This window comes from Solanum lycopersicum, chromosome 3 (genome assembly GCF_036512215.1).
Source record: "Solanum lycopersicum chromosome 3, SLM_r2.1".
In the NCBI taxonomy this organism is placed as follows: Eukaryota; Viridiplantae; Streptophyta; class Magnoliopsida; order Solanales; family Solanaceae; genus Solanum; species Solanum lycopersicum.
The window spans coordinates 46,737,537-46,809,625 of record NC_090802.1 but is presented as its reverse complement, the minus strand read 5'-3'; the positions used below and the strand labels follow the sequence as shown (position 1 = coordinate 46,809,625).

Below are 72,089 nucleotides of genomic sequence, written 5' to 3'. Positions count from 1 at the left end.
ACTTTTGAAAATGTTGAAACTTATTTTTAAAATAAGCAGTTATGCGTTTGAATAAAAGTGTTGAAGTTAAAAAAAAATGTTGATGTGTTTGACAAATAAGTGCTGATAAACAGCTTTTTTAATCAAAATGTTTGAAATACCCTTAAAAGTTGTTAACATGATAAAAGTTGAATAATTTAATAATAATAATATATAATATATAATATATAATAATAATATATATGAATAATAAAGAATAATAAAATAAGTAATAACATTTAATATATAATAATAATAATAATAAAGAATAATAAACAAATAGCAATAATAATAAAAAAATAATAAAATATAAATAACAATAATATATAATAATAATAAAGAATAATAAAATGAATAACAATAATAATAATAAAATAATAAAATATTAATAATATATAATAATAATAATAATAAAGAATAAGAAATAAATAATAATAATAATAATAATAATAAAATATTAATAATAATATATAATAATAATAATAATAGTTTATAATAATAATAATTATATATAAAAAATAATAGTAATAAGATAACAATATGAAAATAATTATAATAATAATAATAATAAATAATAAAATAAATAATAATAATATATAAAATAATAATAATAATAATAATAATAAATATAATAATAATATATAATAATAATAAGTAATAATTATAATAATAGTAAAATAATATGAAAATAATAATAATAATAATAATAATAAAGAATAATAAAACAAATAATAATAACAATAAAATATTAATAATACTAATAATAACTATAATATATAATAATAATATCAATAAAAATAATAATATATAATAAAAATAATAATAATAAAAAGTAATAAAATAAATAATAATGAAATAATAAAATATTAATATACTAATAATTATAATATTAATAATAAAAGAAAAATAAATGAAATAAGGCAAAAAGGTAAAAATTTGATCAACTTAAAAGAGCTTATAAGCTAAAAGAGCATCAATCCAGGCTTGTTCCATTCAATCCAATCTATTCAATCCAAGAAATGTTAGCACTAGTCACTTTAGAAATAGCATTGTACACCTTTGCAACACCTGACATCAACGCTATCAATTTCACTAACACTTGCTTCTCCAACAGCTATAGATAAAGCATTCCCCATGTAATTCTCTGTTACTTTTTTTTATTGTAATTGCATATCTTTGTTCTTCCATCCACTAACCATCCCATCTTACACATCTTGTGTCCTTTATCAATTGCCTTGACCATAATCTTCCAGATATAAGCTGAAAATGCCTCGATTTTAGTCCTTTTCGTACCATCAATCGATACAATTTTCTGCAGCAATACTCGATGCATCAATGTAGTATAGGCGCTTTACCGGAGTTCTCGGGGTTGATATGTTGTGTATATCATGAAGGGAGCATGAAATGAACGATTCGTCAAAGGAAGGGCTGTAAATAGGCAAATTTCGTGCGCGGAGAAGATATCGCCTATGATCTGGTGAGAAAGAAAGGGATTTTCTTCTTGCTATCTGGGACCACACGAGTAGAAACTTACTGAAGGAACTAGCATCACCTAAAGCATAATCAAATGTGAACATTGTAAACATGCCTATGCATTTGTAATTTGTGAGTTGGACTTGTACTGGGAAATCCTGATTAGTCAGAACTAATTTTCCCTCCAAACACTTGTTGAGATTATACAAATCAAGTTATTTTAGAAAATTACTCACTTGTGGTTCCAAAAACAGAGCACCAGTATTATCACATACAATTTCAGGCTCATGTGTCTCTGTATTTGAAATAATTCAACCAGCAAACGGGTAAAAATGTGAGAGGCAATTAGACAGGGATTTTCTTAACTCATCAGCAATGGAAGCTGATGAACTGTTATGTTTTGCTTTTTCATAGATGTAAAAGTAAGTCAGTGGAAATCGTCCAGAGAGGAGGTCAAGGTTCGAAAGGGTGAGCACGTAGGGTTCTGGAATCGTAACGGTAGCTTTTACTACAGATTTTCTAATGAAACTTAAGTTCAGGGGTAATATGACCTTAGTATAGTATAAGTGTGTCTCTGAGATTTCGCATAAGTTGAGGGGGTACTAGTGCATTATCCCTTAAAAATGCATCTCCCCATGTGCTTGGTGTGGGCATGAAAAATTGGATTGATAGACAAATAGTTTGCACCAAGATTGTAACACCACAACATAGGAGATGTGTGAAGCGGGATGTTGACCTCTAAGCGAAAGGATTGCAAGTAGGTGAGCTCGACAGCTGCATTTACAAGAATTTTATATTAAGATTCGTTTGACGAGCGAGCAACAGTCTGTTTCTTCTTAGATGACCAAGAGATCAATGCAAGTCCAAGAAAATATTGTGTAACCATTCATGGAATCTTTTTCATCCAAAGAGCATGCCCAATACGAATTAGTGAAAGCTTGTACCACTAAGCTGGATGAACGAGGAATGACAAATCAATGATACATATACGTTTTAGAGCAACCTATTGATTTTGACTTGGTGAGTTCATAAATTGACGAACCTTTTTAACAAAAAATGCAAGATCTGACCGAGTTAAGGTGACATATTTCAAAGCTTCTACAATAGTTCGATACAAAGTTGTGTCATCAAATAAAGGACTATCACCGGCATGGAGCTTAGTAGTCGGTGCCATATAAGTGTGCAATGGTTTGCAATTATGTATTGCAACCATGGTGAGAAAGTTTGCAATATATTGTTGTTGAGAAAGATAAAGTCTGGTGGCAGTGTGCTTCATTTCAATACCTAAAAAGAAACTTAAGCAACCTAAGTCACCAATAGAAAATTCATCTCCTAACTTGGATATAATTGATTCCAAAAATGAGGGATGTCTACTGGTGACGATAATACGTCAACATAAACAAGAAAATAAGTTGTGACACCATGAGCTTGATAGACAAATAGATATGTGTCTGTTTTGGAAGGAGAAAATCCGATAACCACGAGAAATTGATAAAGGCGCATGTACCATGCTCTCGGTGCCCGTTTCAGACCATATAGAGATTTCTGCAGAAAACATACATGATTAGGGAGTGATGGGTGAAAAAATACAGCAAGTTGAGTCATGTATACACGTTCCTGAAGGTGTTCATGTAAGAATGCATTTTGGACAGCTAACTGGCGCAATTGTCGTCCTCTAGACGCTACAATAGTGAGGACAACCCAAATGGTTGCAGGTTCGACAACTAGCTAAATGTCTCAAAATAATCTTGACTTTCTAGTTGATGAAATCCTTTGACAACTAAACGAGCTTTGTAACACTTGATATTTCCCAAAGAATTTTACTTGATTCGAAAAATCCACATACTGCCTAGCACATTCATGGATGAGTTAAAAGGGACAAGTGTCCAAGTTCCATTGTGTAGAAAAGCATTCATCTCCGCAGACATAGCATCTCGCCAAACTTTATGTTTATTTGCTTCAGTGAAGCTAGTAGGTTCGGTAGATGGAGGGATGATAACTTGGAAGATAGAACTGTGGATAAATAGAGGAAGGAGGCATACGTCTTAAGACACGTGTGGTGAGTGCGTTGTGGAGGTTCTACGCCTGAGATGCATGCTGCATAGAAAAAGTAGTAGATTGGTGTGGTAGGGAGAAGTTCGTAAGATCAACAAGCAAAGGAATGACCGGCTGGGACAATGGAACATTGGTGTTACTAGATGACTTATCGATTACGGGGCTTCGAAGAGTAGATGATCGAACTGGCAGTTTTGAGGTAGGTGGTGATGCAACTAGATTAGCTGGTATATGGGGAATTGTGATAAAGGAAGATGCTCAAGGAATCATATATGCTAGAGTAGAGGGATGAGGACCTAGAATTGAGTCTAAAGTAAATGGAAATATGGTTTTGTCGAAGCGAACATGATTGGATATATAGAAACGACCACAGACTATCAAAAAAACGATACCCGAGGTGTTTGGGGCTGTAAACAAGGAATACATAAGGCGCGCTATGAAATTCAAATTTATGTTTGTTATAAGGTCGAAGATAGGGAAAACAAAGGCATCTGAAGGCTCTTAAGAGAGATAATATGATGATTTGTGAAACGCAAGTTCAAATAGAGACTTACTATTATTCAAGGGTGATGGAATTTAATTATTAGATATACAACAGTGTTAAAGGCAAAGTGCCAGTAACGGGATGGGGTGTAACTATAAGCTAAGAGACTTAAGCCCGTTTCAACTATATGACGATGTTTTCATTCAAATTTTCCTTGTTGTTCATGGGTATGTGGACATGAGACTATGTGAGAGATTCCAAATTGCGAGAGGATAGGGGAAAGAGCACAAAACTCGCCACCCCTATCCGATTGAATTGACTTAATATTAGAGTGAAATTGATTTTCAACCAGAAGCTTAAACTGATGAAAAATTGAGGTGACTTCTGATTTTTATTTCAATGAAAATCCCCAAACAAAATTTGAAAAATCATCAAAAAACATGAGAAAATATTTATAATCCTCGGAAGATAAGTGAGGAGCAGGACCACAAACATCGACAAATAATAATTGCGAAATAGAGGAGCTTTTATTAATTGAAGGTGGAAGATGCAACTTTTGCGACTTAGCGAGTTGGAAAGAACTACAAATATGATTAAAATTAAACTAGAATAAGGTAAACTATGCTTTTGGATGACTTGATGGAGCACTCGTTTATGGGGATGACTTAAACAAAGAGGCCAACACTTGGACGACGTTTTGGAAGATATAAAAGTGGATGGTGACTTGGAGATTACTCGTGTTGGGAAAGTTGAAGCTTGATTGAGTACAGACCATCATTACTCTGCCCTAAAAGAAGAGGCTTCTCGGATGCTCGATCCTTAAGAATAAAATGAGAGGGATGAAATTCAAAAAAGACATCATTATCATGAGCAAATCTCGGAATGGAAAATAAATGTTTTATGATTGAAGTGACATAAAGAATATTAGTAAGGTCTAAGGATTTGAAAATGAGAGAGAGAATCAAATAACTAGTGTGATGAATAGGAAGCGCTTGCCCGTTCGCAACTTGAACTTGATCCATACCATTGTATTCCTTCACATGATGCAAGTTAGCAAGATCGGGTGTGATATGATGGTTGACAACGTTGTCTAGATACCAATTTTGGGGTGTGATATGAGGTGATTGATGAGTCAAATAAGCTGCTGAATTGATTGTGTGATTGTATCGCTGAAAAACAATTTGGTTCAAGATGATTTACACCATTACAAATTTGACAACGCGAGCTAGAGTAAGGTGAGGACCACTGATTTGAAGAATTGTTATGGTAACCTTGTCTTCAACCACGATTTCCTCCTCTACCTCTCTTGTTGTTGCGACCTCGTCTTCTGTGATTTTGTTGGTTATATTGGCTTTCGTTCTGAGAAGCACACTGACTGAAATTTGCATAAGGATTGACAGGCAAGTCCGGCATAGTAGATGGTGAAATATATAAGTACAAGAGTGCCTGATCATGCATAAATTCATGGCTTAACAAAAGGTTGTGAAGCTAGATAAAAATGACAGGTTCTTGTCGAGCAGAGAGATCAGAAACAATATCTTTAAATTCAATTTGAAGACCTTTGAACATGTAAATATTTTGATCACAAAGGCAAACTGGACTACCAGAAGTTGCTAGTTCATTGATAAGTAATTTGACCTTGTAAAGATATTGAGTGATGCCCAAATTCTCTTGTTAAGATTCTGAAGCTGCATATGAAGGTTTAGAATTTGAATATTCGATGGTGACAAGAAGGTTGCCTCTAGAGCATCCCAAATAGATTTTGTTGTGGGTAGCCCTATAACAATTAGAATAGTCTCCTCTGATAGAGATGAGATAATTAGACTCATAATAAGTTGATCTCGTTTGATCAACCGAAGATATGTATGCCGGATTGATAATATTTTGTTCGCCATCTTTGCTTGTCATATGAGAGAGAGGGCATACATAACTTCCATCTACGTAACTAAAAAACTCTTGTTCTCGAAGAAACAGACAAACCTATGATTTCCAAAAATAAAATTTGTATATGATAATTTTATGAAAATAAAGTGATGAGCGTTACTGAGAGGAGAAAGAGATGGTTTGCTTGCTTGAGCTATGGTTGACATTTAAGAAGTGGATGATAATTCTGAAGTATGGTTTGATACCATGTTCGAATGTGATATTCTCATGTAGTAAGAACCAAATGATATATTATTTCTATCGTCTCTCTTACAATGTTTATTCTCGTATTTGTATACAATGATAGTAGTATATGTTATATGTGACTTGGGAGATCTAATTATACTAAAACTAAGTTATCCCTTGTCTTTAGGTTTACTAGTTGAGTAGGAGTCGAAATCTTCAAAGAAGTGATAACAATAGTTCCAATATTGACAATGTGGTGGTGATATTTGGTGATGGATTTGTACTTTTTGATCGTGATGATGTAATTTTTGTGATGAATTTGTTCATGGGCGTCAAATTTTAAGTTAGTCCTTTATAATTTTTGTGGGGACGATGTTGATAGTGTGCTTTCGATCGTGGGCTTGATTGTAGTTGGTGAAATTTTTGGCAATAATTTTTTTATGGTGAAATATATAGATTTGGTACTAATTTGGCGGCAATGATAGTGGTTGCATGGTAGTGTTCACTGAAGAAGAAACAATTGAATGAAACGACCTGACATGATATCTAAGGTGACTGTGATATGACATTAAAGTAACACAATTGTGATACACCTCCCATTGTGAAAGTGGTGGTGCTATATGCCTAGGGTATATAAACTCAATTTTTAGTGAAAGAGATGTGTAAAAGATCACCATATTTAGTTTAAGCATATAACTGACTTTTCGGGATAAGTTTATGGGTGAATTTATGTTTTGTACTCATTATGAAACAATAAATTTTAATATTTTGGCTAGAATGTTTGACCATGTTTCATTATAAAAATTGAAAAAAAGTAATTTTTGTTTTCAACTAATATTTGAAAACAAATTGGAGTAAATTATTCACAATATTTTGCTACAAGAAAAAATAAATTGGAGTTGTTTTGAGTTTTTGTGAGTAATTTGAAGTAAAAATGCTTTTTTGTTGGTTTTTAAATTCTTGAAATTTAAAAAATTTCAATGTTTTATGACCAAACATGATTTTTCAATAGTTCAACTTAAAAATAAGTAAATAAAAATCATGGTCAAAAGTCTTATTCTTAATATGTATTTTTTTTAAAAATGAATTCATGAATCATGAAGTTAAATAAATGTCAAATTTAAGAAGTAAATAGATATATAGTGATAAATTTTTTATTTTTGTTAAGTACATCATTAGACAGATAAAAATATTTAGCTGAAAAAAACACTCTAAAATTTGTTTAAGCATCAAATAAAACGTGAAGGATGAGAGTCGTTGTTATGCTTAATGTTGTTTCTTTTGTCTAATGTTACTAAAATTTTACCTGAATCCACTTGTACAAAATGGTAGGTTGCCACTAGTTGCACAAACTCTTCATTTTTATTGTTGCAGCCCGTACCCATTTCGACATAAGACAAGTACACGATACGTGTGTGATTTGGTCAACCCACCTTGGATACTTTGATTCGAGTCTTTGGACAAATTTTCGGAAAAAAATAAATTCTGATTTAAGATAAAATATGTTTGAGACATGAGATACTCCCATTTCTGTCTTGTTTTTTTTTTTTACTTTTTCTATTGGTCAATATTTGTTGTTTCATGTTTAAAGCCAAACAAAGAGAAACTAAAAATCAAGTTGTTGTGTTCAGATTTTTGGTAGACATTAGTAACAATCTGTAAGGAGAGCTGGTGGAAGACCTCTTTTTCTTTTTTGAGGGGAAGAACCAGAGAGCGTAAACGAAGAAGTATGGGTATTTCAAAATTTAGAATATCATTATATCTCTATTTTTATAAATTTAGACTGTTTAGCCGAAAATGAGCACCTGTATCCATCCTTGAATCTCTACCCCCGAACCTTAAGATTTAATTTTTATCAAATCTGAAATTCGCATCCACATCGATTACCCACACCAAAATCCGAGCAATTTAGGTAATGTTGAATGTCAATGCATCATTTTTGATTAAAAATAAAATTAAAAAAATGTTACACCCACTATTTGTGTAAACCTTATTAATTTTGTATGTATTGGATACACAATAGTTATTATTTCTTTGGAAATTAGTTTTTTTTTTTGAAAAATTATATTTAAATAAAATAATTAAAATGAATTTCTTATTATGTGGCATTCCAACATCTCTCACGCGTCTCAATGTGTGGAGTAACTGAGTTTGCCACATAAGCTAAAAGGCATACAATTTTTTTTAAAAAAAAAAATTCGAGAGGGTAATAGAACCTTAGTTTAGTTGTTGAGTGCAACTAAGATCTTATTTTGAAAAATTCTTAAAAGTTATATTTATGACTTTTAATATAATTTTTAAAATATTGTTACGATTTTTCTCAAAAAATATTGATGGACAAAGACTCATTTAAAATTCGCTGAACTTTATAGGCCAATGAAAACCTTTAAGGGTAGCGGGATAAAGTTCAAGTTATTTATATATTACTTTTTGTGTAACTGATACAATGTTTGGTAGATAGATAGGAAAAAATTCATCTAGAAAATTAATTTGAATTTTAATTGACATAAGTTATTCACGTATAAATTAATACGAAGTTTGATTGACAATTAAAAACTACATGTACAAGTTATAAGAGAATTTATATATTATCTTATGCAGAATAGAAGGAGGAATCATAAATAAATGAATAACTAACCTATGCATAAAGTAGTGCATAATTCACTCATAACTAATTCATATATCATTAATACTCACATAATTATAACCAACTACCAAATGATCCCTTAGATTAGGAATGTGCATCAATCGGTTCGACTTAATTTTGTATACTTGCGATTCAATATATTGATTTTTGATTTGTAAACATGATAAATCAATAACCAACAAGATGCTTATTATCAGTTTTTGACTAGTCGACCTTTTATTCTTAATGATTCAATTTTTAGTTTAACCGATAAAAAATTGATCATATGATTATATATAGACGATGGACATAAAAATAGAATTGGTAGCAATAATAGAAGTCCAACACATATTTCTATGTTGATCACTTTTATTTAAGAAAATTGTTTGAATTCATTCTACTCATGCAATGAATAGAGGAAAAAACATTAATTGTCTTTATGTGACGACTCAGTGTTACAATTAAATCTAAAATTGAGAAAAGACAAGATAATACTAGTTTGTATTGAGAAGAGAGAAAATATCACAATATAGAGACTACTTTGTGTTGCATAAGTTCGAAAGTAATACTAGTAGTATTTTAAAAATACGATTTATAAAGTGTTAAAGTCAGTGTAATATAATAATGTCATACCCCGAGCCACCGTGGACGTGGTAGATACTTGAGAACCATTGTTGGCACAAGCGAACCTTGGCATGTGTTACTTAACTCAGCGGAAGACTCAAAGCATTAATACAAGGATTAAAATGCACTTACTCAACTATGTAAAAGATAACTTAGAAACTTTTTTTTAAAAAAAATAAACAATCAACATAGCCAAATGACAAGTCAAGTCTCAATACATATTAAATGACAATGTAAAGACAACTGACTGCTAACTAACTATCTATGAAATCTCTAATAAGTGAGATGAATGTCGGGATAAGACCCCCGATCATCCTAATAACTGAAAAATAAAACTAAAAACAATGAAAAGGAGTCCTTTGGGATGCAAGAAGGCTCACCAACTGACTCTGAGTTGCTCACTGAATCAACGGTGTGCGTGCCGGTCCTAGTTACCTGCGTCTGCATCATAAGACGATGCATGCCAACTGACATTAGTACATTGAATGTACGAGTATGCTAGTTGGAATGCTAAATACAACATAGGCTTGAAAAGATTATAAAAGAAACACTTGTCTTGACTCTTCTCCACTTATGAATACTTAACTGAACTCATTTCATTATAAAGCAATTTACAAGTGTAATATAAAAAAATAAAAATTGTTTAAAATATGATGTCAACTCATAATCATAATATCATAAAATACATACCATACTCCCTCTCAAAGTCTACTTGTGCAATGCATGAATGAAGTATCATATCCCCATTCATACTAAGTAGAACCCCTTGAGGAACCATAAAATTACTACTGTGAGAGTTTCTCTAACCGACAACCACCACTATGAGCCTAAGTGGTGATACAACATTATTACCATCACGCTACCAAATTGTCATATACTTTCTCATATAGAACTACTTAACTTAGTGGAACAACTAGCTTAACTTATGTGATCACCTAAAAAGTATGACCCATTAATACCCATCATGGTTATATGATTTATGGAGACTTGAGTTAATATGAACTCGCATCCCCATATTGGTGCTCAGTACTAATCCCAAAATATACTTAGCTTATCTGTTTTAAAAACAACTTCTTATGTGATTTGAGATTAGTGCTAAAATACTTAGCTTAAAATCTCACTTGGAATCAATGTTTCCTTTTCTTGCTTAAATGTGAAAACATTTGTAAACTTTTAGGGAATACTTAGTTCTCTTATAACTTTTAAGAAATGACCTGAATTCTTTACTTATAGTTTAACTTGAAAATTGAGCCTTAAAATGAAGTTAAAACGTTTTTTTAATGACTCTTGAAAACTTTAAGAAACTTTGCTTTGACTTTCTTCTTTACTTCTAGACTTGACTCTTAACTTCTGTAACTTTGATCTTAACTTTCCTTGAATTGGATTATGGATTCAAGGTTCATGATCTCATGTTTATGGATGATTTCATGATGTTTAGGTGCACCTTAGAGTGTTAAAATCAAGTAGAAAACATATATACATCATTTAGAAACTAGTACGAAAAGATGGGGGAAGAATGGGAGGGGGGAACTGCCGTCTCTGGCACTCTGAGAGGCGCGGGGCGCCAACCCTCAAACTTGAGAGGCTGGTTGGGGCGCTCTGGCTGACACATCACCCCAGAGACGTACATGCAAAGATTTCTTTGGGGGGTGCTGGTTGACGCCTCGCCCCACCCTTTTCCTAGGTAAACCCCAACTTTTCTCTTTTATTTTCATCTTAAAACCCTCTAAATCTCTATGGTTCTTTCTCCAAACATTTAGGATCATTAGTACTCTTTATATATGATTGATTCAAGCTAAAATTACACTTGAAACATAAATCAAACCTCAAGAAACTTCAACTAAATAACCCACAAGAATTCAACGAAATTCTCAATAATGTTCTTCAAGAACTCAATTTCTTAACATTCTAAAACTTAAATCCGCTGAATTAAAACATGGTTGGCGCGTGGGGGAAATAACCAATTCTATGTAATCTCACATACTTTTTTAGGGATCACCCCGACAAATTCCACACGCAAAGCTTGAACTTTCTTAGCGACTTCTTGCTTTCTTTTCTCTTTTCTCTCTTCTCCAAGCCCTAGCGTGAATTCTAATTTTTCTAAACTGAAAAAAGTTTTGTTTTACCCAATTAATCCCTAAAAATGAATTAATATAATAAGGTAAGGAAATGACAAATTTGCCTGTCCTAAATCCGGATTGCCACTTCCCTTAATCCAACAACTCAACTTCCAAAGACATAACTCACTCATACAAACTCGGAATCGCGTAAACTTGGCGGCGTTGGAAAAATTATTCCAAGGTCTTTCCAACCACATCTAGAACTATACCTAACTCATCCTGAACTAGAAGTTATGGTCGTTTGAAGTTGGCCAAAAACTCATTTTTAACTTACTCAAAAATTTTCCAGATTTCCTTATACTTGCCAAAAGTAACTATTTTCATTTTTTCAACTCTTTTTCTAGCTCTTCTTAGTTGCGAGATGTTACAAAAGAGGAAAACATATTTTTATATTTAATCTTTTTGGGTTATTTAACTAACCATTAGTCAAAATTATAAAACCAAAATCAAATCTATGACCTAATAAAAATGTTTTACAAAACCGTTTAAAAATGTTAACCCATACTAATAAACTAATATAATTTTTTTAGGGAGAAGGTATAAGTACCCTAGATTATGACATAAATTTCAGAGATACAGCTTAGATAAACTAAGGTCCTATTACCATGAACACATTTTATGTATAATATGATACACCTTTTGATTTATTTGACACACTCTGTGACTTTATAAAATTATGACACATAAGAGATATTTGAATGCCATTTAAGCCAAAAAATTGTACAAAATTACAAAAAAATGAATTCAGAAATAATAGAATCTTATATTAATTAAAATGTATCTCCAAAATTTAAATAATAGTCTAGAGAGTTAGTTTAACCTTTTTTTTTTCTTTATTTTTTTCTGTTAAAAGGTTTTTCTCACACGGGTCTTGGATGTTTTTTACTGAAGAAACTTCGCTGCATTGAAGTAAACGCGTTCAATAAAACCCTATTTCCCAATTTTGATCCTCCTTCCTCCCTCTAATCGTCGTCTACGCGTCCGCCTTCTCCTTCGTTTGCCATCTTCGGTTCGTTCCTGGTTCTCTTTCTGAATTCTTCTTGATTTTGATTTGGTTCTCCTGGTTGATTTACTATTCATTTTTTCTCTAATTTTGTTTGTGAAAAATTAAGTATTTATTGTTCTCGCTAGTGTTCCGTCACCCTGATTTGTTACTCTTTTAGCTCTTTCAAATTCTAGTGTTGTGTTATTGCCCTCTGTCCTTTGCGCAATTCTTTTTGAACCGGTATTTCTGAGGCTTTTGATATGGAACAGGTTTTGTATTGCACACCAGATGTCTGTTAGCATCAACCAGAAGCATCACTATTTTGTTTGGGCTGCGTTGAATCGAAGAAGACATTGGTGCTCCGGGAAGATATTGTTTAGGCATTGGACTTGACTCTTGTGTGACTTTCTTTTGTTAGAATTTGCTTCACTGAGACCTACTAGTGCTGTGGTCTTTTCATTTTATTTGTCTGTGCGGTTTTTTACTATTTCCAATGGCGAAGCTTCCACCAGGGTTTCGCTTTCACCCTACTGATGTTGAGCTGATAATGTACTATCTAAAGCGGAAGATCATGGGGAAAAAGATCCTTTTTGAAGTCATATCAGAACTCAACATTTATAAGTTCTCCCCATCAGATCTTCCAGGTATATATGTCATACTCTTTGGTAGTCTTGATATGTGCATATAAATGGTATGTTCTCAACATGAAGTATGTCTTTATACTGAAAACTACTATGGCTGCGTATCCATTGGTTTGGTTTTGAAATTTATCGGTTTGGTTTATCAGTTATCGGTTTGTAGACATGCTTAATTGTCATAGAACCATCAAGATATTCAGTTATTGATTTAACCTTTAAGATTTGACATAAAAAATCATTAATAATCATTTAGAAACAAGGTGAGAAACCAAATGAACCATGTATATGAGTCACAAATTACATCTTGCTCAAAAGCAAACACTTTCACATTGTAAATTAACCAAAAATTTGAGACAACCAAATATTAAATTCATTTTTCTCCTTTTTACTGATCAAATACTTAAACAATTGTCCTCTTTCCGATGAATGAATGTTGTAAGCCTGTTTGGCTTTCTATACAATATCTTCTTTGTATCATGAAGGCTTCTTGTGTTTTATTCAGCTATGGATTTATTTCTGCTTATCTGTGCGTGTTCAGTTGTTCATAATGTTTGTATTTCTTTCTTCCAGACAAATGTTGCTACAAAAGTAAAGATCTTGAATGGTATTTCTTTTGCCCAAGTGAGAGAAAGTATGCAAGTGGATTCAAGATGAATCGCACTACTGATATTGGATTCTGGAAAATTACTGGCAGGGATAGACGTGTTCTTTATGATGAAAAGTTTGTTGGATCTGTTAAGACTTTGGTTTTTCACCAAGGTAAAGCACCACGAGTGCAGAGAACTGATTGGGTTATTCACGAGTATAGATTTGAAGATAAAGATACGGCAGATGCAGGATTTTCGCTGGTATCTTTTTAACTCTCAGTCTGTTTATACTCTTACTGGCATATCTTATATCCCGAAGGCATACCTTGCTACTTTCTTCTTCGATTTTTGTGCATGCATGTTAGTTGCGGTAGTCGTATGCAGTTTCAAATTTTTAAGAACCTTAATTAGAACATCATGCCCAATAATTGGAATTGTGCATTCTTGGATTGGTGAGAGCGATATGGTCTAGATGATATATTCTGTATCTTGTTTTGTGTTTTTCCTGTTCTACTTGACATTATGAGTTTTTCCTCTACTACTTGATATTACAATTTTTTCCTGTACTTCTTGATATCACACGTTTTTCTTCCTTTGTGGGAAGTGTCCAAAATTTGTATCTTTTTCTAGTTTACATCCTTATTTTTTGTACTCTTCCTTTTGTGTTAACTTTTTAGCATTATTTAGTTATCAAGACTAGTTTCTATGTACATGCGTTTCACATGTATTTCATCTCTTTTTTATATAATTTATATACCAAAATAGTTAGTAACTGTTAATTCGCATACATCGTTTAGAAACACTAGATTTTGTTATAAATTAAAATTTCAATATACCAAAAGCCAACGTTGCCGCCATTAAGACCATTGATGAATAAAGTCAAAAGGCTTACTCTTAGACCAAATTGGGCTTGTGGTATGTCCCCTTTTGAAATTTGATTGCTCTAATAAACGATGCTGAAAACAACATTTGTTCATCCTCTTTATTTTGTCAATATCCTTCTGCCATAATGATATCAATTGCTCCTTGACATAATATTCTTCTCAAGGTTGATTGTGACAACACTAATTACATGCCCAATGTAATAAGTGGGGCTGTGAGGAAGTAAGATGTACGCAAATCTTACCCCATATTTTCAAGTTGGAGATGTTTTCGGTAGGTCCTCATCTTAATTAGAATTTACTTAAAGCAGAGTTGCAAGAAAAATATGATAGCAACTGGATTAGGGGTTTCAGAATAAAAAATAGGGTTAATGAGGTGATGGATATGACTCATTTATTGTATACTGATGACACAATACTTTTTTGTGAAGTAGAGCAAGAACAACTCTGTCACATCAGAATTATTTTGGTAATTTTGAGGCATGCTCAGGACTTAAGGTGATCGGGAGAAAAAGTAACATTTTTCCTATTAAAGAGGTCCACCAGTTCAAGTTTTGGCCAATATATTGTAGTGCAAGATAGAGAGATTGCTTACAGTTTCTCGGATGGTGTACTAGAAATATCAGAGAGGAGACTGACGCTTTGGAAATCCCAATATCTATCCTTGGGAAAGAGCCACTTTGATTAACTATGTATTAGACTCTTTGTCAACATATGTGATGTCACTTTGTCCCATTCCCGACAAGGTAGGCAAAACTATAGACTCGTTAAGGAAAAACTTCTTTGTCAAGGTAACAAGATTGAGAAGAGCTACTACAACTTAGTTAAATGGATGGACGGTTCAACAGAGCAAAAGATGTGGGGATTTGGGGGTAAGAAATTTGAAGATACACAACAACTTACTTACCAATGGTTGTGGAGATACAATTTGGAAGATCAAGCTCTATGGAAGGAACTCATTCAACACAAGTATGGTTAGGAAGATCAATGGTGTTCAGTGAAAGTGACACAAACATATGGTGTGGGAGTATGTAGGACTATAAGAATCCTATGGCTGGCTTTCAGAGACAATGTAAGGATAAAGGTTGGTCGAGGAAATAAGGCTTTGTTTTGGAAGGAAGACTGGATTGGTCAAGGGTCCTTGGAAAATTTATTCCCTGGGTTGTTTTCCATTTGCCTGAATCCTGATAGCAAAATACAAGGGGTTGGTCCCCACAAGGAAGGAATTTGCTCTTTGGGAGATCTCTTGATGATTGGGAAATATAGTGGGTATCGAATATGCTAGCTTTGATTGGAGATTTTCCAAGCATAAATCTGGAAATAGATAAATTGCTATGAAGGCGTCTTACTGATGGTCAATTTTATGTGGACAGAATGTATAAAAGGGATCTCGCCGCAATTTTGGGGAAGAAATCAGGGCCATGGAGTGCTATATGGAAGAGTGTAGACCCTACTAAAGTGAAGTGTTTCACTTGGTTGGTACTAAGAGAGCTTGCCTGACACATGATAAACTTCAAAGAGGGGAAAAATTATTGCGTTAAGAAGTTTTCTTTGTAAAGAGGCTCTAGAAACCAACAATCGTTCGATTCTTCACTGCAAAGTAACAACACAAGTATGGACTCTATTCACCAATATAAAGATCCAAAATTGGATTATGCCAGAATATACAACAAACCAACTAAGTTGTTGGGTTAGAAGGGGAGGTAGTAAGAGCCAGAGGAGGTGGTGGAGAACAATACCTGCTTGTATCTGATGGATCATTTGGAAGGAGAGAAATCACAGAATTTTTGTAGGGAAAGAATGCACTATAAAGAAGATTAAGTGGAAAGTAATTACCACTTTAGGTTTTTGGTGCAAAGAAATGAACATAAAACAAGAAATTCAACTAGTGTATTTTTTGTTGGTTTTCTTTGTAATTCACACTTTTGGAGGTGGATAGTATACTTAATGCTGGGAAATACAATCTTACCAGTTTCAAAAAAAAATTATACGATAGCAAAATATCAAACATATAAAACAATTGAAACAACAACAAATATGACCAAACACATTGAAGAAAAAGAAACTATGCAATTAGTAGATACTACTAATAATAAGTCTGCAAGGAGATGGGGCTATATCCTTGTCTCTCCCTCTTAAAGGTCGGCAACACTCGACACCCTGCTAATCTTTTACCATAATCTTTGACCTCCACACCTTATGGTCATGTCCTGAATAAGCTGAAGTTGTGTTGAATTTTATCTAATTACCTTCTTGTTCTTCTTCAGCGTACCTTTACCTTTTCTAACTCCTACTATTACTAACCTTTTACACCTCCTTACTAGCGCATCTTTTCTTCACATGTTTGAACCATCTCAAACTTGCTTCCCTTATTATGTTCATCACATAGGCCACTCCGACTTTCCCGTATAAATTCCACTCCTAATCATATCTCTCCTAGTATGTTCACAAATTCATTTGAGAATCTTCATCTCCACTACACATCTTCTGAACCCGTCGTTCTTTACTAGCCAACACTCAACCTTATACACTAATGTTGGTCTAACCACCACTTGTAGAACCTACCCGTCAAGCCTTGGCGACATTTTTTTTGCACAATACTTCGGATGCAAAACTCAATTTTACCCACCCTGCTCCATTAAAATTTGTGATATCATCATCGATCTCTTAGTCTCTTTATACTATGGACCCAAGATACTTGAAGCTTCCTTCTTTAGATATGACTTGTGCATGGATCTTCACTTCCACCTTTGCCTCATGTTGTCATGTCACTGAACTTGCACTTTGGTACTTTATTTAGTCCAAATTATCATGAACCCTTAAGACTCTAGGGTCTATCTTCAAATTTTGTCTACCGCTAACTCCACAACGCATACCGTCAATCAATACCATGTCATCTGCGGATAACATACACCATGACACCTACCCTTGAATACATTGTGTCAATTCGTCCACCACTAAGGCAAGTAGGAATAGGTTAATGACTTGAGGGTTGATTCTTGTTGCATCCCCATCATGATTGAAAAATGTTTTGAGTCACTTCCCCTATTCTAAACTGAGTCTTGCTCATTGTACATGTCCTTGATTGCCTTAATATAAGTCACAAGTACACCTTTAGCCTGCAAACATCTCTAACGGACCTTTCTAGGGACTTCATCATATGCTTTTCAAGGTCGATGAACACCATGTGGAAGTCTTTCATCTTGTCCTTGTATTGCTCCAACAATCTCCTTACAAGATGGACAATCTTTGTAGTCGATCGCCCCAACATGAATCTGAATTGTGTTTTGGAGATACGCCCCCCTTCTCATCATCATTTGGACCACCCTCTCCCTAACTCTCATAGTATGACCTATTAGCTTGACGCTCGTATAATTGTTGCAATTCTAAATATCACCCTTGTTTTTGTACAACAACAACATTGTCCTCCACGTTCATTCTTCTCGCATTTTGGCCGTCCTAAAAATGATATAAAATAACTCAGCCAACAACACAATACTTTCTTTGCTTGCGTTCTTTGGAAACTTCACAGAGATCTAGTATGGCCTAGTTGCTCTTCTCCTTATCTTGCGGATAGCCCTCTTAATCTCCACACCTTTATGCACCTATAGTACCCAAAATCTCTAGACTCTCTGAATGCTCTTATATGATATCCTTGTCTCCTTCATTCAAGATCTTATGGATGTATGTTTGCCTTCTTCTCTTATATCTGCTTCTTCTACCGACATTTTGTCATACTCGTCTTGAGGCACTTCACTTGATTGCACTTTCCTGAAATATTCAAGCTTTGCCTTTTTTGCTTAATTTAATCTAACATTCCATGCGCAAAATCGTTGGCTTCATCATATACACCATTAAGTAGTATTTATATATCATTAAGTGTTGAGAGTTCAAAATCTCACCAATGATTGTGAAGGTGGAATTGCATACGAGTCCTTTATCTACTGAATGAAAATTAGGATGTCAAGTTAGAATAAAATCACGGAAAATGCCTAACATGCCATGCACTATTCAAAATTACCCAAATCTCTTATTTTTCAGTATGATCTTAGAGTTTGATACTTTCTTCCCGGACACCATGGTCCTTTCTTTCATTAGCGTTATTACACTAAGGAGATCTTCTTTCTCTCTTTAAGACTTTAACTAAATGGCTAAAATTATTACTCCAAAACTTTAACCAAATGCCATATCTTAAAAAGATGAATCTGAGCAATTGTAAGAATCTGGTAATAGTTCACGAGTGACTAGGAACTCTTACAAGGCTTTGGTACTTGTGTTTGTCTCGCTACTTAAAGCTAGGAGCCTTTCAGATCCACCTTGCGTTTTTGGAAATTTTTTTTCTTTGGAATTGCACAAAACATGGAAGTTTTCCTCAAATCATAGGCTTAACTTTCAAAACTTCACTTGGTAAGGGACGATAATTAAAGACATATCTGAGTCCATAAATTTTAGTGGCCTTGTGTCCATAAACTTCTTTGACTTGCAACGTTTGTGGTTTCAGATGTCTCAGGACTTGGCATGGCTAGCATTTGGCCGTAGATTTAGTTGAAAGTTGGAAAAAGAGAGTTTCTGAAGTTGTGTTGAAAAATTGTTCTTGGAACTTGAAATTGTTTTTGGACGTGCATTTTTACTTCAAAAATATTTCAAGTTTTGTGACTGGACGTGAATTTTTTTTGAAGAGAAATTTTCAAAACCTGACAAAATTTCATCAACAAACAATTTGTTCAATTTTTTTTTGGAAATATAGTCTCGAAATCTTGACCAAACAAGAGTTAAACCTCTTTGGCTATTCAAACTTGAGCTTGCCAAAACCCTTCGTCAATTGGAAACTGTAGAAGAACTTGTAGATGGAATTGTAATTATCAAGTATAATAGATTTTATACTTTCGAAGAAATTTTTTTGAGTAACATGTGAGAGGATTCATTTTCATAAAACAAAATTGGAAAGAAAATTTTGTTTCAGTATACAAATATGAACAGAAGTGTTTGCCAATTTATCTATTATTGCGCCAAAGTGGCAGAATCCTAAATTTTGAAAAATCATTTTTATTCCCATGTATTATGTAAACCACTCATTTGAAACATTCCACAAAACAATGAAGTTTGTCCAGTTCTCTTTTTATTGTTCAAAATCAGTCAACATTTCAGCATAAAAGAACAAGAAAACTAACACAGAGAGTGATAAACAAAGAACAAGAAAGAATACCTGACAAAATTCAACATCGCAGATTCCATTGACGAAGTGAAATGTAACTGGATACATTTTAAAACAAAACCAAAGTATATCTAAAGTAGTAGTACATGAGACATAATATGGAACGGGATTGTACTATGGTTATAGAAGAGAACACAAGAAACTTTATATCAACCATAAAACGAAGACAACCTTTCGTGTGAACATATTAGATGTTAGTTTTCCTTAAATGCGATATTTAAGTCTCCTAAAAAGAGTATTTATGTAAGTCAACTTTTTTGAGGTTCGTGTTTTTAATGTACTATGAATATTTAGATTAAATAACTGAATTTGAATGTAAATCTGAATATTAAGATGTGCATTAAGATTAAGATGGGTGAATTTGAGTGTATATTTGGACATTACGATGTTATATTAAGATATAAGTACTAACTGATTAAAGATTGTTTTCTCAACATTTGAATGCGTAAAACTTGTTTGTATCTAATAGTTGATAATATAAATAAAATTTATATAAAATACAAAATGATCTAAAAACTATATCAACAAAATATTTTTTAAACTGTTACATGAGTTGGTGTTAGCAATGACAATGGCAAATGTTAGTTGTTGTGGGTGTCCACTAGGGTTCCTGGTGGTTTTGGGTGTCAACTAGGGGTTGTGGTGGTGGTAGTGACTAGTGAGTATGTAGTAGCTAGTGGTGATACTGATAAATAGGTGGTACTTGATGGTGGTGGAGATGATCGATGCGTGGTTGATAATGATATCTAATGGTGGTGGAGATGAAAGATCGTGGTGCTTGATGGATGTGATTGTCAGTAGTGATTGGTGGTATTGTGGTAATGGTTGTTGTTGGTGTTGATGGTAAAAGGTGGCTATTAGTGGTGACAATTGATTGCGGTGATTAGTAATGGTGGTGGCGGCGGCTAAAGGTAGTTGTGATTGTGGCTAATGATGGTGGTTGTGGGTAGTGTTGGTAAATAACAGTGGGTTGTGGCGGTGGTTATCAATGAAAGTAGATTAAGTAATGGTGAAATGTTATCTACATATATCCACGAGTGTATAGCTTTCTAGAGATTAGATTTTGTTGTAGATCTTAATTTTATTCCAATCTCCTCCTCATTTTTTTTATTCCAATCTGTTCAGACTCATTAAGTGGTTATAAAAGAAAAAATCCAAAATACCTAGTGATTGAGATTTGAATGATTAAGATTCCGATTTAAAAAACAAATGCACGTAATAACTAAGACCTAAATAATTAAAATTTAGACCTTTCTTAAGTGCAAATAATAAGGCCTTGCAGTCTTAAAGTTAATGCTAAAAGTTGTCTTCAATTAATTTGTCAGTTCTTATTGTAGCACCATTGCAGCTATGCTTGGAGAATAGATTTGGAACTGCTAAAATCAATACGATTAAGGCAACGTCTAGAAAATGGCTATCTTACATTGCCTAGAGGTTTTTGGATTTCAAGGCTAAATAATATAAAATAACCAAGTCAACGACTCAACAACTACTATATGAGTTCCAAGTTACATTTGTACTAAACATTAACCACAAACATATAGACCGTCTCTAAGAGCATAAAATTAGAGTTAAGTACAAAAATAGCCCAAAATTGTCTATAGTTAGGCAAATAAGGATCCAGGTGAAGCAAGTGTAGGGATCATGGGATCCTTCTTCAGCTTTACGTGTTAATCTTGTTCATCATCAACTAGTATCTATGCAAAAGAAGGGAGAGGGGTCAGTCACACCCAACTGAATGGGATAATTATATCATTTATAACATTTTATTTAGGAAAGCGTAATTAAGAAAATCACATTTAAGCAGAATCAACATATGGTACACAAAAACAATCCCATGTTTCTTTCTATGGATTGAATGTGTTGTAGTTCATATTCATGTTCAACTTGGAAAAAGGTTTCTTTTTCTTGTTATTGTGGAAACAGAGGGAAGGCAAAGGTCCATAGGAGCTCAGATCGATAATCTCATTTATAAGAAATAAAATACATGTATGAAAACTATAATATCAATTGGTCAAATGATCATTGATTTAACATTTTTCAAAATCATATATGATAACTCATATTTAATTCATAAAAGAAATAAAGTTCAAAGTTCAAACTCTCCCTACAAGTTAGGGTAACACTCTTATCTCAGTACTCAATAGAGCTTATTAAACTGTATATTGAGGGAAAAAATTGAATTTTATATCATCTCTCTATATAGTGGGATGCTCTTAAGCTAATCCAATATACTTTCTGATGCTATGGATTCACCATAGCCATTAGACCCCTTTAGCTAGGTTCCTTTCTAGAGTAAGTGTGATAAAAGCAGGCAATACTAGTTCTTTCCTACTAGTAAGGTACAAAATATCACACAAGGTGTACTGGGCCTAATGCTCCTGATGTTAAGTAATGAAGATTAGACAAAGTGGATACATAAATTTTTTTTACAGCACTATTTTTTCTTCGGACTTTCTTTCATAGTCAAGAATCAAATCCAGTATTACAGGGGAGTTCGTAAATAAGTACATTCAAATCATGTCATATATATGTATTTTTATACACTTTATTCTCTATCTACGTGCAAATAAATCAACTTTAGTCCAACTGTTTTAATGCTAGAAAACAGGCTTCAAACAACTCTAGTTGAAAATGAACTAGGGAAGAGTTAATCACACATGGAACTCTTTGCCACCAACTCTCATCTTGCTTCCAACAAGTTGTCGAAGTATCAATAATCTAAATTTATAATATAACATTTGGATATGCATTCTCTATGAACTTGTGGACTTTAAATTGTTCTAGTGATAGAAGTGATAGTTACTGTCTTTCCAATATCCATTCACTCAATTCTTCAAGGTATACATTATCGCAATTTTTTTGGTTTAACGATATGGGTTCCCGGAGGGGTGTCAAAATTGAGCCCAATTATAGGTAACCACATAGACTATTAAGGGTTGGGCTCGAGGAATTTGAATTGAGTTCAATCTCAACTCATTCAAGCCTTAACCCATTTTAAGAGAATCCTCAATTGAGTTCAATTTGATCTCCAATTTCATTTATTTGCATTGATGTGATGTATGTTCCTATATTGAAGGTATGGATTACGATCTATGTTATATCTTTTACGATTTATCTATCAATTAGTAACTTCCTTTTTAAAAAATTCTTTGAATTGAAATTCAAATTACGGTTATAAAACATAAATAACTATATATATATACACACACACACATTTTTGAAACGGGTAGATTGTATTCCTCAGCATTATGGGCTATGCTGGTCACCTCCAAAAAGTATTAACAAAGAAGAGAAAAAAAAAAGAAACAGAAATATTCTTACAAAGAACCTACAAAATCAACTAATTGGATTTCCTCTTCTATATTTTGTTCTTTATACCAAAAACCTAAGTAAGTAATTTCTTTCCATTAAATCTTCTGTATTGAGCATTCTTTCCCTTAAAAAATCTTCAATTCCTTTCCTTTCAAAAATTCCACCAGATACGCGCAGGTACTGCCCTCCACCACTTCTTTCGACTCTTGCTGCCCTTAAAGCTTAAATCTTTAGAAAATGTTCAAGAAATTGCATTTTCAAATACTAAAATTTCTCAAAGATCAAAACTTTATTATAAATTTTTGAAAACCCTAAAGAGAAATTTGGAAATTCTTCGCGAAGTTTCGTGGAAATGGGAGGAGAAAATTAGCAGAAAGAGCCTCCAAATTATCACCGGTAACAAGTGTTGGAAATTTATATAGAATTCTGCTGTGTGTTCTGGCATACACCAGTTTAGGCTAGCTAAATTGAAGAATAAAGCCCATACTTGCATTGGTACTTTGCAATGCAATAATATGTGTTTGTTGGTTTCCAGTGCCTTTTTGCATAGTAACCATCCAGAGGCTATGTTGATGCCCCTTTTCTGTAATGCTTTATGCGTCAAACAGGCTCTCCTAGCTACCAGCCAGACAAAACACTTCACTTAGTGGGAGCCACACTCTTCCAAACAGCACTCCATGGCCCTGTTTTCCTTCCTCCAGTTACTGATAGACCCCACTTGTACAATCTGTTGACAGAGAATCTTCCATCTGGATGTTGTTTCCATAATAGACTGTCTGTTTCCAAATTAGTGCCTGGAAAGCCTTCGATCATATTCAGTAGTTCAATTACCCCTTATATCTCCCAATCATTTAACAACCTTCTATATACCAAATTCCACCCGTGTTGAGACCACATCTCACTGATTTTGCTATCCGGATGCATACTATCCGGATGCATACTGATAAGAATAAAGTCCAAATTTCAGGAAACAAACTTTGAAGAGATCCTTGACCAATCCAGTCTTCTTTCCAAAATAAAACCTTACCCCCCCTCCCAACTTTAACTTTTGTATTAGTTTTTGATAGTCCTCCAGACTCCCACTCCATAAGTGGTACTTCATCTGAACATTTTTCCCCTTCTTGGCCGAATTTGTGTTGTATTACCTCTTTCCATAGTGCATGCTCTTCTTGGTTGTACCTCCCTAGCCACTTGCTTAGCAGACTTTTGTTATGTAACATGAGCTTCCTTACTCCCAGACCCCGATAATTCCTCCCTTGTTGACCTTCTGCCCGTTTTACTAAATTGAAACTGCTCTCAATTTTATTTCCTCGCCAGAGGAAATTCCTTCTCGAAGCATCTAGAATTTTGACTACCTCACCAGGTATAGGATAGGGAAAAGGGACATTACATAAGTTGGTCAGCAATCTAGCACAGAATTTATTAAAGTGACTACCTCCCATTGAAAGATATTGAGACTTCCACAGTGCCAACTTCCTCTCAGTCTTCTCAATAATTCCATCCCAAACAGTAATGGCTTTTTGGTTTGCCCCTATTGGCATGCCTAGATAGACTATTGGTAGCTTCTCTACCTTGCACCTCAAGATGTTTGCTAGTGTTTGAATTTGTTGAACTTCTTTTATCTTTTACAAGAAGGATACTGCTTTTTCTCCAGTTAACCTTGAGTCAGAACAAGCCCCCAAAACTACCAAAATCACTCTTAAATAACATAATTGTTCCTGGTTTGCTTCACAAAACACTTATATCATTAACATACAATAAATGTTTCAACTCCATACTCTTATTTGCCCGATTCTTACATTGAAGCCTCTGATCCAATTATTTTGCAGCGCTTTTCTCATTAAACTGTCAAATCCCTCCATAGCTCTAATAAAAAGCAATGCAGATAGAGGGGTCCCCCTGTCTAAGTCCTCTTTTGGCTGGAAAAAAACCTACGGGTTTTCCATTAGTAAGGATGGAGAAGCTGGTGGTTGTTTTGATACAAAAGTCTATCCAACCGAGCCATCTATTTCCAAACCCCATTTGTCTAAGAGTCTTTGATCAGGAACTTTCAATTTAAATGGTCATAAGCTTTCTCAATACTCAACTTGCAAATAACCCCCGGTATATCTCCTCTAATTCTAGTGTCAATACACTCACTAGCAATGAAAGCGGCATCCATTATCTGTCTGCCTTTAATAAAGGCCATCTGGTGTTTGTTCACAAGTATGCTTATCACCCTCTTCATTTTTTTAGAACCTTGGCTATGATTTTGTACACCCTTGTGATCAAACTAATTGGTCTAAATCTCTAGATCATTTGCCCCCACCTTCTTTGGAATCAAAGCTACAAATGTAGCTTTTAAATTTTTTTTCAAATTTCTGATGAGTGTGGAAATTGTGGAAGGTTAACATTAAGTCCTCATTTATAAAAATAGAAATCCACAATGTACCTCTTAATCTCCATAGAGTCAGATGACAGTACCCCATCGATCATCAAAGAATCTATAGTGTTGATTCTCTTACGCACAGTGGCCATTCTGTGGAAGTACTTTGTGTTCTTGTCACCCTCTTTGATCCTCTGAATTCTGGATCTCTGTCTCCAATAGATTTCTTTATTTCTAACCGTTTCTTCATACTCCATTGCCCATTGTGCTTTCATCATTAACTCATCATTAGTAAGAGGTCTGCCTCTTGTATGATTTCCGAACTTCCAATTTGCTTTAGAAGTTGATCCTTTCTAGGCCTACAATTACTTTTATTCTCCTTGCTCCATTCTTTGAGTTTTACTTTCAAAAGACTCAATTTTGTTGCTAACTTAAAATCTGCTCTTCTTGTCACATTAAAAGAATTCCACCAGTCTTTTACTTTTGCATTTGAACTCCTCCACATTCAGCCACCATTTTTACAAACTTGAAATATGATCTCTTGAAGACCTCATTCCATATGACAACAAAATTGGAATAGTGTCAGAACCCAGACTAGGCAAGAACTCTATCTGATTTGATTAAACAATTCATCTCAACGAAATGAATACATGAATCTGTCTATCCTTTATGCATTTCTATGATTTGACCCTCCTTTCCAAGTGTAAGATCCCCAAATAAAGGGGGGTCTACCATCTGTAGTTCATTGATACAACTAGACAATATATTAAATTATTGAGATTAACGAGGTCAAATTGAGCGGGTCAAGACCCAACCTGTTTTTAAGCCCATTTGAACCCAACCCATTTGAGCCCAAAGTAAACTCGGGCTCATGTGAAGCCCCTAGGTTCCCATTATCTTTTTCTTGGCAGCTTTGAAACACCCACTTCACTATAAGCTCTGAACCGGCATTGCTGTCCTTTTATTTTTACTTCAGTTTGTTTGTTTCCTTTCAAATTTGTAGATTCTGGTGTGTCCAAACCCTTCCTTTTAGTTAAAGCATCTAATGAAATAGATGGGCCTTTTACATGGGGTATTAGTGTTATAGCACAGCTATGCAAGTGACTCTGGTGTCAAATGCTTCTCTAATTTGTATTTAACTCCTCAACCTATATTTTGAAAGAAAAGCCGTGTTCCCCGAATTGTATGTTTATTGTGATGCACCATTTAAATTTTTCTGTGTTACACAGTTTTAAACTTGATTGTTTGAAACAGAGAGAATTTTAATTCAAGCTTCTTGTATATGTTTGATATATCAGTGTTATCTTTTATTATTTTCAAGCCACCACTTTTTAATTATTACTCATCAATATACTTACTTCTTTAATAGGACGCGTACGTGCTTTGCAAAGTATTTAAGAAAAGCGGACCAGGTCCCAAAAATGGAGCGCAGTATGGAGCACCATTTAAGGAGGAAGATTGGGAAGATAATGAGACACCTGCTGAACATAATCAATCCAGTATTCCTTCTTTACCTCTACCTGACAATGAAACCCGCTCAATTGTGACCCAGCCTTACATACATGAGATGCCTGTTGAACCTAATTCATATGGTGCAACTTCTGTACCTGCAATGCCTGACAACCAAAGCTGCTCTGTCATTACCACCATGGTTGACCCAGGAAACAAATATCTTTGGCATTTAACTGAACCAGGTCCATCTTCTGCTGAGCTATACAGTAAGAAGATGCCTCAGGAAGAGGATGATTACATGATTCAGCTCTTTGACAATTTCATTGAAGATCCTGCTATATTGTTTGCTGGAAATGAGGATAATCTGGTGAGTATTCTCCGTTTGTTTATTGAGCTCATTGACATAATTATTAGTAACGTTTAGTTGCACCATGCATGTTTATTAGTGGTATTTGTCAATCTCTTTGGTTAATAGTTTCCTTTTTCTTTAAAAATGTTACTAGTGTAAAAAAAACAATAATTTCCTTTTTCTTTATTCTATATTTTTTAGTGCTGGAGTAAGAAATAGTAAACATGTATTCTGAGCATGACTTTCACATTATGCATATTTGAAAAGTCCAAGTCTAATCACGGCAGTTTTGATCAGTGTTTTGGACGGCGAGAAGCGACAAAAGGCGATAAGGGCCTGCCTCGCCACGCGGCGAGGCACTTTCCTTTTTGAATCACGGCACCAATCAATACAAAAAATTAAAAATATTTAATTGCATATATAAATATCCAAAATCTTAATAGTAATAACACGTATTAACAAATATTCAATTCAAAAACCAATAGTAGATACTAAAAAGTCTAAAACTTTAAAGACCAAATAATTCAAAATATAATACTAGAACTTTAAAAGTCTATTCTTCTTCAAAACTATCCAACTCTTGAAGATCAACATCCTCTACATCATTATATTGCTCTTCATCTTCTTCCTCGTATTCTTCATCAATTAGTGTACGAGTCCTACTTGAAGATGAACTTGTAGATGTAGTTTCTACTCCTTCGCTTGTCAAGTGCTCTTGATCTTGAAGAAAGTCCCCTAAGATGATAGATACTCTCATCCGCTCCCATTGTCGTAGCAACACTGCCCCAAGTAAGAAGATCATCCTCATATACTAGTTCTATCATCTTGATCTTTGGGGCATCCAACTAACCATTCGTTGGATAATCAATGTTATTCGAGCGAATTGGATCAATTCACGAGCATGCAAAGGCTGATGGAGTTGGTCTAACCACCCTGCATCAATAATTTCAAACACTTTCTCATATTGCTTCTTAACTCCACAAAAACCATGTGCAATAGCTTCTTTGGCTCTATCCATTGCTTCATAAACATAACCCATTGGCGGTTTTTTCTCCCGATCCGCCAAACAAAGCACTTTTGTCAAAGGGCCACAAATTGCAAGTGTGAGAAATATTGGAGAAAAATATTATTGAATTGCTCATCTAAATTGTTACATGAAGACCCTATTTATAGACACTACATTGAAAACCTTTTCCAACTAGAATTCCTATTCTAATTCCTATTCTAAGTAAGAAATACTTATTCCTATTCTAACACTCCCCCTCAAGCTGATGCATACAAATGATATGCACCTAGCTTGTTACAAATGTAATTAATACGAGGACATGTGAGAGACTTGGTGAACATATCTGCAAGTTGATCATTTGACTTCACAAATTTTTGTAACAATATCTCCTGAGAGTATCTTTTCTTTGACAAAGTGACAATCAATCTCAATGTGCTTAGTCCTTTCATGAAACACTAGATTTGGTGCGATATGAAGAGCCGCTTGATTATCATACACAAGTTCCATCTGATCAATTTTGCCAAATTTTAGTACTCCCAGTAACTGTTTGAGCCAAACTAACTCTCAAGTTGTTGTAGCCATTGCTCGATATTCTGATTCTGCACTAGATCGAGCAACCACATTTTGTTTCTTACTCTTCCATGACACCAAATTACCTCCAACTAAAACATAATATCCGGATGTCGAACGTCTATCAGAGGGTGATCCTATCCAATCAGCGTTTGTATATCCACTGATATGCTCATGACCTTGATCCTCAAAGAGTATTCCTTTGCCGGGGGTTGACTTTCTATATCGAAGAATACGAACAATTGCTTCCTAATGACTATCACAAGGGGAAGTCATAAACTGACTTACAACACTCACGGGAAAAGAGATGTCTGGTCTAGTCACTGTGAGATAATTCAACTTTTCAACAAGTCGTTTATACCTTTCAAGATTACTAAGTGGCTCCCCCTCTCCTGGAAGAAGTTTAACATTCAGATCCATCAGAGTGTCAATAGGTCTACATCCCATCATTCTGTCTCCTCAAGAATGTCTAAGGCATACTTGCTTTGAGAGATAACAATGCTTGATCTAGACTGAGCAACCTCAATACCTAGAAATACTTCAATCTGCCAAGGTCTTTAGTCTGAAAGTGCTTAAAAAGATGTTGCTTTAAATCGGGCATACCATCTTGATCATTATCGGTGATAACAATATCATCAACATAAACAACCAAATAGATACATCGACCTGGTGCAGAATGTCGATAAAACACAGAGTGATCAGCTCCACTAGGAGTCATGCCAAACTCCTGAATTGTTGTGCTGAACTTCCCAAACCTAGCTCGAGGAGACTGTTTCAGACCATAGAGTGACCTACGCAATAGACAGACAAGGCTACTAGACTCCCCCTGAGCAACAAAACCAGGTGGTTGTTCCATATAGACTTCTTTCTCAAGATCACCATGCAGAAAAAACATTCTTTATGTCCAACTGATAAAGAGGCCAATGACGAACGACAACCATAGATAGAAAAAGACGAACATATGCTATTTTAGCCACAGGTTCGAAAGTGTCACTATAATCTAGCCCAAATATTTGAGTATACCCTTTAGCGACAAGGCGAGCCTTAAGTCGATCAACTTGACCATCTGGACCAATTTTGATTGCATAAACCCAACGACAACCAACAGTAGATTTACCTACAGGAAGGGAGACAAGCTCCCAAGTACCACTCTTATGTAAAACAAACATCTCATCAACCATAGCCTGCCTCCATCTAGAATGAGAAAGTGCTTCACCTGTAGTCTTAGGAATGGAAACAGAGGACAAAGACGACACAAACATAATGGGGTGATGATAGACGATGATAACTTAAGAAGGTATAATGCGGGTTAGTATTTCGAGTAGATCGTATACCTTTTTGAAGTGCAAGCGGTGGGCTAGGTAGAGGCAAGTTCGCAGTAAGAGCAGGCTCTGGCGCATGACATGAATCATCTGGGACTAGGGTTGGACGTGGACAACGATGATAAGTTAGTAGTGGTGGCACTGCAACTGGAGATGTAGACGTAACTGTAGATCCCTCAAAGGTTGGCACAGGTAAAACTTGAGGTATGGGTAAGACCATAGAGATATCAGTATGATCAGAAGATGTATAGTAAGGCTGAGACTTAGAAAATGTAACATCAGCAGACATAATGTATCGATGAAGATCATGTGAGTAACAACGATACCCTTTTTGAACTCTAGAGTAACCAAGAAAGACACATTTGAGGGCACGAGGAGCTAATTTATCTTTCCCTGGGGCTAAATTATGAACAAAGCATGTGCTCCCAAAGACACGAGAGGGAATAGGATATAGATGTGACTGAGGAAACTGTATGGAATGTGGAACTTGATTCTGAATAGATGAAGAGGGCATTCTGTTAATTAAATAACAAGCTGAAAGGACTGCATCGCCCCAATAACGCAGGGAACATGTGATTTAATGAGTAGAGTGCGAGCAGTCATTCTTTCTTTCTGCGACACAATTTTGTTGAGGAGTGTGTGGTGGTGAATGATTCCGTGGTGAGACATAAATTGCTGAAATTGGGATGATAAGTATTCTAAGGTATTATCACTACGGAAAGTACGAATAGAAACACTAAATTGATTTTGTATTTCAGCAAATAAACTTTTGAAAATAGAAAATAACTCGGAACGATTTTTCATTAAAAACCCTAAGTACATCTTGAATAATCATCAATGAAATTAACAAAATAACGAAATCCTAAGGTGGAACTGACTCTACTAGGACCCCAAATATCAGAATGAACTAATAAAAAAATAGACTCTGAACGACCCTCAGTACTACGAGAAAACGTAGCACGAGTGTGTTTCCCAAGTTAACACGACTCACAATCTAATGTAGATAAACTAGACAAACTAGGCACCATCTTTTGCAGTTTGGATAAACTCGGATGTCCCAGATGTTTGAATTAGATCTGGGGAATCTGTAATGGAGCATGCTGTCAAGGAATTTGAAGAGGTAAGATAGTAAAGGCCTTGTGTTTCATGTCCAGTTCCAATCTTCGGTCCCATACTGCAGTCCTGTATGAGAAAAAAATCATCGAAAAAAGTTATGCTACAATGTAGGGATTTCGTTAAATGACTAATAGATACTAGATTAAAAGGAGAACTAGGAACATAAAGAACAGAGTCTAGGGTGACAAAAGATAGGGGTTTGGCTTTTACAACCCTTTTTGGTTTTATCTGGATCTCATTGGCTAAAGTAATAGCTGGAAGAGATTGCGAATAAACAATATCGGATAAAAGTGATTTATTACCAGAAATATGATCAGAAGCCTCAGAGTCCACGACCCATGTTCCAACAGTACTAGATTGCAACACACAAGCAAAAGAATTACCTGTGACAGACACATCAGGTTGTGCAACCGAAACTACTTGTGGAGACGTTTGCTTATTTGCACGATATTGAAGGAACTTATCATATTCTATCTGAGCATTATTGGATGGTTGATTAGTTGAGCACCATATGCTATTGGTGGAGATGACTGTTTACTTGCGCGATTTCGAAGGAACTCATTATATTCCTTTAGAACAAGAGGATCATAACTGGGTGGTGGACTATGCAAAATATGACATATGTCATGAGTGTGTCCAGACTTATGACAATTACTACACTTGGATCGAGGTTTCCCAAAACGTCCTCCCCCTCGCCGATTCTCCGTAGATTGATATGTATGCTTTTCAAAGGTTTGAGATGCGAGAATAGAGGAGTCAACAGTGGGTGATAAAATAACTTTGTGACTAGGAGGTGCCGCAAAACGAAGGAGGCCATTGAATAATTCATCGATTGTAGGAACTGTAGAGCTAGCTAAAATCTGATCACGCACAGAGTCATTATCAGGAGGAAGTCCAGCAAGAGTAAGAACTAGAAACAATGTTTGTCTATGTTCTTGTTGTTTTTCCACATCCGTAGTTACTGGCATCAACGTGTCGCATTCCTCCATGACTGCCTGTACCTGTCCCAAGTAAGTAGACATATCGGATTCTTGTTTCTTTAAGTTGGTCAATCAAGATATCACATCATAAAATCAAGAGATGAACTAATAAATATCGGTTAAAACTTACGTGCAATCCGGTCGAGGTATGGAGAGAGACACAGTCTCAGTCGTGGTCGTGAAGAGAGAAGAAGCAAAAGAAGAGTCGTGAAAGAAAAATTAAGTTATATTGTATATTTCAATTTTTTTAAAAAAAAAACCTAATTTTTTTTTACAAAAAACACTAATTGTCGTTTTTTTATAAAAAGCGCGCTTTATTGCGCTTTTGCCTTAGTGTCGCTTCTCGCTTCTTTATCTGAAGCGAGCGCCTTTTTCAGATCGCATCGCATCAGGAGAAAGAAGCGCACTGGTGTCGCCTCGCTTTGAAGCCCGCTTTTTTGCGCTTTTCACAACACTGGGTGGAAGTAGTGGAGGTGCACTAAAGCTGGATCGGACTCCACTGTCAATAAAAAATAAAAATAAGATCGTTGTATCATCCTAAAATTTGCAAGTGACTTTTTAGTAGCTTGCACTTTGCTTAATGACAAAACAAACTTTCTTGCTTTTATATTATAGATTACTTAATAATACTAAAAAGTGGATAATGTAATAAGTTCAATTACAAAAAGGTTATACTCAAGGGTTTGACTTAATGGTCAATAACGTGGATGAGGTCTCAAGTTCAATTTATAAAGACAAAACACTAGGTGATTTTTAACGATTTGTTCTCGCTTTGGTGAACTGAGTTACCTGATACTTGGTGGGAGATGGAAGGTATCTGCGAAATTAATCGAGATGTGTGAAAGCTAGTCTGTACAATAAGTTTATGAAAAAAAGAACAAAAAGGCTGCTATATGGCTCGTTGCCTTGTATTTTGGAGAAATATTTTGTTATTTGACTTTTGTTACTGAGAAATAAATGACAGTATTATATTTGAAAATGAAAATGGAAGTCCAAACATTGTGACAATCAGAGTTTTGGACGGCGAGAGGTGACAAAAGGCGACAAGGGCCTGCCTCGCCACGCGCCACTCGCCTTTTTGAATCGAGGCGCCAATTAATACCAAAAGTTAAAAATATTTAATTGCTCATATAAATATTCAAAATTTCAATAGCAATAACATATATTAGCAAATACTATTATAATTACTATAGAAGAATTAATTTTTTTCAAAAAAATAATGGACAACACAGTGAAAGCAGTAAGCACAGTCAGCAACATTTTACAGTAAACAAAGAAAGCAGAGGGAAAAAACAGAGAAGTGAAGAAAACAGAGGAAAAAAAAGAGTAGTGGAGGCAGCGAGCAATGAAGAGTGAAGACAGCAAGCACTTCAGAATTTAAGATTCACTTCACAAGAAATTGTACAGAAGAAAAGAAGAAAATAAGAGAAGAAGAGGACTGAAGAGAAGAAACGAAGAAATGAAGAGAAGAAGAAAGAAAAGGGGCCATGCCTTTCGTGCGAGTCCACTGAAGGAGAAGAAGAGATCACAGGGTTGATGAGAAGAAACGCGAGTCGTGACTGACTGGAAATATGAAAAACCCCTAATTTTGACTAATATTATTAAGTCAAGACCTTTTTAAATATTTTTAAATAAAAGGCGGCGCCATTCAGGTCGCCATTATGTCGCCTCACGTCGCCTCACATCGCCTAATTGATCTCGCCACGCCTCACTGAGGAATGGCGTTACATGGTCGCCTCGCCATAGCGCCTTTGGCGAATGGCGAGCTCCATTAAGAACACTGGTGACAATCATAGCAAAAATTTCAAATTTGTTGAATGAGTAACTTCGAAAGCAGACCAGCACACTTAACTCGGAGCTGATGGAAGCAAGTTAATGTTGCTTGAAGCTGGTAATACAAAAATTTAACACATACAATAAAGAGAATAAGGTTGCTGACAACTTGGCAAGCATGATAGTTGCAATCTTGATTTGTTCAATAATTTTATATTATATTTTATTGCACCATCGTATGCTTTATAACTTTTTCCAGTGATTGTAAAAGGAATATGTTCCTACAAAGACCAAGGTATCTAAATAGCCTTTAGAAGTATATTATAATTTCTTTTTTACTAAGATAGAAAAAGAGAAGTAAGACGTCAGCTGAATTCTATTTAGGTGAAATGATCTAATATGATCCAAAAGTTGGATCACAGTACTGTCCGCGCATTGCACTGGTTCCAATACTTGTATAATTATACTCTAGGTACTATGTATTTGTTCTTCTTTTTTATTTTTTACCTGTGAAACTGTTGAGTTGCAAGATTCTGAAAAATGGAACTTGGACTTGTTTCATATGTCTCTGTCAACAATGTTCCACTCCTGTTTGTAACAACTGCCTCTAGAATCCCTGAAAATTCACGTCAGTTCTATATGTTTTGATCAGCCATATTAAGATTTTTTTTTTTTAATGTCTGCAGGGTACTAACGATATGAATGTTGAAGTTGCATCTTTCATTACTGGGAATGTTATGCACCACAATCTTGGAAACCTTGACAACTGTGTAGAACTAGATCAAACAACATTTGATCTTTCCGTATTCCAGGGAACTGACTATAGTCATGACTCCATATTTTTCCAAGATGTTCCCTATTTGGAGCTCAACGATCTTAAAATCCCTCTGAGTCACTCTGCTGAAGCCATTGAAACGGCGCCAGTAATGATGGGTAATTTCTGTGTACCACATAGTTCTGATGTTGACCTGCGACAGTTCTGTTTTGGAAGCAATTCTTCAGCCAGAAGTCAGCAAGTTGCAGGCCAAAATCAGCTCCATGTGCTCCCTGAATATCACAACCAGCAAGTTATTGGGTCTTTTTGGTAGGGAAAGTTTCTTCTATGTTAATTTTGTCCTTTATTTCGTGTCTACATAAAGGGTGTGTGGGTTGAATTAAAAGTTGGTCAAACCTACTTTTAAGTCAGTTTTTGACTTTTAGAAGTGTTTGACAAATATAAAAATAACTTAAAATAAGTTAGGAAGTGTTTGACAAAGTTAAAAATAACTTAAAATACGTTTTACATGACTTAAAATCAGTTAAAAACCAAAAGTAGGTCCCCCACCCACCCACCCACCCACCACCACCAACACCACTTTTATTTTTTGACTTAAAAGTCATTTAAGTTTGACTTTTTATTTTTTGATTTGGAAGTTACTTTTTTTCAGCCAATCCAAACAGGCTCTTAATGGGTTTGTGAATGAATATGCAGGTAAATGCTGATGCAGCTAATGTGAATCAGGCATACAATGCTCCATACACGACTGATTTTAGTTCTCACTAGCAGCCAGAGGGCAGTACATACACTGCTCAAAACCCGGAAAGAGGTAGATCTTACCATTTCTGATGACAGTTCGTGTTCCAGCAGTCATGTACTATTCATTTGTCGTGCTAGTGTGAATGCAGACAATGAGTATGAGATACTGAAAATTCTTTGTCTACAATGTTCATTTTTTCAAATCGGAGAATTCAGTGTCGGACATAAATAAGTTCCATTTAATCTGGTGTACTTTGGACATCTATGGCCAGAGTAGCTACCTATCACTCATGACTGAAATGACCATGCTTAGAAAACAGTCAAGTTACTCCGTATTGTTGTCTTTAGGCGGTTTGATCGACCATGAGTAGAGCAGTATTTGTGATGAGGTTGCATTAGCCTCTAATATATGATTGGTGGAGACTGCAGTACTTGCTGCAGTCTTTGATATGTGCTATATTGCTCTGTGTGATATCATTTTTTCTTAATTTTTTTGTCCTCTTGTCCTCAGATGAGCAGCAAAGAGAGTTTTTCTCTTGCATGTTTGCTCATTCTTCTTCAGATTCTTTTTGTGCTGGCTTCTCCATACATGCCAAGGCTGAGGTGATTCTTTGGGTTGATGGATGCACTGACGACGCCTTGTTAGCTGTTTTTGTAGATTCTAGTACTGGTCTTACCTGCCAGTCGGCTGTGAATAAGTCAGATAAGGAAGTGTGTAGATATTGCTATGACTTCACAACTTCCTTCTGCGTTGCTATTAGTTTAGCTTTCTTTTTTGTTTCTCACTTGAAATTTGTTGGACAATTCCTTTTTGGAGTTGACTTTAGCAGTACATCCTTTTTATTGATACAGCTTCAAATAAACTTTAGTGTTAAATTATCTTGGTTTTAGTAAGTTGGTTTTGAAGCGTGCTCCTGCTTTAAAGATGTATAGTTCAGTGTGCTCAAGTCAACCTTCTTATTCTTTTAGAATCTGTGCATGCTTAGTTTAGTTAACTGAGTTTGGCTTTTTTTTTTCATTTTCCCTCTGTGCTAAGGGGATTTCTGATGCGTATACTCCTGCTAACAACAAGAAGAAAATGGAAAAGGGAAGAGAAAAAGGGAAAAACTAGCTAGTAATCCAAAGTTGGATGATTTCAATATCGTTGACGAGTACAAGTTACCTGAAAAGTTGTGTCATTAAATGTTTCAGGTAATTTGTAGCAAGGTTTAAGAAGAGAGATATGGAAAGTTGGATGTATGTACACTTGGTGGTGCTAAAACTAATTTATAGGCTAGAGAGCCAATCTTTTGTAACACTTGTGTGTAGGACTGTATTTTCAAGTATAGCAATCACCTGCAGAAAATACCTTATCAGATTTGTGGTTGTTAGCTAAGGAGACCATTCTTTATTGGGCATTAGTTAGATGGAACTTCATTAGTTCAGTTTTCAGTTCTTTAGTTAGCAAGCTTTCATTGACCTGTTCATCATCAACACTACCAGGTAAATATGATAGATGAAATGGGAGGAGGCTGTCCATATAGCGCCTCATATGGAGAAGTCAGTATTACAGAGTGATGAGTGTTGTTGACAACCATTCAGCTAGTAGCAAGAAAATGATATCAGTCTTTGAGGCAAATCAATATAATATCTTAAATAGGTCTTCAAGATCCTATTAAGCACCTCAGTTTGTCTATCTGATTGAGAATGGTATGTTGTTCAAGTTCTCAGGGTAGCAGATAACAATTCCTGTCAAATCTTACTCACAAACATAGGGTCCCTATCACACATAATGGTTTTAGACATTATATGCAACTTGTAGATGTTGTCCAAGAATAATTGAGCAATATTAGCAGCTGAATATGGGTGTGATACCCTAATAAAATAAGCATACTTTGTGAATCTGTCTACCACCATCCATATCACTGTTTTTTCCCTTTTGACATGGATAATTATGAAGTTCATAGTCCAAGATCTATTAAGGATTGCCAAGGGCTGTGGCAACCTTAGATAAGGAGAAGAATCATACTTGCTCCTCTGACATTCTTCACTCTTTTTAACATAAGTAGCTATGTCATCTTTCAACCCTTTCCAATAGAATAATCAAGATGCCCTCATGTTGGTCAGTAGGTGTTTTTGATTTTAGAATGCCCTCCACTAAGTTGATTATGTCCAATTTGTAATATTTCCTTCTTAAGTTCAACATCCTAACCAATCACCAACCTATCATTTCTTTGGAACTGTCGAGTGAAGAAGGTATATTGGTGGTGCTCACCCCCTTGAGACTCTTCTCTATAGATTTATACAAGGCTTCACCGGTAGTGCTCACATGAACGGCAGATACTTTACCCATAGGTAGTCTAGACAGTGACTCTGCAACATTATTTTCCTTTGCCTTTTTATATTCAATATCAAAGTTAAACTGCATTATTGAAAAGCAGCAGTACTTTTTCTGCAAATTAGTTGAGGATTTGTTGATTGTCCAATAGATCTGGATGAATCACTTGTAATACCCACATAGTCCCAAAATACCCCTTTATCTGTGGAATTGGCTAATCTTGCACTGTTGAGATTTTCTTTTAGGATCAATGGCCACACTTTCAGTGGAAATGAAGTGTCCTAAATACTCAATAATATCACAAGCAAATGTTTCTTAAATACTATATTCTTAGACTTCCTAATGTGAAGAGCTAATGTTTCTTTTAACATCTCAAAGATGAACCTCAAATGATGCATGCGTTATTCCATATTCTTGCTAAAAATTAATACAGCATCAAAAATTCAACAATAAACTTCCTGAAGCGTTATTGAAATATATGGTTCATCAACATTTCCTTAAAGCTAGATTTAATATTAGTAAGGCCCAAAGGCATTACTAAATATTCATAATGGTCAACATGAGTTTTATAGGTAGTTTTGTCAACATCACTACATCAGTAGTGTGCACTCTAATTTGGTGAATACCCAGATCTTAGGTCCAATTTAGAGTACACCCTGGACCCACCCAATTTCTCCAATATCATTTATCATTGGGATTGGCACTCCTCCTTGATGATAGCCTTGTTCAAAGCTTCACAATCAACACAAAGTGTGGAGGAGCCATCCATCTTTTCCACTAAAACAGTTGGAGATGCATATGGCTGCACTATCCCTTGATCTCACATCTCCTACATCAATTCATCAATGATAACCTTTTGTGAAAAGGGTTACCTATAAGATCTCATGTTCACAGGATTACTACTATTTCTCAAGGAATTTTGTAGTCAAATTGGTCCCTTTATGGTATAATCATTTTGGATCAGCAAACAACTCAACTAACTCCTGAATTAGATTCACAAATGCAGGTTCAGACGCTACATTACGCAACATAGCCCTACTATTGTTATCTTTGGATTCACAATTTTGATCATGAATAACTGTGTATCCTCCTTGGCCATTTTATCTAAAGACTTGCATGTATAAGTGTTTCTTGTTGTTGTAGGTGAACTCAGTGGTCAAGTTGTTGAAATTCATCAAAATGCCCCCAAAATTAGCAGTCATTGCACCCTATCACATGTCCCTAAGTTGAGCAGTAAAAAGTCAACCTATAAGGTAGTCCCCTGTAGCAATCATGTGAGATTTTTGCATACCTCAATAGCTCGCACAATGCTTCACTTGCTGACAGAAGTGTCACTTCCCAAGTTACATAGCCAAACCACACTTTCCAAGTTATGTTACCTTTTCTTTTGAAAGTGAATTTGTTTAATTTTTAAGTTAAATTAGATTACATTGATTTAATATTTTGAACAAAAAAATAAATATTCAAAAACTAAACGAAAAGTACTATAAATTGCAATAACTTGCATATCAATACGATGAGAAATATATATGTCAAAGTTTTGTATAGTTTTTTACTTTGAAAAAAAAAACTATGACAATCAAAAGTGAATGGGGGAGCACATTACTAGTAGAATTGGCAAGGACTAAATATGCTAATTATAATAAACAGTAACGACTGAATTAGATATGACCTAGACTTAAAGAGTATTAACTTAACAAAACAAACATGATAAAAACACATAATCATTTTAACACACTACTTGAAACCTATTGAGCTTAAGGAACTTCCACTTCAAGCACAACAATCCCTCCTTTATTTCTAGTCGCATCAATTTCATCCAATCTCTTTTGTCTTTTCAAATAAATTATGTTGCTCATGATTTTAACAATTTTATCCAGGGTGTGATACGGATACTCGACTAGTAACGGACATATAATTGCAAAAATAAAGACTGATTTTTTATTTATATATTTCAATTTCTTAGTTTATATTTTTTGGTTCATGGTTTAATCTTTTACGACGTCAAATTTTTAATTTAAAAGAGTTCGAAAAATTTGAAATTCTTGAATGAAAATCGGCTTTGGTAGCTCCAAAAATAAGTCTACAAATATAGCATGAAATAGTGTTGTCACTTGTCATATCAATTTTATCAACATATTGTAGCCGTGTGAAAATATTTTTTACAGATGACAAATGTTATGTCAATGTCAATCCTTTATATTTGACGTATAATTAAGGGCAAAAAAACATAAGTACAAAATAAGCACTTTAATAATGATTATATAACAATAGTTTCAATCCTTATGTAATTTTTGATTGAATTGAGGTATATATATTGAAAGTTTTAAATAATAATTTTTTTAAAATTGGTGATTAGTTCAAATTGGTGTATTTCATATAAAAAGTAATAATCAAATTGTTATATTATCTTAATAGTTATAACCATTTTATATAGTGAAATGGTTAGCGTTTTTCTATCCATACATCCTACAGTATAAACCATTCTGTTAGCGTGTATATATATATATATATATATATATATATATATATATTGATGGTGGTGTAGTAATTGTATGGTAGATACTGAGCTTCTTTTCTTTTTTTTGGTAGATGTGTTGGTGTATTTGACATATTTGAGATAATTTATAAACACCAAATTTGTTTGGTGTATAGGTATGCGTTTGTGGTATATGTAGTTGTTAAATAACTTGGTAATTTGTATGTTTTGTAGTTTTTGGTCGGTTTAATATATATGCATTGATACATAAAAACAAGGAAAAATTACATAAATTGATACATTTTAATAAATAATTATTGATTTTAGCGATACTTTTTATTTATTACCATTTGTAGCAACTTTTTTAATTTTTTTCCTTTTTTCTGTCTCACTCTTTCTTTATTTTTTTTTCTTTCTTTCTTCTTTTCTATGTTTCGCTTCTTTTTTTTCTTTCTTTCTCTTTTCTCTGTCTCACTCCCTCTATTTTTTTCCATCCCTTTCTTTCTTTCATTCTTCCTACTTTCTTTCTGTTGTCTTTTCTTTCTTGCTTTTTTATTGTTGCTCTGTTTCCTTTTACTATTGTTCTTTTTTCCTTTTTCCATATAATAATTAATTATTCTATTGTTCTTTTTTCCTTTTTCTATATAATAATTAATTATTCTATTGTTCTTTTTTCCTTTTTCCATATAATAATTAATTATTCTAGACTCTATAAAACTTATATAAATAGTTAATTAGAGAAGTAATATAATTGTAACAAATGAAGAGGCATAAAAAACTGCAAAATGAATTAAATTTAAATTAAAAATATATTACAAACATATTAAAGTTGAATTATTAGAAGAGAACTAGTATAATCGTATCAAATGAAGAGACATAAAAACTGCAAAATGAATTAAATTAAATTAAAAATATATTACAAACATATTAAAGTTGAATTATTAGAAGAGAACTAGTATTATCGTAACAAATGAAGAGACATAAGAAAATGCAAAATGAATAAATTTGAATTAAAAATGTCTTACAAATATATTAAAGTTGAATTATTAGAAGAGAATTAAATATGAATGCAGAATATAGAAAACAAAAGAACATTCTTTGATCTGCACGTAACCTGAATAAAACTTGTAACAATAATGAATTAAACAAGTAACCAATTGTAACAAATCAATCAATTAATTGCAAAATGCATTAAATTTGTATTTTAAAAATGTATTACACAAATATTAAAGTCGAGGTAGAAGAGAAAATTAAGCATGAATAAAAAAATGTAACAAATGAAATATTAGACAATGATTTATAGAGTGAATTAAACCTGTACAAAAAATGAATTAAACAAGTATTCAATAGGAACAAATAAATAAAAATGCAAAATGAATTAAATTTGTATTAAAATTGTGTTACACTGTGTTAACTTTGAATAAAAAGAGAGAATTAAAAATGAATGAAAAACGTAGCTAATGACTGACAAGACAATGATCTGTAGAGTGAATTAAACTTGTATTAATAATGAATTAAACAAGTACCCAATAATAACAAATAAATAAAAAAATTGTGAAATGAATTAAATTTACATTAAAATTGTATTACACAGTATTTAAAGTTGAATTAGAAAAGAGAATTGAGAATGAATGGAAAATGTAACTAATGAAAAGACATGACAATGATCTATAAACTGATAAGTTATATCAGTAATGAATTAAACAAGTATCCAATAGTAACAAATAAATCAAAAGAACTTTAAAATGAATTAAATCTGCATTAAAATTGTATCATCTAATTCAACTTTAATACATTTGCAAGACAATTTAATGCTATATTTAATTCATTTCAATATAATATTTCTCCTACAATCAATTATAAACTTGACTAAACGCTCTTAAAATTAAGATATGAACTTCAAACGACATTTTCAATTATTTGTAGAATTACCTATTTAAACTTATCACAAATTTGTAAAATGCAAATAATGAATTCAAAATTTGAAGCTTTATAATGACTATCCATGGTGAAATGTTACTTCTGTAATTTTAATGATTTGAAATTTCTACTTTAAAATGTGATTTTATACAATTTTACGATTTTTTTGTTCCTCTTTTCATCTTTTTTTTTTTGTATAAAAATAGTGACATGCACATAATGAAATATGAAAAATTGATTTTGTTAATTAAATAAAAATCAAAAGAAGAAGAAGAATTTTTTAAAAAAAGAAAAGAAAAGAAAATAAGAAAACGAAAATAATAATGATAGAGAGAGAGAGAGATAAGAAGAAGATTTTAAAAAGAAAAGAAAAAGATTAAGAGGCAAAAGGACCGAGAAAGGAAGCGACAATATTTTTTTTTATTTCAAAAAAATGTTATATTTAGTTATAATAATTATATTGACATAAATGGTAAATATTTTTTAAATATAGCATATTTATGTGATTTACCCAAAAAACAAACGTTAAATTGATTAAGTACTTAGTAGTTTGTGTTAGTGTATTTCATGCCAAAATAACATAACTAGTATACTAACTTAAGTAAAACATAACTAATACCAACTTAATTATTAAAATTATTTTGTATATTTTAAATTTAAAAGACAACCAATCTTTTATGTTGAATTAAATTGTAAACAACATTATATCGCTGAATTTCTTAAAATAATTTATGGTTTGGTTCGGTCAGTTTTGCGTTGAAAAAAAATTGATCACTCTTAATTAATTTAATATTAAAAGAAAAAAAAGAGTCAAATCTAACCCAAATCAAAATTATATATATATATATATATATATATATATATATATATATATATATATATATATATATATATAATTCTATTTTAATAATAGATAAAAAAATTTATTTATAATCTACTTTGTTAATATATTTTTAGTTAGTTCATAATTTTCATGTTTAGATATATTATTTTAAATTTGGGCTTATTAAATTTTGTAAATGCTTTATTTTGTATTAAGATCGAAAGTTATAATTATATTGTTATAGTTTTTCAAATTCGAAGTGAACAATTTACTTTATAAATATTTTTTTGTGTTAAGTTTGATTGTAGCCTTTAATTTTATTAATTAAATATAATGAATGTTGATATTTCAATAAAAGTATTTTGTACTCATCTGAATTTATCATCTTTCTGAAAATTTATATTCATTCAACATTTTTAAAGTTTAGCTTATCGCACAGGCAAGTGAAAATATAGTTGATATCTTTTTCAAACACCGTATAATTGTACAAAATAAAAAAAATAAAAAAAAATTGAAAAAAGTCCAAAAAAACTGACTAAAGTTGAAGCCGAAAAATTCAACTTTATGTGATTTTATTTAATTTTTAGATTTAATAAATCGACTAAATTGGTTTAAATTTTTTTAATGTAAAAAAATAAACAGGCCTATGCACACTCCTAATTGTAATTATATGTTTGTTACTAATCTTAGCTGACATATGATGCCTACTAATACATGGTATTCGTACTGATGCTACTCTCACACTTCCTTTTGGTATTCAAGCTGCCACTCTTTCTTGTTTATTATATCTTTCTTCCTCACATTGACATACCTTATTTACTATTCATTAGTTTCTATTCTTAGACAATTTTATTTAAAGGTTTAGTTGGATGACTTTCGAATTATAAGAATGTTTGTTTAGATTTCCACACTTCTCATTTATTTAGTTGGAGACTTTATTTAATTATGTGGAGCTTCTTAAACAATGGTAGTTGACTTAGTCATTGAGTCAGTTAGGTGTTATGTTTTTGTTTACCCATAGAAAATTTGGTGTAGGTGTCAATCACGACAATTATGATAATGGTTGAATACAACTATATTAAGTATATACATTTGTATCATCTATTGTATATTCTATCAATCATACTGAGACTTTAAGGGAGAGAGAGGAGCAATGGTGGAGAGAGAGTGAGACAGGGGGAGAGAGCTAGTGAGGAAACATGAGAGAGACGAGCGAGATTTTGAGAAATGAGAGAGACGAGCAAGATTTTGAGAGAGAAGAAATTTGTTATAAAATCTTAAGTACAACTATACAATGTGATTCTTTTAAACTATAATTGTGTATAATAAATTCATAATTGTTATAAACATGTCTTTTTTTGCAGTTTTTTATTTGAATTTCGAAGCTTTTACAGAGAAAATTGAGTGGTTTGTTCTAAGTTTTTGCTGTTATAAATATATTTGTATTATAGTGAATGTCTAATTATGTGAAGTTCTTCGAGGATATGATTAGAAATCCTACTTGGAGACCAAGTTAGGTTTCTCCTATAAATAAAGAGGTTTTTCTTTATTGTAAATAAAATATGTGAATCTTAAATATACTTCAAGATGAATAAGAAGTTTTTTCTCTTCTCCCTACTTTATTCTTCTTCTAAATTTATATAGTTTTATAACACGTTATCAACACAATTGTTTTATTCTTAAAGAATTATGATAGAAAACGGAAAAAATTCAAAAGAGATCTTGCATAAGTTATGCAATAAGATTACAATAAGGTTTTTATATCTTCAAGTTATGATTTATCTTTACATTATAATTATTTATGCGATAGATCAGGAGTTACCATCTTGAATATGTATTTAAAGATACTTGTCAAATTTTTATACGTTTAATTTTGACCTATTGAGAAGAGAATTCCTTAATTCATTTTTATAATTAAATAAGCACAGTTTAGTGAAAGGTATATTTTCAATCTTTATATGAGGTATGTGATCTATTAAGTTATATCTATTAACTAGTAATGTTGATTGTAATAAATCAATAATCTCAATTTTGTGTGTAATTATAATATACAGTCATATTAATGATCACTAAAAGTGATAAATTTACAATTATTTTGAAGGCTTGAGGGAGTCTCGTTGTGGGTAAGACTATGAATTTAAGTTGTATCGCACCAAAAGAATAAGACGATGGATTTATGTTCAATCACACCAAGAGGGGGTAAGACATTGGGTTAAAGTCCTGGTGGGTGCACCGTGATGAAAAGATATTGGGTTCAAGTTCCATCGATTTATGGCCTAAGACATTTTTATATGGATATACATTGAATTTGAGTCTTACTGCACCATATGATGATATAATAATGACTAAATAAAAACTAATGTCTTTTTATGAGAAGTCATGAAATTTACTGAATTTGTTCCACTACCTAAAGTGAATGTGGTAGCAGTGCATAATATGTCTGAAAGAAGACAAGTGATTGAATAATACACATAAATATGAAATGAGGTACCAAAGCTATCATAATTTGATATCCTCACATGTTTGTGTTACATTCATGAAGAATGTCAACTTTTGATAAATGCTAAAATTATAGATTCATTTTTTAAAGGAAATGAGGTGTAAGCCACCATGCTAGGCATTGAAAAGATTGCGACCTTTGGTCAGTGATAGGATATCATCAAGAATGTCTCTAAGAAGACATGTATTATAAAAAAATTTCATGTTTTATCTTCAAGCTTGTATTGGATAAGAATTAGCGCTATTGAGGCACATTCTATGATAAATAAGAAGTTTATCTAATTCCAATACTTTCTTACTTTTGCATGATTGTATGGGACATCATGAGTCTATAATGATAAGGTGAATTATAGATAATTCGAATAGACATCCATTACAGAACCTAAATATTCTTTTTAAAATGGTGAATTTGTTCGAATTGTTTGTTATCAAGCCAAGTTGATTGTGAGACCATCATCAATGAAAGTTGAGATTGAATCACATGCGTTCTTGGAATGTATACATAAGGATATTTGTGGTCCTATTTACTCACTTAGTGGGTTGTTTAGATACTTTATGGTTCTAATAGATAATCCTTCTATATGGTCTCATATGTGCCTATTGTGATCTGTTAATTTGGGGTTTGTAAAATTATTGGCACAAATAATATGATTACAGACACAATTTTCTAATAATCAGAATAGTACATTCAGTGATGGGATTACGATTCACCTTTAAACGGATTAGATTAATTGAAAAGAAATAAATCTAAAAATTACTACCGGATTAATAAAATTGAAATTTACTCATATAATAGTAAATTAGAAATTAACTAAAGTAAAAGGCAAATGGCATAATAAACTTGAAGTTTATAAGTACTAATAATTTTATTAGTTGGCATGAATAATTTGATCATCTCAAAGATGTACATACTGAGTAATAGACATACATTGAAAAACTAGAAGATTCTTCAACAATTCTTTTGTTGCTTGTTCTCATGACAAGTTGATTAGATCAACTAATGTTAAGATTAAATGTACCCCTAAATTATGAAAAATATTAACGGTGAATATAGGCCTCTTCACCTATCATGTGATACGATAAAGCGATGCATCTATAAGATAATCATATATGTGTTTGTTGTCAACTTGCAGTTAGACATTTGCATAATTATTTGTGCAAAATAATTGAGTTAAGAGCACAACTTTCAGAATATGTAATCAAACAATTTATCTTGATAATATTGACAAATACTCAAGCTGATATGACATTAAATGTCTTAGATAGATAGTGAAATCATTGTTTATGAAAATAAAGCTTCATGTGTTAATCTGAAGTATGATGCCGCATACAAAAGTAATTGTATGCATCAGATCAATAAATTATGATCAATTTTTTTTTCAATTGATTTATGGTTAGGGACCAAATATTTTTCATCTGATTATTTTGATATGTAGAATATAATTGATTAATATACAATGATGCACAAAGTTAGATTTTTCAAAAGATTGAGATATATGTTAGTTTGTCTAACATAAGGGGGAGATTAGAAGCAACATAAGAGTTGTAAATACTTCTATTGAATGTCTCTTAAGGATAGAGTTAACGATGTGCATGAAGTATGATAGACTAATCAATTCTAAATAAAATAATTCTTGAAAAGGGGAGAACCAAAGAATAAAAATGATCATAATAAAGAGACAATATACTTAGGAGAGTCTACGACATAACCTTTTATGAAACCTCATAATAGGGATAGCTACCTAAAATAATAAAGTGATGAGATCTCAATAAGTTATGTCGTATTGTAAATCGATACAAAATGATACATCATTGACGATATCTTTGATACAATAACTTGCAAAACTGTAAAAGATTATGATGATATAAATTCTATGACTATTAAAGCATGTTGGTGTAGAAATAATTATCAAGTAAAAAGTGAAATGATGCATCTTGATAAGCGTAAAGCTTATGTGACTTGCAATATAGACACTAGAAAAAGTCATACATTTAATATTTAATATTGTCACTTGACAAAATTGATATGTAATATCAGATGGGTTCAAAATCTAAAGCATATACAAGCTTTTGAAAAACTTGTTTATAATCTTCATAAGAATTAAATAGATTCAAAATGCATAAAGCATATAAAGTATTGTTATGCAAGTTGATCACTTTCGGTCTTATTTATTTTCAGGAGAATGTCATTTCTTTAAGTATTAAGATAATTTAAGAAAAATTATCTCATCTAATCAAATTAATAACAATTACACAAATATTAATTGTTTGTTTTAAGCAACAAAAAACATAAAATTTATTTTTGAAAACTTGATAACTAGTAAATAACATCAGTAATATCAGTTGTTTTAGGCTTAATTTACGCGACATAATTGAAATATGTAAATTCAAACTTTAAACTATAGAACTTGGGAAAATCCATAAGTATCCCCCAACCTATGTATGAAATTCCAGGGACACAATTATATTATATTAAGGTCCTATTATCCCCCTGAACTTATTTCATTAATAATTTTTTACCTCTTTTCGGTCTACGTGGCACTAGCTTGAAAAAAATGTCAGCACGCGCTGGGCCCACAAGATAGTGCCACGTAGGCCGAAAAGAGGTAGAAAATTATTTTATACAATAAGTTCAGAAGGGTAATAGGACCTTAATATAGTATAAGCGTATCTCTGGAATTTCAGGCATAGGTTGGGGATACCTGTTCATTTTCCCTATAGAAATTCATAAACGTTATGAAATAAATTTATATATTTAAAAATGAAATAATATATGTTATAATTTACAATAACTAACAACTTAAAATATTTTTAAAACATATAAAAGTATTTCAATCAAAATTTCTACTATCACATTCTAGCTTTATTCACTTTTAACGGTCATAATTTCCTTTATATAGTCAATATTATAAAAAAATTGACTAACATTTTAAGTATTTCCTTTTTAAAGTCAACCTATAAAAACTTTTACTAACATTTTATAATGTATTTTTTCATCATATTGATATACAAAAAATTGCATTTTATACTCCATCTATCCATTTTAACTGTTATTTTGCGTTTTTCAAAAATCAATTTAACTAATTTTTAAAGTGAAAGTAGATTACATTAATTTGATCTTTTAAACAAAAAAATTAGATATTCAAAAGCTATATGATAAATACTATGAATTGTAATTTTTTAGCATAACAATATGATTAGAATAAATACATCCTAAAATTGTAGTCAAAGTTCTTATTGTTTGATTGTAAGAAATGAAATTATGACAAGTAACGATTGACAGCGGGAATAATATTGTTTGTATAGTTTTTGAATAATTAAATTTTTTTGTTTAAAATATTAAATTAATATAAGCTAATTTAATTTGAAAATTAATCAAATTGACTTTTGAAAATGTGATAACATGACAAATAGGGGTGTGCAAAAATCGAACCGAAAAAAGTGTTATTATTTATTCCTATTGGATTATTGGATTAACGGATTTTTAATGATTTTATTAAAAAAAATTATCGAAATATCGATTCGATATTAATTTTTAATATTGGATTATAGAATAAATTGATAACACATTAAGCCTAGTAATCTGCTATATTTATTTGTACATAAATATTATATATTAATAGAAAAATACACAAGTACTCCATCAACTTATGCCCGAAATTTCAAAGACACACTTATATTATACTAAGGTCCTATTACCCTTGAACTTATTTTATAAGTAATTTTCTACCCTTTTGGTCCTACGTGGCACTAACTTCCAAAGAAAAAGTCAATCATCATTTGGCCCACAAGATAGTGTCACGTAGGCCAAAAAGGATAGAAAATTATTAATAAAATAAGTCCAGGGGTAATAGGACCTTAGTATAATAAATGTGTCTTTGAGATTTTGGGCATAGGTTGAGGACATACTTGTGCATTATCCCTATATTAATTTCAATATCTTACTAGTTATTGTCTTTATTCTTTAACCTTCCTTTCACACTTCAAAATGACGTTCACAACTTCACATTATACAAATCGTCGAAATCTAAAGTAAGAACCTGATTTCTCCTAATTTCTGTTTGTGTTATACTTGTATAGTTTTTTAATAACACTTGTGAAATTTACTAGAGAAGTCATATAATTATTTTATAAATATTTTCTTATTTGTTAAACCGAAAATCAATAAATCGATAATTAATTAAAAAAAAATCTCTTATTGATTTGACGTATTTAAAAATTAAATAAATCAAATATAAAAAATCAAATCGAACTGATTGATAGATACCTCCAAAGACAAATAAAAATGAATGGAAAAAGTAATAAAAAATTTAAAGCTACAAACAATTCCAGAAATCCCATCTATTAAACCCGTGAAGCCTTCCACACTCACTAAACACCATTATCATATTTGGAATTACACTCCGCCTTCTAAATCATAATTATTATTCAACAATTTGTAATCTCTTCATTTTCATGGCGTCCTTTTACTCTGTTACAGCACCACTGCTCTCCTTCCTTAATTTCCTCTTCTTATTCTCTACCTCCGCCGGTAACCACTACAGCCATTCACCTATTTCGAAGCCTAATTCCTTCTCATCATCATCCATTCCGGTTGAGATTCAAGAAGCTTGCAAGGCCTCACGTGACCCTCCAACATGCCAGGCTGTATTGGTATTGGTCCAGCCAAAACAGTTAACTATTCCCCAAATCATCCAATCAGCCTTGGAAGTCTCTTCCCAGAACCTCAACCAGGCTCAGTCCATGGTGAAGAATATCCTCGATGTTTCCACAGGAAATATAAACCGTACAAACGCAGCAAAAGTCTGTATTGAGGTGCTCTGCTATTCGGAACACAGATTGAATCTCACGGCTGAGGCCTTGCCACGTGGCGCGATCAAAGATGCTCGTGCCTGGATGAGCGCTGCTATGGTGTACCAGTACGACTGCTGGTCTGCTTTGAAGTACGTAAACGGAACATTTCAGGTGAATGAAACGATGGCGTTTCTCAACTCTTTGATCGGGTATAGCAGTAATGCATTAGGGATGATGGTGAATTACGACAATTTAGGGAACGAAACTGGGTCTTGGAGCCCGCCCAAGACGGAACGAGACGGGTTCTGGGAATTAGGTGCTGGTGGTGGGTTTACTGTGAAGGAATTCAACGATGGTGTACCTAGAGGACTGAAACCAGATGTGACAGTGTGCAAGGCGGCCGCTGGTGGTTGTGATTATGAGACGGTGCAGCAGGCAGTGAATTCGGCCCCCGAAAATGGAGTAGTTAAGCGGTTCGTGATATGGATCAAAGCTGGATTGTATAATGAGATAGTTCGGGTGCCATTGGAGAAGAGGAATTTGGTGTTTTTGGGTGATGGTATGGGGAAAACCGTCATTACTGGATCCAGGAATGTTGGGCAGTTGGGCGTTTCCACTTATGATTCTGCAACCGTTGGTGAGTGAATTACTGCATACTAATTCTTTCATTTTTGTCAATTGCTCTGTTCTACATTAGTTCTTGCTAGTTTATTAGAGTCGTGATGTTCATTTTTCTAATTGACAGGAGTTGTTGGTGATGGATTCATGGCTAGTGGTATCACAATCCAGAATACAGCAGGTCCAGATACTCACCAAGCTGTAGCATTCCGATCCGATAGTGATCTCTCCATCATTGAGAATTGTGAATTTCTTGGCAATCAGGATACCCTGTACGCCCATTCTATGCGCCAATACTACAAGTCATGCCGCATCCAAGGCAATGTAGACTTCATTTTCGGGAACTCAGCTACCATCTTCCAAGACTGTGACATCCTTGTTGCACCTCGGCAACTAAATCCAGAGAAGGGTGAGAACAATGCTGTGACAGCTCATGGAAGGATAGACCCAGCGCAATCAACTGGCTTTGTCTTCCAAAACTGTTTAATAAATGGAACTGCAGACTACATGACCTTATACTACAGCAAGCCTAAAGTACATAAAAATTTCCTCGGAAGGCCATGGAAGGAGTATTCCAGGACAGTCTTTATACATTGTACATTGGAAGCTCTTGTTAGTACTGATGGATGGATGCCTTGGAGTGACAATTTTGCTCTGAGTACTCTTTACTATGGAGAATTCAAAAGTACTGGTCCTGGAGCTAATACAACAGGACGGGTTCCATGGAGTAGCCAAATCCCAGCTGAACATGTTGGCTCATACTCTTTACAAAATTTCATTCAGGGCGATCACTGGATTCCTCCATCTTGTTGATAAATAGTACTATGTAATCTGATGTAGTTAGCTAAAAGTTCTATTCATGATCGTGCGTCTTATGGATTACAATTATATTAACCTATTGTATCATTGCGGGAAGACTTGTGAAATTTGTAAATATGAGATCTTTCCTAAACCTTCAATTTCCTTCACAGTGTCAATCTTGTTTAGTAGTTATACAAGCTCTTGTTATTGAAGCACTTCGTAAGAAGTTAATAAAAACAACCCTAGTTTGCAATTTATGGGCGAACTATCTTTAAAAATATGTGATTTTTTTTTGGGTTTTGGGTGCAGGGAGGGAATGTTTATATATAGTTGTTGTATTATGACTTTCCATTTCCTGTTTTGTTTTTCAAGAGTAGTCAATTGCACGCGTAATCAAACATAACATTGATTGTTGTGGTCGGACTCTATTATGAATTTCTGAGCACATTCACCATATGCCCCTCTTTATCTCTTCCTTGTCCGAGCTTTCGTTATTGAAGACGGAACTGAGAAGAAGATATCAACAATAACTGGTTTTGAGGCTGGACTCCTTAGTTGTTGTTTCTTGAAGGTTTCATTTGATGAGGTAGAATGAGTTATGGTTCAAACCTTGCTCACTCTCATTTTTTATGTTAGCCTCATTTTCTTCCTAACTAATACGTGACGGTAATAAAGTGTCATTTCTGGAATGGTGAAGACTTGGAGGAAATATGTCTATCATTTTTCTAGTCTTTCTGTATTAATTTTCATGACCCCGGGTTTGTTGTGAATTATTTACTACTCTCTTTATTTCAATTTTACTTATCAAATATCTAATTTAATTATTTTTTTGACTTGTTATTTTTAACAAATTAAAAAAGGACTCTCTCAATTTATCAACATTAAGTGAATGACTTTCAAAAATATAGTGAGTAAATATGTTTAAGACTCTATCGATTAATAGAGGTAAAATAGTAAATTTACTATACCAATCATTATTTTTTAAAGACTAAAATTCGACAAGTAAAAAAAATGGAAAAGTATAACTACTCTTCGATTTTAATTTTCTATGGTGATAATGATATGAAATTTGAAAAATAATGAACGACTTTTCGCACATATAAGAAATAATCTTACAACTTTTATAAAAATATACACACTAAATTGTGATCTTAAACTCTTTTTTTTTCACCAACTGTGATCTTACCTTTTTTTTTCCCACTAACTATAATCTTAAACACATGATGAAATTTCTCTCGACTTTCATAAGATGTCTTTAGAAGAAAATTGAACAGTTAAATATAACTACGTACTTCTTCGACAAATTAAATAGAGTACCCTTGTTTTCTTAATTTATGACATTTTTTGAAACTTATACTATAAAAAATTTATCTGACATTATTGACATGAAAATAATTATAACTTATAGTATTTTTTTGTATAATATTTAAATATTTAAATTTAAAAATTTATAAATATTAAATTGATGTAACTAATTTAACTTTAACAATTAGCTGATCCAAAAACGAAAGATAGTGTATTACAAAATGGTGTGTGAGAGTTGTAGGCATTTAGGAAGTTTCATAGGAAAAAGCTTTGTCAATAATGCGTTTTGTGGTTAATGTTAATCCTATGTACTTCTTTGGCTTTTTGTGTCTCTCGTTATCCAACATCTCAAAGTTAGGGAAATGCTTTTCTAGGGGTTTAGTTATATAAAGGTAATAAACCACTATTTCAATTTAAATTTGAAAAAAGACTAATTGATAATTTAAATACACGTATATTTGAACTTTTTTATAAATTTTGCAAGTAAAAATTATTATTTTATTTAAAATACTCCTCTAACAAGTTTTTCAATAATTCACTATATATAAAATTAGTGAATTTATTTGATGAAGAAAAAACTATAATAAGATCAATTACCTCCAGCTCCAGATTTGTTGGCAAACATATTTGACCACATATCACTGCTTCCCTAGTATAACGGTTAAGTGAGTTTTTCATTAAATAAACCAACTCAATTCCCTGTACATCAAATTCTGAAAGGTAATTGCATAGAAAATTAGATATTGTTGACAAAAATTACGTACCAAAATAAATTACTACAGTAATTCTCAAGTTACGTTATAGGTTGATTGAAACTATTCTCAATCATGAAAAAATTACAAAAAATTTGCATTTCAAAAATATAGTAAATACTAATACTTCCTCCTTTTGTTTTAATTTTTCATAATTTTTCTTTTTTAATATTAAAATTTTTCTTTTTTAATATTAAAATTTTAACTAATATTTTATGACGAAAAACGTAACTTTAACTTGTTTCACTGAAGAAATAGCAGTGTACTAAATATCAACTGTTATGTCAGCGCGGCAGTGCCTTGATACGACTGGGACCGCCTAGCCTTTTAGGCTAGGACAACATCCAACACCATAGGGGATCATCAATTTAGCGAGATCAACAGGATTTATACAGAGTTTGATGAAATGGAGGATTTCAGTGCAATTGATGAGCAGATAAAATTGTATTGTCAAATAAATAATGGGTTAATAGTGCTGTCTATAAATCATAGACAGGAAGGAATCCATCGATGGCCTTGAATGAAATTCTGAAGAGAGTATGAATACACATGTTGAGCTGGAATTTGGCTACTCCACGGCACTCGTTCTTTTCCATTGGCTCCAGCCCCTGTATTTCCAAATTCTCCATAATAAAGTGTATCCAAAGCATATTTGCCACTCCAAGGCATCCATCCATCAGGATTAATAAGATCCCCAAATTGACATTGTATATAAACTGTCCTCGAATACTCCTTCCACGGCCTTCCTAGGTAAGTTTTGTGTACACTAGGATTACTCTTATACAACTTCATATATTCTGGAGTACCGTTAATGGAACAATTGTGGAAGACGAAACCAGTTGATTGACCTGGCTCTATTCTACCGTGAGCAGTGACAGCATTGGTTTCACCATTCTCTGGATTTACCATTCGAGGGGAAACTAAGATGTCACAGTCTTGGAAGAAGGCAGCCGCGTTTCCAAAGATGAAGTCTACATTACCTTGGATTCGACATGACTTGTAATATTGGCGCAAAGAATTTACATAGAGTGTGTCTTGATTGCCTAGAAATTCACAATTTTCTAGTACAGAACGATCACTGCTGGATCGAAAAGCTACTGCTTGTTGAGCACCAGCACCTGCTGTGTTTTGGATGGTTAGATCCCTGGCCATGAATCCATCCCCAAGTACTCCTGTTTTTAAAATTAAACATGATCAGAACAACCTAAAGCAGACGTACACCTTTGAATATTTCTTTTTCTTTTTGAGTTGAAGCAACAATTAAAATAGGACAAAGGAAGCAATATGCAAAGTTAACTAACTTTGTATTATAATAATGGTAAAAAAAAAAAAACTAATTTAATGTGAAAATAATATGGTTTTGCGGGCATTATTCATTGATCGTATTTGAAAATTTTCCCCTACTGCGCCTACTAACTTGGAATATTAATTATAGGATGGGGATGTTTTATCCAATAGTTTGGCAAGACGTAAGACTTTTGGATGCCAATGCATGTTATGAGCATTAAATCCTAAGTCAAATACATAAATCGATCACTAAATTTGTTGAGTTTTCCTCCTTAGATATCTTATCTATGTTATTTTCCTATTGAATCATTGAACCACTCATATTTTGTTCATCTTAAACATTGTTGGCTGATGTTGAACCAAATTTTGTGAGGGTTATTAATAGAGAATACATATGTTGTTCCAGAACTCATTAGTCCAATTGATAGTGAAATTGTTCGACAAATATTGTGTTTTACTTCAAGTCATTTGAACACATTAGAAAACAAATGAGACTAACACACAATTTGTCTTCATTTCTTCCATCAAAATCATCACAATACGATTACAATTAAAGACAAAATCAGCCAACAGTGTTTAAAATAAACAAATTATGATATAGTTGAGATACTTGAAGGAAAAAACCGAACAAGTTTATGGATTTGTTTATTAAGTTAATTTTTTAGGTACTTTTAATTTTTCAAATTAAGTTGGTGTTTCCGTTTTCAAGACTATTTGTATAGTGTTTAGTTAATATTGAAATTCATGATTAATTAATATTTAGTTATTTGAATCATAAATTTAACAATAATTAATAAGAATACAATTTAATTTATATCACAATACGATTACAATTAAAGACAAAATCAGCCAACAGTGTTTAAAATAAACAAATTATGATATAGTTGAGATACTTGAAGGAAAAAACCGAACAAGTTTATGGATTTGTTTATTAAGTTAATTTTTTAGGTACTTTTAATTTTTCAAATTAAGTTGGTGTTTCCGTTTTCAAGACTATTTGTATAGTGTTTAGTTAATATTGAAATTCATGATTAATTAATATTTAGTTATTTGAATCATAAATTTGACAATAATTAATAAGAATAAAATTTAATTTATATCTTAATCTATTTTTCTTTAAGAGTTTAAAACACCTTAAAAATTAACTTGATATGAAATTGAGGAAGTATAGTAAAAAATACTACTAGTGCAACGTATTAAATTGTTGGTTTTTTAATTAGAAGTTCCAATTTAAATTTCAAATATAGAAACAACTTCGGTAAGAATCATTTACCCATTGAGATTGGACTTCCAATGCGAATGGAGAATAGGAAAAACTTTCCAAAAGAGAAAATAAAATGCTTACCGACAGTAGCAGATTCAAAAGTGGTGACGCCACTTTTGGCCATGTTGCCTACATTCAATGATCCTGTAATAACAGTTTGTCCCATTCCATCTCCTAAAAACACCAAATTCCTCTTTGCCATAGGAACCCTAACAATCTCATCATACAACCCCGTCTTGATCCATATCACAAATCTCTCAGAGACCAAGTTGTTAGGCGCTGCATTCACAGCATCCTGCACCGTCCTGTACTCACAATTTCCTGTTTTGCAAACCGTCACATTCGGCTTCAAATTCGATGGCACTCCTCCCTTCACATCCATTCTGATATAATGTACAAAAATTAAAATTTTATATCAAAACCACACAAATAAATAAATTGAATAAAAAATTATTTTAGATACCTGGTCCCTGTAACACCTTCCCAAAATCCTTGACGTTCAGTTTTAGGCGGACTCCATAATCCTATCTGATTCCCATGAATATCAAAATTGATTATCATCCCCAATGTATTGCTAGTAAACCCAATCAATGACTCCATTAACACTATAGTTTGTATAACTCGTGAGGTGTCATTCACCTTCTGTAAACCCGCGGAGCAGCCATGTTGATACCCTAAGGCTGCGCTCATCCATGCGCGAGCGTCCTTAATTTCACCTCTTGCCAATGCATCATTAGCCGTTTGCTTAAATCTGTATTCTGAAAACGCGAGTCCCTCCGCACAATTTACTGTGGCAATGGTAACATTCACGTTTCCAGCGGCAGATTTTTGTATATCCTTGACCAAGGCCTGGGCCTTGGTGAGTTTATGCATAGAGCGAGCTAGTGCTGAATAGATTATTTGAAGGGTTGAGAATTTTGAAGGAAAATGATAATGGAAAGAAGCCTCGCATTTTGATGGATCATGTGAGACTTTACAAGCTTCTCGAATTTCAGGCGGTAAATGGTGGTGGTGATCATCAATGGCATAAGAGAGCGAGAATAATAAAAAGAGGATTAACAGAGAGAAATTACCAAATGCCATTGATGTAATTTAGTTTGTTGAAGTTGTTATCGTGCATGGTATATATATGGTTGAAAAAGAAGTGTTTGACCAGTGTTTGGGTGAATGGTGAGAAATGTGAGGTTTTGGGGTGCAATGATACAGAGATAACTCAATTTCACGTGCTATAAAATAATATTTTTTTCATATTAAAATAGCTTATTTTTATGGTAAAAGTAATGTGAAATTAATAAATATTTTACTACTCCCTCTGTCCGGAATTGTTTGTTATGATACGTTTTTCAAAAGTCAATTTCACTAATTTTCAAAGTTAAATTAGATCACATTAATTCGATAGATTAAACAAAAAAAAAAATAGATATTCTAAAGTTGTATGAAAATTACTATAAATTTCAATTTTTTGTATATGAAAAAATAAATCTTAAAATATTAGTCAAAATTTTATAGTTTGACTCTAACAAAAAAAATTATAACAAATAATATCAGACGGATGAGATACTTATAAGTTCTACACTTTACTAGTTTTACAAGTAAAATTTAAGAATCAAGTTAGTTGGTTGACTATTCGGATCGAAGTAAACTTAAATTAATTTAACGAAAAATATTTTGTCATCTTTCTAATATTTTCTTTGATCATTTTTATTTATTCATGAATCTAAAAATAAATTTTTATTTTAGTTGTCACTTTTAATCTATTAAATTTTTTTTTTAAAAAGAATCATATTTATCTTTAGCAATAATTACTTATTCTCTAACTTTTTCTTCCGAACATAATAATAATTATCAATTAATATTAAATAAAAATAATGTGATAAAATATGTTAATTATCTTTTTATTATTACACATGTCAAATTCAAATATGACGTAAAAGTTAACCGGAGTAATTTAAAAGCAATGAATAAGACTACTATATACGTGAAAATTGAAATCAATTCCAGTGCGGGGCGCCGCAAGAGTTGGAAAGAGTATCACGGAATTGAGTCCCATAGTCACAGCTCACTAGACTTTCCACATTTAATTTTTTTTAGGTGTCGGCAAAAGGTAGAGGCAGATCCACGTACACTCATTTGATATCTATTTTTATGTAGAAATTAAAAAATATTTGTATAAATTAGCGCAGAGGACTCGATGAACAAATTATATGATTGTGGTATATATTTTTATGTAGAAATTAAAAAATATTTGTATAAATTAGCGCAGAGTACTCAATGTACAGATTATATGATTGGTCAGTGCCTCATAGTGAGATGCTTAAGCTTGTTTTAGTGTTGCTGAAATAGAGCTTGAATCTCATTCTTAACACGTTTTTTTATTAAGCTAATAGAGCACCCGTAATTTAAAAAACCTAGGTCCGTCGCTGCTGACTTTAGCATATTAATTTATCTAATGGCATTCCACATATCCCCTGAAGATCTGAACTTGCCGGGAACATTCAGATGACTCTTATTATGAAGCTGTGTGTGTAATCAACTCTCGGACACTTCGCTTCTTACTTTTATGGTGTCATTGAATAGCCACACCGGAAAACAAACTTAGCCTAATCAATTATTTTTATATTGTTTATTGATTCATTGTTAATTGTTTCTAGTCTAACTAATTAATACACAAAATAAAACAAAAGGAATATTAGTTATACATAGCTACAACTGACATGCAACATTTTATATCAAAAAACAAACGCTATATACGTAGTACGCAATTTTACATACGCAGTAAATTTTGTTATACATCAAACCATATATAAGTAATGCATAATTCTTATAGATAGATCATATTCAAACCAAAACAACCCCCAAGTGAATGAAAATGTTAGGGGCAAGAAAAGAAATGCAGATATCAAGTAACATTATACGTCAAAGAATGCAACTCTTAGCTACCTAGTTTTGCACTTCAAGAAAAGCTCTGAAAATTCCAAGGGAGTAGTATCCAGTATCAGCATTTATGTTAAAAATATTCCGGGAGATTATATGCTTATCTTCAGTACTTTCGAATCCATAGTTTTCGAAGGGCAAATGGCACATAATTTACTCAATATTTGAGTGCCAACTTCTTGGAACAATCTGCCAAATGAGCTATCTGAGTGTGTTGAAATGCTACGAACAGTGATCCAACTTCCATCTGCTGAAACCAACTATTTTGTACTCTTAAGATACTACTGCTTCTGTATTCCATGTGTCACCAATCAATGTGCCAACTCTCTCTCCTTTAATGGCTTTGGCAATGTTACCTGTTTTATTGAGATTAAAAACGACAACTGCAAAATGAAAAAATAAGATTGGGTAAGTCAATCTGTGAGTTGATTTAAAAGGGAAGGACTCGCCAATGACACCTCGTACCTGGAATGTTATTCTCTTGGCACAAAGTAATCGCAGTAAGGTCCATCACTGAGAGCTCTTTTGAAATAACATCATGGTAAGTCAGGTTATCCTGAAGACGAGCATTAGGATTATGCTTAGGGTTATCATCATAGACTCCATCAACATTTGTTGCCTTCAACACCACCTCAGCATTAACTGCAATGCGTTCAAACTTTGATTGGTGAGAAACAAAAAAAGAAAGAGATGTTTATTCTCATATATGTTTCAGTAGCAGAGCGCCATTTGTCTCAAAGACCACATCATCAATTGGATGAGAATCATTTGGGGACAAACAATTCAATCATGTTCCAATGCTTGTGCATGACACGCTCCATTTAATGGAAATAAATATTAGTAAACATCTAGGTGTTGAAGTGTACATTCAATAAACTTGGTTTATTCTTAGCAAAATAGCTTCACACGAGCAATGAAGAATTTCAACATTAAAAACTACCCTTCAGTTCCAAACAAGTTGGGATCGACTATATGAACCTCACTGATCATATTTCTCTATTTACACTCAATTCATTTGTTTCATCATGACACCAAATAAAAATAAAGTGAAAACTAAGTTAAATATATATTAAATAATGGTAATAACAATAATATTAAAAGTTCTCTATATTTTTATTGGCATCTAAATCTATAGTAAGATCAAAATACTCCTACGTAAGCAATAAATTCAAAATCATAGAACTAACAAGACTAAAACCTATTCTCAACGGGTAGATACTACCTATATGGATCTTTTTCTTCCGTTGTGCTTTATCTTTCACCAAGTCTGCATTGATTTCATCAAAATTGTAAGTCGTTTGAGACAACTTTCTTCCATGTAATTTTAGGTTTACTTCATATCCTTTTAACACCATCACCCACCACACTTCCACACCTACGAAGAGGTGCATCAGTAGGTCTATGCAGGAGATGACTGAACCATCTCAAGCAACTATCTCAGTTTATCCTAATGTGTGCTACTTGCACCTTCTATTTAATGTGGTCTTTTTAATCTAATCTAATCTTGTATGGATGCACATCAACCTTAGCATCCGCAACTCTCTAATAATCGTCTTTTGGATATGTTGGACTTTAGAGGCCCAGCATTCACTGCCATAAACATTATCGGACATATAACTGTCCTGTAGAACTTACCTTTCACTTTGGTAGGCATTCTTCTAGTCATAACACCCTGGGTAGTACTTCTTCCTTTCAACATGAGCCATGCAGAATTGGTTTTAAGAAAATTACCAAACCACCTCTGAAGGAACTTAAGTCATTATCCACTCCATTATGAGCACTTTACAATATAGTATAGTTTACGGTGTATAGTGACCTTGTAACATTTTCTTCTTAGTTTTGTTTTCTCTTTTATCCAATTTAGGAAGGAAGAAAGTTATTTCGCTGAATCCACTTTAATTGCAAGTATGTCAAAGTTCATGCATGTAGAACATCTGAATCAGGAAGAAGTAGAACTCACTCTCTGCACAACGCAGTGCTGCAGCAGTGTCTGTCGTGAAGAAGGGATTTCCAGTTCCTGCTGCAAAAATTACTACTCTCCCTTTCTCGAGATGCCTAACAGCCCTTCTACGGATATATGGTTCAGCAACTTCCGACATTCTAAATGCAGTCTGGACTCTTGTGGGGATTCCAATGCTCTCCATTGTAGCTTGTAAGAATATTGCATTCATTACAGTTGCCAACATCCTGAAAGGTAAGTGATAAAACTTTAATTAATAGTAGTCCCAAAGTTATCTCTATCCCATGCATCTTCAGCACACGCTGATAAATCATAGGACAGATTAAATAACATGTGATACCATCATTCAAACTCAGGCAAAGATGAGGGTCTCAATCTGACCAACTTAAAGAACTGATCTTGTCACTCCAGAAGAGCTGTATTTAGAGAAAAGCTCTGTTTTCAAGTATATCGGCCTGGAGGTCTGCAGACCCTAGCAATGCAAATACTGGTTTGAATAAAATTACAAGGAAAACATTTGAATTGAAAACAAGATTTGTACCACCAGGTTCTGCTGAATCTCAGGCTCATATAGTTTAAAACAAAAGCATTTGTATCCCATTAGATATCAAGAAAAAACAAAATGCATTTGAAAAAAACATAGATTTTGCTTATATCAGGCATAACCTACTTAGATTGAAAAACTGACATCTATAAAAAAATTGATCTTGTTTTATGTTCTAATCAGTTCTAATGCTACCTGTCCTCACTATAATATGATTTTAATCTTGGCCAAGAGATATAATTCTAAAATGATTGCCAGATATCTGCACTAGGGGCATCCTATACAGCTCAGATAGTTTAGAGTACAGCTTAGCCCCAGTTTTAACTTTTAATAGCATCCAGTTGCAAGTAAATGTCCGAGTAGCTAGGACTCCGTAGTTTGTATAGATCGTATTGAAGTAAAATAAGAAAAGAATATTTGTGTAATACATTTAATTCAAGGGTTATCTTGTCCTGTCTTTACATAACTTCAGATTTCTAAAGCCATCAAAATACTCTTTGGAATTTGGCCAACAACTTCAAAGCCTCTGTATGTAGTAAGTATCTGATACAAGATCACTGTTAAAAGCTGCCAAACATTTCTTCGTAGCATCTTTCTTTCTTGGCATCTTTGATCTCCAAATCTTCATCTATTCAGGCACATGCTTAATTCCTTTCAGCACCTTTTCATAATTTTAGTTACCAACACCAAAGCCTTAAAAAGGAAAAATGGGCCTAGAAACCCCATTCTGATTTGTTTAACCCCTAGTTGATGTAAAAGAAAAACAACCAAGTCTCTCCTACATCATCTTTTTATGGAAATACCGAAATACGAAATAGGAATCCATCAAAACTCTTCCTACCACCCTTTGCTTCCTCAAGTACATTTTCTGAAAGCTATCAAAGAATGTGTACCTAATCACATCTTTAAGTTAGAGGCATGTTTGTCTAAAGCATGCTAAATTGCACAAACAACAGTACAAAATATTACCCAGTCCACCTGCCCAACAATAGCAAACATACCCAATATAATCAGCAGAGGAACGATCTAGTCCACTACTTCCTGCCCAGGAGGATCCACGAAAAATATTACCTCCACCAACAACTATTGCAACCTGCCACATTGCTAGAACAGCTGAGAATCTATGAAAAAACTGGATAAGATCGTCATCAAGGAGGAGTTTTTAGCAGTACTATACTGATTTAATCATGACACACGATTGAAAAGAAGTTTGAATGACAAATATGAAAATTAACAATGGAACATCAGATGAACAGGGAATAATCTAGTCTGCTACCTCCTGCCCAAGAGAATCCGCCGAAAACATTACATCCACTAACAACTATGGAAGGCCTACACAGTTGCTTGAAGAACTGAGAAATCTATGAAAAAACAGAACCAGATTGCCACCGATGAGCTCATAGCAGTATTTACTGATTTAATTATATGACTTAAGATTGGAAACAAGAAGTTAGAATAGCAAATAATAAATATGAAAATCAACAAATGGTTCATATGTTGAATCACATAAATAATTTGCAAATTCTGTTGGACACGAGAATGATTCATTGCTATAGATTTTAACGAAATGACTACTATATATCTAGTTCAATTTCCCCAGAACAATCTTGAGCACTGCCAAGTAGGAAATTTGGGTAAATATCGACTTCAGATAGCACAAGAAATGAAAATGTACAAATTATTGCGATAAGAATTCCAAGGTTAATGCTCCAACCAGACCATGAATTATAGAGAAAATAATAATAAATCAAAGGTCTAAGAGTCCTTCAAAATAAGGAGCAGAAAGATAGATAAAAAAGGAAAAGTTAATGAACCAAAGCCAAACCCTTCTGATGATGAACCACCTTCATATAATATAAGAATAAGGATCTTTAAGGAAAGAAATATTTGATTTATTCAAAAATTACCTCGATGCCAAGTCGAGTGACAGCTGCCACTTCCCTCGCAATGGCCATTGTGATCTGTATAACAACATGAAAGCTTTAGAAAAGATCAGAAATCTAGAACGAACAGAACAAAACAGCGGCATGGAGATATGTGAGCAGTTCTACTATTCTGACCTTTGGATCAATGTTTTGTGCTTGATCTCCTGCTAGTGCCTCACCACTAACTTTAAGCAGTACCCTACGCCATCTATATGATGGTTTAGATGTTCCATTATTTGTCATTGTGACACCAAAAGAAGCTATAGGAGATAAATCAGGTTGCCTATCACAGAACGCAGACAACGCAAGGAAGTTGATATTAGGAACACACAACTTCATGCTAAGCAAGCACAAATAACTACATTCCAACAGAGATAAGTGGTTTAATAATACATTGTAACAGGTTATTGTTAGGGAATTTCCAATTATGTCTAAAGTGATACTGCATGACACACATAAGTTAGAATGAAAGTTAATATTTTTAAGAAAATCAAGGTCATACAAGAAATATCAATAGCATGACAAATAAAGTAACTAAAAGTGGAAGGATGTAAAATATTATTGGTATTGCTACTAAGCATTCAATCCAAGGTAAATAGGATAAACTCCACTTTCTGCGACCAGTGAAACATTTACTCCGCGAATGAAAAAAGAAAGCTCGAACAACTAGCCTATTCGGCGAAAAGTATATAACATCTGAGCTTATTAGCTGACTGAATAGAATGAATGACTCCCATCTGTTGAACTTAGACTGCTAATTTATGAAATTTTACTCTTACTTCCAAAAATTAAAGTAAAAGGTTTCATAAGCCCTTCTAAATCAGATGCAAAAACTGGTGTGCCAGTGTTCAACAACTCTGAACTCACACTCCTCCCCAGTACAATCTGTTTGCCTCACCTCAGGTTGACGAACCCACAAAAAATACTAAACTACTAACCTTTTTACTATAAGTTAGTAGAGTTAAGAGTGCAAATTTATTAACGCATTTTGAATACTCAAGGATAGTATTCCACCTCTCAACTTGTACAAGTTGAATCGCTCTTAAAATAAATTCAATTCCATACAACTAATACATTCATTATCAATAAACAACAGTCTTGTCACAATAATCGAGTTGTACAAACAGGCAAAAGATTTAATAGAATCTTAAGCTACATTCACCACAATCATCAACTAAATATAAATTTCAATTAGGGGAATCTACACAATTGTAGTAAATCTAGGTCTGGACTTCAGGAGAAAAATACCTGCCGTTGATGTGTTCTGGAGATTGTCCAATGTGAGAGGAGCAACACTTGACTAGGGGCAAAGAAGGATCAAGTTTCAAGTGGTTGTACAAGGGTTTGAAGTAACAGAGAGACGGTGAACTGAGAGCATTGAAAGAGGAAATGGGGCGGCAAAAGGATGTAGAGATAGCCATGGAAAAGGGATTCCACTTCTTCTTTGGCACTGTTGTATGTATGTGGAATGTGGATAATATCAATTGTTTGGGGTTTTGAATCATATCACTGCGGCTAGCTTGTCGTCCGTCTAGCCTAACTTCTAACTTGAAATTTAATAGGATTAAATTAAGTTTTTTATAGTTTATTTTTTAAAAAAAAAATTAATTCGATATGAATAAGTCTGATGATTTGAATAGCTTGAAAATATCGATAGAACTAGCCTGTGGGCCACTAAAATTTAATTTAAAATATAATATAATATTAAAATTTAAAATTAAAAAGAGTCCAAACTCAAAACAGTTAAAGTTAATATTTCTATTTAAATATTTATACTTTTACTTTAAAAAAACTTAATAATTTATTTTGTTTTTTTAAAATGATAACTTAACTTAATAAATATTTTATAAAGACAATTTTATTTGTAAATTTGATTATGAGTAGTAACATTAATATTATGTAATATTATTTTGTCGATATTTATGATAATATTTTTAAATTATAATTTATAATTTAAATTAATAATTAATAATTATATAAAAAATATAATTTTTAAAAAAGTGGACTAGCACGGCAAGCCTGTAGCCCACGTACTTGTGGGCTGGACCGACCATTTTCTGGCCCACACAAAAAATGGGTTGGCCCGTCCTGATCCGTAAAATGTCAAAACCTGTATGGGTTAACCCGGATGAATGGGTAGCCCATATTGACAACTCTACGTATCACGCCTCCTCAGGAAAATATCACTTGCTACATTGCTAACGATCGAAATTGAAAAAATAAGTTTGACTTGCATTTGTGGTAAACTAAATTAATGAATTTCCATTATACCTCTGTTATGCCGATAAAAGGTATTATAATCTCTATAGAAAATACACCAAAAATAAGAAAGATTTAAGTTTCCTATTTTATCTCTCTACTACATTCTTCTCTCCTTAATTGCTATTAATTTAATTATAGTACTTAATCTTTATTTTACAACACGTCATCAGTACTAGATTCTGTCATTTCAAAGTTTGAAGACTAAATTTGAAGGCTAAGGTATTATTATTTTTCTTCTTTTTATTATGGCTAATCTTACTAAACTTGAGTTTGTTGCCCTTCAAAGTTCGGGCAAGAACTACCTTTCATGGGTATTGGATGCTGAAATCTATTTGGATGCTATGGGTCTTGGAGACACCATTAAAATTAAAAATAAAGCATCAAAACAAGACTGTGCTAAAGCAATGATATTCTTACGTCATCATATTGACGAAATTTTGAAAATTGAATATCTCACAGTCAAAGATCCATTCGTTCTATGGAATAATCTAAAACAAAGTTATGACCATTTGAAGATGGTCATTCATCCAAAGGCACGATATGATTGGATGAATATAAGACTACAAGACTTTAAGTCTATTCATGAGTACTATTCTGTCATGTTCAAAATTACTTCTCAATTGAAACTATGTGGAGATACAATTAAGGATATTGATATGCTGAAAAAAACGTTTTCCACATTTCATGCTTCGAATGTGCTTTTACAACAATAATATCGAAAAAAGGGTTTCAACAAGTATTCTGAAATGATTTCTCATCTTCTCGTGGCTGAACAAAATGATGATTTGTTAATGAAAAATCACGAGAATCATCCCACTAGATCTACACCACTTCCTGAAGTGAATGAGGTGTACGTCCACCACGCTAGGCGTGGAAGAGGCCGTGGCCGTGATCGTAATTATGATCAAGAGCGAAATCCTTTTCCCGGTGTTAATCATTCACCAAAGAAAAATAATTATCAAAAGGAAAAGATGTGAAACGTGAAACAATTAAAATACATTGTTTTCAATGTGGTGAAAATGGTCATTATGCACGTGATTGTCGTACTCCTAAACACTTGGTTGAGCTTTATCAAGCATCACTAAAAAGGAAGGATAAAAATTCCGAAACTAATTTTAACACTGATCATGTTGAAATCACACACTTGGATGTGGTTGATTTCTTAACACACCCTGAAGAAAAAATAGATCACTTAATTGGTGACGATCTGTGGATATGAAAGAATAATCATAGTTGATATTTACTAATGTTATTAATATTTGTTGTTTTGTATTGATCATAATGTGAAAAATAAATAGCTAAAGTGCTCATATTTGTCCATGCATATTCATTAAGTCCATTCTTTTAGAAACACCAATGGAAAGTGAGTTGGAATTTTATGATTTGAAAAGGAATTGAAAAATACTAAAGTTATACTTTCTTCTTAACTTTGTGACCATAAATGGGAAAATGTATAGTAAGACTACTACCTAAACTGGTAAGTGGAAAATATCTTTTCCTTTTTGTCATTCAAATGTCTTTTCAAGATAATAAAATTATTTTTATATTAATACCTATATTATACATGCTAAACTAAATCAAATTTAGTGTTAAAGGTTTCAGTGATAAAAATCTTATGTATTATTAATGGTTCAAATATCATTTTAACATTTACATTATTTCTTAAATATTTCAAAAAGATAATTAATCATTTAATATAAATTTCTTTCATTACTTTTGAACATATGGATGATTTTCCAAGCAAATTTTCAAATTGTGAAGACATTTGCTTGATTGATTCTAATACAAAACACACGATATTTAAAAATGAGAAATATTTTTCTCATTTGAGTATGGGCAATCTGAACGTTACTACGATATGTGTTAATACTTATTTGATTAAGGGTTTCGAAAGAGTCATTATAATTTAGTCCAAGGAAACTAAACTCATATTAAATAATGCATGTTTTCTCCTTAATCTCGGAGAAATTTATTGAGTTTCAAGGATATTTGTAAAATAATTATCATATCAAGACAATTGCTGAAATGAATCTTGAATATCTTGGTATAACCAAAAATGTCTCCGGGTAGACATATGTAGTAGAAAAAATCACGGCCTTATTTTCTGGATTGTATTGGACAAAAATTAGTGCAATTGAGGCACATTCTATAGTAAATCGGGAGTTTACTGATTCCAATATTTTTGTACTTTGGCATGATCGTCTGGGATATTCTGGGTCTACAATGATCAGACAAATAATAGAAAATTCAAATGGGCATCCATTAAAGAAGTTGAATATTCTTTTAAAATGGTGAATTTTCTTGTGATGCGTGTTATCAAGGAAAGTTAATTCTGAGACCATCACCAACAAAGGTCAAAATTGAGTCCCCTGCGTTTTTGAAATGTATACATGGAGACATTTGTGGTCCAATTCACCCACCGAGTGGGCCATTTAGATATTTTATGGTCCTCTAAATGGTCTCACATATGCCTATTGTCATCTCGAAATTTGTCATTTACAAAATTATTGGCACAAATAATACGTTACGGGTACAGTTCTCTAATAATCAGATTAAGTCTATTCGCCTTGATAACGCTGCAGAGTTTTCATCCCAAACATTCAATGATTACTGTCTGTCGATTGGGATAAGAATTGAACATTTTGTAGTTCATGTTCACACTCAAAATTGTCTGGTTGAGTCACTAATTAAACGACTGCATATTGATTGCAAGACCATTACTTATGAAAACTATGTTGCCCACTTCTGTGTGGGGTCATGCAATTTTGCATGCTGCAGCATTTATTCGTCTCAGGCCGATAAATTATCATAATTTTTCTCCATTACAGTTGACTTTGGGTCAACAACCTAATATATCTCATCTGAAATTTTTTGGATGCGTTGTTTATGTGACGGTAGCCCCACCACAGCGCACTAAGATGGGTCCCCAAAGAAGGTTAGGAATATATATTAGGTTTGAATCGCCCTCTATTATTCACTACCTTGAGCCATTAACTGGAGATATGTTCATTGAGCCATTAACTGGAGATATGTTCACAACATGATTTGCAAATTGTCGGTTTGATGAGACACTTTTTCCAAAATTAGGGGGAGAAAATAGTGAAATTAAAGAAGAAATTTTATGGAAAAATCCATCATTGTTTCATCTTGATCCTCGTACTTCCATTTGTTAGCTAGAAGTACAAAAGATCATTTATTTGCAGAAAATCGCAAAATCAAATTAAAGATGCATTTACAGATTTGAAAAGCATTACTATATCAGATGTTCTTGCAAAGAATGTCCCAGTTCGAATTGATGTCCCCGTAGGACCATCAACTAGTGTCATAAATAATGAGTCAAAAGCACGCCTGAAGCGTGGTAGACCATTAGGATCAAAGGGTCAAAATCCTAGAAAAAGAAAATTAAAAGATCAAAATGACACTATGAAAAAACCCCACATAGAAAGTCAAGATGTTAGTACTTTTGATATCCTTGGAGGAATCAATGAACTTGAGACTCAAAAGAAATAATGAACTATCCATTAAATCAAGTGATCATGAAACAAATCTGAATCGCTCGAAAATAACGGTGAATTATGTTTTGCATACAATGTTGCATCAAAAGTTATGCAAAATTGTGAGGATCTTGAACCTCAATCTGTTGAAGAATGTTGATAGAGAAATAACTAGCAAAAATGGCAAGAAGCAATTAAATTAGTATTAGATTCACTTGTCAAGCGCAAAGTTTTTGGGTCTATAGTACAAACACCTGATGGTGTTAAAACTGTTGGCTATAAATGGGTTTTATGCGGAAAAGAAATGATAAAAACGAAATACAAAGGTACAAAGCACGTCTTGTCGCACAAGGATTTTCTCAAAGACTCGGCGTCGATTATGAAGAGACATACTCACCCGTTATGGATGCAATAATATTGTGTTATCTCATTAGTTTGACGATCCATGAGAAACTTGAAATGCATTTGATGGATGTGGTTACAACCTATCTTTATGGATCACTCGATAATGAGATATACATGAAAATTCCTGAAGGATTCAAAATGCCCAAAGCATACAGTTCAAAGCCTCGAAAAATGTACTCAATTAGATTGCAAAGGTAATTGTATGATTTGAAGCAATCTGGACTCATGTGGTACAACCGTCTTAGTGAGTATTTATCTAAGGAAGGTTATATAAATGATGCGATTTGCCCATGTGTGTTTATAAAGAAACAATATTAGGATTTGTTATACTTGCTATTTATGTTGATGACATAAACCTTATTGGAACTCCAATGGAACTACACAGGGCAATCAATTATTTAAAGAATGAATTTGAGATGAAAGATTTCGGAAAGACAAAATTATGTCTTGGTTTGCAAATAGAGCATTTGACAAACGATATTTTTGTTTATCAGTCTGCATACACAAAAAAGGTGTTGAAAAGATTTTATATGAATGAAGCACATCCATGAATTACTCCAATGGTTGTTCGATCAGTTGATGTGAATAATGATCCATTTCGACCTCAAGAAAAGGATGAGAAAATTCTCAAATCTGAAGTATCATATCTCAGTGCAATTGGTGAACTAATGTACCTTGCTAACACTACAAGGCCTGATATAACCTTTTCGGTTAATTTGTTAGCAAGATATATTTTTGTTTCTACTAAGAGACATTGGAATGGAATCAAACACATATTGCGGTATCTAAAAGGGACTATTTATATGGGTTTATTTACTATGGCGATTGTAGTCCAGATCTTGTTGGCTATGCTGATGCATGATATTTGTCCGATCCACATAAAGCTAGATCTCAAACATGTTATGTATTCACATGTGGGGGTACTACTATATCTTGGAGATCTATGAAACAGTCCATCGTGACCACTTCATCAATCATGCTGAGATAATAGCTATTCATGAGGCAAGCAGAGAATGTGTGTGGTTAAGGTCCATTATACACCTTATTCGAGAAAAATGTGATTTGAAATGCGACAAAGTACCTACAATTTTATATGAAGATAATGTAACATGCATAGCACAACTCAAGGGAGGATTCATAAAAGACGATAAAACGAAACACATTTCATTTAAGTTTTTCTACACGTATGAGCTCCAAAAGAATGGTGATGTCAACGTACATCAGATTCGTCCGGGTGATAATGTGGCTGATTTATTCCCAAGTCTTTGCCAACCGCAACTTTTGAGAAAATGATATACAAGATTGGAATGAGAAAACTTGGGCGGCTAAATCATGGTTTTCATCAGGGGGAGTAAAATACGTGTTGTACTCTTTTTTCTTTAATCAAGGTTTTATCCCACTGGGTTTTCCTGATAAGATTTTTAATAAGGGAGCAAGTAATGCGTATTAGGAACAACTATTTATATTTGTTACTTTACTAAGAATTTTATTTTAAATGGACATCCAAGAGGGAGTGTTGTAAACTAAATTAATTAATGTCCATTATACACCTCTTATACCTATAAAAGACATCGTAATCTCTACAGAAAATACACCAAAAATAAAAAATCAAGTTTTCTATTTTATCTCTCTACTACATTCTTCTCTCCTTAATTACTAGTAGTTTAATTTTAGTACTTAGTGTTTAATTTTATAACAACATTAAAATTGTATCGACATTTTTGGAATTTGGAATGAGAAAAAAAAATCTTTTTGATTAGAATAACATATTCACACTATAAATTTGTTTGCTTTTTGATATTTTTATCCTTATTTAATTTAAATTTATTAATTATTTTTTAATACATAAAAAGTATCCCAATATATGTGGAATAGAATTGTGCTCGGATACTCATAATTTCCATAAATACACGTTAATTTCAATTTCTCTTAATAGGCTACAAAATGATAGTCTTAATAATTTTTTTTCTTCCCTCTACTTTTCGATATAAATTTTAAAGGACACAAATTTGAAATTTACAATTAAAAAATAAAATTTAAAATTTAAATGGCAAGATAAATACTAATAATATTAAATTTAAAATAAATTTATCTCACACTCTAACTTGGATTGTCATGTTTCGGCAT

The 72,089-nt window shown here is 33.0% G+C and overlaps 5 protein-coding genes across 6 annotated transcripts; 2 read left to right on the top strand and 3 right to left on the bottom strand.

Annotated features, from left to right (window-relative positions):
• Positions 1–613: 613 nt before the first annotated feature.
• On the bottom strand, positions 614–2,665 carry LOC138347608 (coniferyl alcohol acyltransferase). Its single transcript, XM_069295907.1, is given in 6 exon segments — positions 614–1,042; positions 1,045–1,100; positions 1,102–1,175; positions 1,178–1,337; positions 1,339–2,093; positions 2,534–2,665. Coding segments are annotated over 6 exon segments (1,239 nt in total). The 3' UTR covers positions 614–980.
• Positions 2,666–12,371: 9,706 nt separating this feature from the next.
• LOC101267873 (NAC domain-containing protein 82-like) lies at positions 12,372–36,067 on the top strand. The gene is made up of 6 exons (XM_004235031.5): positions 12,372–12,518; positions 12,764–13,138; positions 13,703–13,980; positions 26,865–27,314; positions 34,750–35,147; positions 35,535–36,067. The coding sequence occupies exons 2-6, from the start codon at positions 12,988–12,990 to the stop codon at positions 35,536–35,538; spliced, it is 1,281 nt and encodes a 426-aa protein (XP_004235079.2). The 5' UTR covers positions 12,372–12,518; positions 12,764–12,987; the 3' UTR covers positions 35,539–36,067.
• A 13,804-nt stretch (positions 36,068–49,871) lies between these two features.
• On the top strand, positions 49,872–51,992 carry LOC101268168 (probable pectinesterase/pectinesterase inhibitor 51). Its single transcript, XM_004235032.5, has 2 exons — positions 49,872–51,048; positions 51,157–51,992. The coding sequence occupies exons 1-2, from the start codon at positions 50,073–50,075 to the stop codon at positions 51,840–51,842; spliced, it is 1,662 nt and encodes a 553-aa protein (XP_004235080.1). The 5' UTR covers positions 49,872–50,072; the 3' UTR covers positions 51,843–51,992.
• A 2,262-nt stretch (positions 51,993–54,254) lies between these two features.
• LOC101268455 (probable pectinesterase/pectinesterase inhibitor 51) lies at positions 54,255–57,549 on the bottom strand. The gene is made up of 3 exons (XM_010319794.4): positions 56,902–57,549; positions 56,520–56,821; positions 54,255–55,059 (listed from the first exon to the last, which is right to left on the bottom strand). Exons 1-3 carry the CDS (start codon positions 57,519–57,521, stop codon positions 54,374–54,376), a joined length of 1,608 nt encoding a protein of 535 aa, XP_010318096.1. The 5' UTR covers positions 57,522–57,549; the 3' UTR covers positions 54,255–54,373.
• Positions 57,550–59,160: 1,611 nt separating this feature from the next.
• On the bottom strand, positions 59,161–65,345 carry LOC101267587 (uridylate kinase PUMPKIN, chloroplastic). Of its 2 annotated transcripts, none has more exons than XM_004235030.4 (7): positions 65,050–65,345; positions 63,937–64,084; positions 63,784–63,837; positions 62,878–62,969; positions 61,333–61,559; positions 59,838–60,014; positions 59,161–59,755 (listed from the first exon to the last, which is right to left on the bottom strand). In XM_004235030.4, the coding sequence occupies exons 1-7, from the start codon at positions 65,304–65,306 to the stop codon at positions 59,646–59,648; spliced, it is 1,065 nt and encodes a 354-aa protein (XP_004235078.1). In that variant the 5' UTR covers positions 65,307–65,345; the 3' UTR covers positions 59,161–59,645. The 2 variants fall into 2 exon arrangements, with proteins under 2 accessions (XP_004235078.1, XP_025885675.1); XM_026029890.2 differs by having other exon boundaries at positions 63,937–64,009; positions 65,050–65,331.
• Positions 65,346–72,089: the final 6,744 nt, after the last annotated feature.

Excerpts from the sequence above, each read along its gene's own strand:
- LOC101267873 (XM_004235031.5), top strand. The coding sequence starts at position 12,988 with ATGGCGAAGCTTCCACCAGGGTTTCGCTTTCACCCTACTGATGTTGAG. Across the intron at positions 13,139-13,702 it reads CTCCCCATCAGATCTTCCAG|ACAAATGTTGCTACAAAAGT; the intron begins GTATATATGTCA and ends TCTTTCTTCCAG. Across the intron at positions 27,315-34,749 it reads CTGGAAATGAGGATAATCTG|GGTACTAACGATATGAATGT; the intron begins GTGAGTATTCTC and ends TAATGTCTGCAG.
- LOC101268168 (XM_004235032.5), top strand. The coding sequence starts at position 50,073 with ATGGCGTCCTTTTACTCTGTTACAGCACCACTGCTCTCCTTCCTTAAT. Across the intron at positions 51,049-51,156 it reads TTATGATTCTGCAACCGTTG|GAGTTGTTGGTGATGGATTC; the intron begins GTGAGTGAATTA and ends TCTAATTGACAG.
- LOC101268455 (XM_010319794.4), bottom strand. The coding sequence starts at position 57,521 with ATGGCATTTGGTAATTTCTCTCTGTTAATCCTCTTTTTATTATTCTCG. Across the intron at positions 56,822-56,901 it reads GAAGGTGTTACAGGGACCAG|AATGGATGTGAAGGGAGGAG; the intron begins GTATCTAAAATA and ends ACATTATATCAG. Across the intron at positions 55,060-56,519 it reads TTTTGAATCTGCTACTGTCG|GAGTACTTGGGGATGGATTC; the intron begins GTAAGCATTTTA and ends TTTTAAAAACAG.
- LOC101267587 (XM_004235030.4), bottom strand. The coding sequence starts at position 65,306 with ATGATTCAAAACCCCAAACAATTGATATTATCCACATTCCACATACAT. Across the intron at positions 63,838-63,936 it reads CACAAAACATTGATCCAAAG|ATCACAATGGCCATTGCGAG; the intron begins GTCAGAATAGTA and ends GTTGTTATACAG. Across the intron at positions 60,015-61,332 it reads AGCACTGCGTTGTGCAGAGA|TTAATGCTGAGGTGGTGTTG; the intron begins GTGAGTTCTACT and ends AACGCATTGCAG.